This window comes from Coffea arabica, chromosome 6e (assembly GCF_036785885.1).
Source record: "Coffea arabica cultivar ET-39 chromosome 6e, Coffea Arabica ET-39 HiFi, whole genome shotgun sequence".
NCBI classification, from domain to species: Eukaryota; Viridiplantae; Streptophyta; class Magnoliopsida; order Gentianales; family Rubiaceae; genus Coffea; species Coffea arabica.
The window spans coordinates 39,179,461-39,251,549 of NC_092321.1; the positions used below are offsets into that span (position 1 = coordinate 39,179,461).

Sequence of the window (72,089 nt, forward strand, 5' to 3'; positions counted from 1 at the left end):
TACCGGACGTCCGACACCACCAACGGCTAGTTGACTCTTCACCTACCTTCTATCCGTTGGCAGCATTAATTGAAGAATTTTTTGGTCTCTTATAAAAAGAAAAAGTCAACCACTTCAAATAACTTTCGCACATTGAAACTACATCAGATCTTGAATGATTCAAGTGTGAGAATACTCTTTAAAGAAGATTTGTACTCTTAGTTGTGGAACTTTCAATAAACTTTTCAAGTGTGTTTCTTTTTCTTCAATAGTGTAGATTTGTGAGGGTTATCCGAGTGATAGTAAACTTCCTTGCTTGACCAAGTGTGGCTTGGGGTGAGAAGGAAGTGATCCTTCCTTTGTACACAAGAGATTGGTTGTAAATTGATCAACTTGAAAAAACTTGCTATATAAAGTGGTATTCAAACTCAAGTGGAGTTTGAAACTTGGTTTGCTATTCTATCCTTTTATTTACTGTCTTGTAATATAAATTGTCTATCTCTTCTACTCCCAAGCACTTGTGCTTCCTCATCAATTTCTCTATTGTGTGGTCCTTTAGAAAAAGAGGGCAAGTTCTCAAAAAATGACTCATATCTTGGCCAGTTTTTAAACTACCTAATTCACCCCCTCTTAGATTGTCTTCGATCCTTACAATTGGTATCAGAACTTAGTCTCCTAGAGATTAAGCTCAATCGGTTTTGGAGTAAAAATGACAACCAACAATGCCATATTTTTTAAGGACAATCCGTCACTAGACCCCTAATATTCAATGGATCAAATTATGTGAGTTGGAAGGAGAGGATGATTATTTTCTTACAATCTATTGATATTGAGTTGTGGTTTATTGCCAATGAAAGTCCTTATGATGCCTCTATTATTGATGAAGTTGCTCATAGGTCGAGACCAAAAACAAGGAGTGAGTTGACTGGTGATGACAGAACTCATCTTACCTTAAATGCCAAGGCTATGAATGTATTATACAGTGCTTTAGATTCAAATGAGTGTATTAGAGTCAAAGGCTGTAGATCTGCTAAAAAATTTTGGGATAAACTCAGAGAAATCCATGAAAGAAGTGAGAATGTAAGAGAACAAAAGAAGTCCATTCTGGTCACTAAATATGAATCTTTTAAGATGGAATCTTATGAAAATATTGACAAGATGTATTGCAAATTCAATGATCTTATTAAGGATTTAGAAGTACTTGAAAAGGATTACTCTCTAGGTGAGAAAAATAGAAAAATTCTGAATGCTTTATCCAAGGATTGGGAGAGTAAAGTGACTGCCATTGAGGAAGCTAAGGATCTAAATACCTTGCCCATTGAATCTCTTATTAATTCTCTAACTTCTTATGAGTTGAAACTCAAGTCCAAGGTACAGGAGGAAGAAGATACGAAGGTGAGAAAGAGTATTGCTCTAAAAGCCTCACAAGATGAAGATGATTCAGCCTCCTTAGATGAAGATGACATAGAAGGTGATGACAGTGATATTACACTCATCACGAAAAGTTTCAAAAGAACACTCAACAAGAGGAGATTCAGAAAAGGTAGATCCAGCAATTCATTCCCAAATCAGTTCAACAACTTGAGAAACAAAGGGAAGCTAGAGTTCAACAAAAAGTAAACTAATAAGTGCTTTGAATGCGGCCAACTTGGACACTATGCAAATGAATGTCCAATAAAGAAAAGGAAGGAAAGCAAGGTTGAACGAAAACCAAAATTTAACAATTTTCAGATCACCTGGAATGACTGCAATTCCGAAGGTGAAGTTGAAGAAGAAAAGGAGTCTGCCCAAATGGTTTTATGGCCATTGGTGATGAAGAGGTAACTACTTGTAACTCTCAAACTGATAGTGATAACGAATCTGATGATGATGTTAACTCTTTTATGGAAAGAATGCATAACAGTTTGAAAGAATCCTATGTTAGAAACAAGGAACTAAAACAGAAAATTAAATTTCTGATTCAAGACAATGCAAGTCTCTTTCGACAAAACAAATGTCTGAGAAATGAAAATGAGAATTTGAAAAGGATTGAAAATGATTTGCATGCTGAACTTGATAGAAAAATAAACTTCTATGACATGCTCAAAAATGAACAAAGTAGCTTGAAAAGAAGAATGGATGATCTTAGTCAGATGCTTCAACATAAGAAACAAAACTGTTTTCAAAGGAATGACGCAAAACCTCATTTTGGTACTCATCAGAAAAGGCTGAATCATAGTGCAAATGAGCTTGCTATCCATAGGAAAAGCCAAATCAGATTTATTAAACCTGTTCATTTGAATAATTCTTTGACTATGTGTAGCTTTTGTTGTCAATTTGGCCACATAAAAAGCAATTGTTATGTTAAGAAAAACATGAGATATGGTATGAAATGCATGTGGATGGTTAGACATAATGCTAACTCTCAAAGATCCAAAAAGTAAAGGGTACCAAATATTTTCTTGTGGATCTTTGTGTAGGTGAACCTGGTGAACATTGTTAAGGAATCAAAGTGGTTCATAGACAATGGATGCTCAAGACATATGACTGGTGATCCATCACAGTTCATCAAACTCAAGCCAAAAGCAAGCGAAAAGGTAACATTTGGAGATGATAACAAAGCCAAAACTGTTGGAATTGGTGATATTGGTAAGAATGGTCAAACCTTTGTTCACAATGTTCTTTTAGTTGACAATTTGAGCTATAACTTGTTAAGTGTTAGTCTGTCGCGCCCCATTTTTTTTAAAATAAATAAAAGACATTTTTAGAGAAATGGTTTTTGATTCAATTTTCGATTGAAAATGAATTTTTGATTTAAAAAAGAAAATGACAAACATGGGTCTAAATGGGGTTTGAAAGTGTGACGATTGGACCCAAAATATAGTTTAAAAAGGGTTTTTGAACAAAAATCGGAGTCGCCACTTGGTATAGAGTTAAGGTATACCAAGTCACCTAAAATGAGTTTTCAAAGGAAAAAAGTAGAAAAAACCCCTTTTAAACAATTCCTAGTTTACGTAAGCCACAGAAAAAGGTTCGGGAGTCACATTTGAAGAAAGGGAAGGCAAGGATAAAAATTCGAGGCACCCTTTCGACCTAGCCAAGGCTAGTTGCGTGATTTAGTCGAAGATTTTCTTATTTTAACCTAAAGATTTATCACATTTGGACGTACTATATGAATGCAAACCCTAGACCTAGAGGGGCATCGGGGAGCAAAATTTCTCTTCAAAACTTGAATGGTGCCAATCACATTAATTGTGACGCCCAATAATGACTCTTTGGAGATGTCACGAATAATGCAAAAATATGAGACTCCAAGAAAAGAAAAGGAATAAAATAATTATAGAAATATACATGTCTTAAAGGAGTGCATTATGTCGGGTACGGGGGACTAATGTTCGTGACTCAATTTTTCCTTTAATAGAGGGAATACGAGAGTGCTAAGGTTAGAAAGCCAAATTCGTCCATATCCCATATTCAAGGGGTTATTCCCTAATCTAATCAAGCAAATGCACTACCCTAATCCTAATTCTAAAATGAAATGCAAGTCTAATGTTATATATCATACATAGGGGTATATATATAGGAAAATTAGGGATAAGGGATATACGTATAAGGGGAATATCATACAAAATGATAAAAGGCCCTAGAAAGTGAAAAATATGCATGAGATGGAGTGATTTTATCATACAATCATGATCTAACGTGCGAAGGGGTCCTAAGGATCTAGCGTTGGACTAGTCCATATTTCTATTTTCTCACTAGCATTGGACTAGTGAGAAATCGAACAAGGAAACCACAACTAGCATTGGACTAGTGTGGCATCGAAAAATGGACCACAACTAGCGTTGGACTAGTGTGACAACGTCGCACATTAATTATAATCTCATAAAAAACATAATAAAGCGAGTAAACACATAATACCACATAAACACATAACATATAGTCATGATATCTAGATGCAAGGCCCTAAGAAAGCGGTAACACATAGCACGTAAGCATGCAAAACACTCAAGCGAAAAGAAAGCGAATAAAACCCTAGCTATTACATTTGAGGGGAGCCTACTACAATCTAACGGAGGGAAATGAAAATAAAATAAACCTAACTATTACAACTTGGCATTTGAATGCCTTTTAAATAATCAAAATGAACTAACATAAATATACGAAATTAAGACGACTAAAGCGAATAAATAAAAAAATAAAATGAAAACATTCAAAAGGCATGCAATTAAACACATAGAGTCACATAGGGCACATAGAGTCAAATAAAGTAAGAGACTAAGGGATAGGGTGTACCTCCCTTGAGTTGGGGCCCTAATGAAGTGGAATTACATATTTACCCTCCAAAATAACAAAAAGGGTCAAAGCATCACTTTAATTAACAAAATCTCAAGGAATAAAATAAATATAAAATTGAATAACTAAACAAAGCATTCAAAAATGAGTTAAACAACCCCTATTCATCCAATTAAAACAAACAAGGATCCGTTTAAAGGATTAAAGAAGATTCAAAGGATCAATTTATTATTACCATAAAAATTAAGAGCCTAACAGGGAATAAAACAAAATTAAGGACCTAGAGTGAGACCCCCCAATCAAATGATAAAAATCACATAAAACAAATGAAAATCAATTTGCTAGGATTAAACACCAAAGATCCCAAAATCTTACTAAAAAATATGAAATTAAAGTCATAAATCTCTTAAAAGCTATGAAACCTCAAAAATTCATCCCAAAAGCTCATGCATGTTTTGTTCAATAATCACATGAAAGCAAACCAAGGGAAAACAGCATGTTAAAGGGGGAAAAATCGATTAACTTTCCAAAGTTTCTGGGCCATAAGGGAACAAAGGGAACTTGAAGGGTTAGAATGTAACTTTTCTGAAATTTCCATGCATGCAACCCAACGAAGTCTTCTGCAATTGGAAGAACTGTCTACAACTTCTAATGCTTTGAGAACTCCGCAATTTCATGTGGCAAGTTTCCGACAACAATCTCAAACCAAAAACAATCCCAAGTTCTACATAAGCTTATCATCAAAACTTATTAAACATGCAAGAGAAAAACGAATACAGAGTGAGAACGGTTTGCCAAACCCAAGTTCATTTAGAAGCTTTCCACCAATTCTGGGTTTTCTCATGAAAGTTCAATTGACCAATTAACATTCGTACGTGTTTTGCAACATGAAAAGGGAAACATCCGTTAAAATCTTTCTTTATGAAACAAACTACACCAAAATCTCTCCACAACAAAACCCTGAGAAATGTCGACGCAGCTCCACGGAGAGACATGAGAGCAGCTTTTGAGCAAGTAAAAACAGGAAGAAAGAGAAAGGAACAACGACAGACAGCAAGCATGCATAACTACGAGGACCGAACATTTTCTCATGCAAGCATCGAAAGACAAGATTCGGCAACTCAACTCAAAGGCATGAACTTGGGACAAGGGAGAAAGGAAGACAAAATGCAGCAACAGAGTGCTATGGTCATTTGCTGAAATTTCGAACCAGGCTTCCAAGAAAAAAAACCAAAACAAGATAATGAACACTGATGGCCTTTACCACTAAGCTCTCAAGCATGCCCATGACATCTCAGCGAAACAGTAAACAAATTAAGTATTTTAAGCAAACCACAACCTCAGCAATCCAAAGAAAGAGAAAGGATCTGTCCACGCTGCTGCAACAAGCCGAGAGTTTCGAGATTGTTGCAGCAGATTTTATGCATCAAATCTCAGCCACACGCACTCTAAAATCCGACGACAGAATCATCAAACATTTTGTATTCTTTTCAACATGAAACCCTAGATTTGAACCCAGAAAATCCGAAGAAAAAGTATGCAAACTTTGGCTATTTTCTGAAGCTTTTCTGACACTTAGACGCTTTAACAATCTCACCGATATCTAGTGCAAACCATTCAAGACACAGCAAACCATTATGACTTGGCTTTCTAACGAAGAAGCAGATTAACAAAAAAAACAAAACATTAACCTTGCTCGACTAAAGGAAAATCAACACAAATACAACCTTAACCATCATAAAAACGCATATTTGGTTTTAACAAAAACTAGCAGACAAGAAAATCACCAGCTTTCAGTTTGGGATTGAGACGAATAAGCAGAAAAAGGTTGAAGACTACCTATTTTACCCCCTTTGGATCCGAGCCCTCAGCTTGGGTTTGATGCAGAAATCAACCGGAAAACTTCGATGAAGAGACTTGAATCTGGGGTTTCAACCTTAGATCTTCCTTCTTCTCTTTCCTTCGTTCTTTCTTGGATCTCTCGGTTTCCTCCCCTTTTTCCCTCACGTAACCCCAGCCGTCACTCCTTATCCCTCTCTTCCTCTCTGTCCAGTTCTCTCGCCTTTCCTCAGCTTTTCCGCGTAGCTCTCTGATTCCTCTCCTGCCGCCACTCTCAACTGCTCTCTTTCCTTCCCAAGCTCTTATCTTGTTCCGCCCGTAACCTCTCTTGCTCTCCCACCTCTCCTTGGTTTTTCTTTTACTCCCTCTAAGCTGCCTTTTCGCTCTCCAAACCCAGCCGACCCGATTTTCCCATCTCTGGTTTCTTTTCTAATTTCTTCACTCAACCAGCGGTCACCAAGCCTCCCTTTTCCTTCTGTCCGCTGCTTTTTTCCTCTAAGCTCAGCCACCCACAGATTCTTTCTACCTCTCTAGCCGCCGCCCACTTACTCTCAGATTGTATAGCCGTCCATGGTTTCTAGGTTTTCATCACCTTTTTCTCTCAGGCGCCCATAGCTTTCCTTTACCCCTGAAAATTTTTAGCCGTCCATCCCCCATTTTTTTTTCTCAGCCGCAACTCCAGTATTTTGTTGGTTTTCTAAACCTAGCCACCATCCAGATTCTATGCTCTCTAAAAAAACCTCGGCTCCTCCCCCATCTTTTTGTTATTTCTTTTCCTTTAAATCTTGGCCTTCAAGTGTCTAACACCTAATCCCTTAGGTGTTTAGTTGTCCAAAATATAAAAGGGACACTTGTCCTAATGCATGCCTCCCCACTTGTCATGTTTATTTTTCCCTTTTCCTTTTTTTCTGAAATTTAATATGAAGACAAAAATAAACTAGAACAAAATAAAATAATAAAATAAATAAAATAATAAAATAAAATAAAAAATGAAAACCCTAAAATGCTAAAATTAAATTAATTAAACAAATAAAGTTAAAAATCAAAAATTTGGTGTCTACATAGTCAATTGTGTGATAGGAATCTATTTGTGTTATTTAAAAAGTATGAATGCCTTGTTCTTGATTCAAAGTTCAACATTATTTTCAAAAGAAAAAGAGTAAATGGCATTTATGTAGTTATCCTTGAAAAAGTTGATTCCTCTAGCCTCAGTTGTCTCAATGTAGCAAATGAGGACCCCTGGCTATGGCATAGAAGGCTCTGTCATTTCAATATGGATTTGCTAAAAGAAATTTTCAAAAAGGATCTTGTTAGAGGGCTGCCAAAAATCAAATTTGAAAAGGTCAGAATTTGTGATGCTTGCCAATTTGGAAAACAAGTCAAAGTGTCTTTTAAACCCAAGAAATGTGTTTCTACTACAAAGCCTCTAGAACTTTTACATCTTAATTTATTTGGTTTTACACAAACTACCAGATTGGTGGCAAAAGATTTTACTTTGTTGTATTATTCTAGATACACTTGGGTGATGTTTCTTGCACACAAAGATGATGCTTTGAAAAACTTTGTTTCACTATTTACAAAAGTTCAGAATCTGATTGGATTGAAAATCATCAAAATCAGAAGTGACAATGGCTCAGAATTTCATTTTTGTGGCTTTCTAGAATTTTGTAACAACAATGGTATTACTCATGAATTTTTAATTGCAAAAGTTCCCCAACAAAATGGGGTTGTTGAAAGAAAGAATAGAACTCTTCAACAGGCTGCTAGAACCATGCTTAGTGAGTGTAATTTACCAAAATACTTTTGGACTGAAACTATAAATACAGCTTGCTATACCATGAATAAAGTTCTTTTAAGACCAATCTTGAACAAAACCTCCTATGAGCTGATGTTTGATAAAAAGCCTGTAGTTGGATACTTTAAAATTTTTGGTTGCAAATGCTTTATTTTAAATATCAAGAAATATCTCGAAAAGTTTGATAAAAAATCTGATGAGGAAATTTTCTTGGGATATTGTGAGAATAAGAGAGGTTTTAGAGTCTACAATCGAAGGACTTTGGTTATAGAGGAAGCGATACATATCACTTTTGATGAATCTAATGGTGACATTTCCATAAGTAGTGGTGAAGATGATGATGTAGGTATTCAAGAAGAACTAAAGAAACTCACAATCACTGACCAAGGCATTGCTTCACAAGAAAATGATTTAAAGGTAGATGAAACTCAAGACAGTCCAGTAAGGGAAGACAGTGACAGAGACACTAGTACACCTAACGATCTTCCAAGAGCTTGAAAATTTGCTCCAAACCACCCTAAGGTGCTCATCATTGGTGATCCATTCGAGAAGATCAGAACTCGTTCCTCCTCTAAATAACTAATGGATAATTTTGCATTAGTTTCACACTTTGAACCCAAAAATGTTGTTGATGCTTTGAAAGATGAGAACTGGATTTCAGCTATGGAAGAGGAGTTAAATCAATTTGAAAGGAACAAGGTATGGACATTAGTTGTTAGACCAAAAGATCATTCTATCATTGGCACAAAGTGGATTTTTAGAAACAAAATGAATGACAAAGGTGAGGTAGTAAGAATAAGGCCAGACTTGTAACCAAGGGATATACTCAAGAAGAAGGAATTGATTTTGATGAATCATTTGCACCCGTAGCTAGGCTGGAATCAATTAGAATATTTTTGGCCTTTGCATGTTTCAAGAACTTTAAATTATTTCAAATAGATGTTAAAAGTGCTTTCTTAAATGAATTTATTAATCAAGAAGTATATGTTGATCAACCTCCTGGTTTTGAAAATGAAATTTATGTAAATCATGTATTTAAACTCTCAAAAGTTTTGTATGGACTAAAATAAGATCCAAGAGCATGGTATGAACATTTGAGTGATTTTCTGATTGAAAATGATTTTAAAAGAGGTATTGTGGATACTACTCTTTTCACTAAACAAAGTTCACGTGATTTTTTAATTGTGCAAATATATGTGGATGATATTATATTCGGTGCTACTAATGAGAGCTTGTGCAAGGATTTTTTCAATATCATGCAAAAAGAGTTTGAAATGAGTATGATGGGAGAATTAAATTTCTTCCTTGGATTCCAAGTGGTTCAAACCCAAGATGGAACATTCATTAACCAAACAAAATACACCAAGGAGCTGCTCAAAAGATTTGGAATGGAGGATTCAAAGCAGGTCGGAACACCTATGGCACATCTACCAACCTTGACAAGGATGAAGAAGGTACAAAAGTTGATGAAAAGAAGTATAGAGGTATGATTGGTAGTTTGCTTTACTTAACTGCTAGTAGACCAGATATCATGTTTGTTGTGTGCTTATGTGATCGTTTTCAGTATTGTCCAAAGGAATCTCATTTAAATGCAGTAAAAAGAATTCTTAGATATCTAAAAGGAATCTTGAATTTTGGTCTATGGTATCCTAAGTGTCATGAACTTCCTTTGTGTATGATCTAATATTGATAATTTATCTTGTAATGTTAAAGCATTATCCCACCAATTCTTTAATTGTCCAGTAAATCCTGAAACTAATAATGTTGCAATATTTCTTTCTTGAATATTTTTAATCTTATAGGCTAATCTCGCCATTCCCATTTCTTGCAAATTATTTAATACTTCATATTCAGCTTTGCCATCTATATTCCATTCATATATTGAATCTCCATCATATTTAGTTGTTCTAAATTTTGATCTTTCTTCATATTGAATGTCAGGAGGACTTGGTCTTGGATAATAATTCTTTGAACTTACCATTTTCCAATTTTTATTATTACTATAGTTCTTTCTTTTTATCCTATTTATTTGATTATCTTTTTCTTCAAATTGAGTTTCTATTGGTAAAAGTATATTTTCTTCTATATCTGAATTTATTGATTCTTCTGTTAAATCTTCTAATTCTTCAGTAGAATTTTCTTCTATTATTTGATCTAAAGTGTTTATTTTGGGTGTTGATGGTTTTGAATCTGTAGTTAGATTTTGTAAGGCATTAGATATTTTATTTAATAAATTAGCTGTATTACTTATCTTTTGATTACTAATACTTTGTACTAAATCTTGTTCTTTTTCTCTTGTCAGACTTCTAGGTTGAAAATGAGGTGCTGATATATCATTTGGGAATTTTAGATCTGGTTTCTTTAATGTATCAATTTTTGTATTTAATACTTCCATATGTTGAGATATTGTATGAAGAATTTGATTTGTATAATTATTTTGTTGATAAACTTTTTTAAGATCTTCCAGATTTATTGAATTATTACTTGATTCAGCTTCTCTTCCCTTTTTAAAAGGTGAGGCTATTACTTCTCCTTTTCCTATATTAATTTTTACTTCTTGTAATGGAGGGTGTATTGAGGTTAATATTTGATCGTCTTTTAATTTCCATTTTTTATATAAATTAGTTTGAACATTTATTTGTGAAGTATTATAAACATCATTTATTCCTATTTTTGAAATATAAAATGATAACCAGGTAAAGAAAGGGAAATCAAACTTTTGTTTTTCTAATTCATTTTTCCATTCTAAAATTAATTTTTCTTTATATATTAATTCTAGTTGAAAAAACCAAATTCTTTTTTCTGTGTTTTCTTCATCATCAAAATCTTCTTGTAAATATTTATGATTTATGTTATATGGTCTATTTATAACATTTATTTCACCTTGCATTTGAGAATGTGTTGGGGAATTCTGATTTACAACTTCTGGAATAGGAGTTTTATATTTAAAATTTGATGTACTTTCCATAGGGAAATTAATTTCAGTTGACTCATAATTTGAACGTCTAGCTGGTAACCATGAATAAGATGATTCTGGTCTTTCTCTTAGTGATGAAAATCTTATTAAAGTACTTCCATCTTCTTTTTCTATAATATCTTCTGCAGTAGTCTGTTCTATATTTCTTGCTACTTGTGGATTTTTAATTTCAAATTCACTTGGTATTGTTATTTCATTCCATTTTAGTCTTTTTGGAATATATGTTGTAGGTCTATCTGCATCTACTTGTAATAAAGTTGTTTCATCTTTAAGAGTTGGAGTCATTATAAATTTTGGATTTAAATGTGAAGACAAAGGTCTGTAATATATTCTGTATATTATTGCAAAATTTTTTGTATGTTTTTCAAATTCATTTCCTTGTAGATGAATATCTAAAATAACTGAATTTAGTATATGTGGATCTGTTAAATCTATTGAAAAATTTGGAGCACAGTTAAAATATATTGGTCCATTACATACATTTGTTTGAATCATGGAAAGTAAAGAAGTTTTATATCTTTTGAGTCTAGTGTCTCTTAAAGCTAAGTATATTGGAGCATCTACTCCTAGATGGAATAAGGGCTTTACAGCAATTTGTATTAATCCAATATGAATATGTGTTGTTCAGTTCATTCTTACCCTTTCTGTCTCGAACGCAACTCTTCATATTCTCTCAATTTCAAAATTCAAATTCATCTCTTCTCGGAACAAGTACCAAGAAATCACTCTGACCGACACATTCACATACCTATTGCGAGTTTATTGAGCATCATAACTTCCCCCTAACCGCCAACTACACTATAAATTCCAATTTTTACCCGAAACCCTAACCACAAAAATTTCTCCCTCTGTGGACAGTTCGTGCATCCACTGTAGTTCATACTGAACTCCTCATCGTTTGATACTTATTTGCATCACATTACACAACAAAACAACACTGCATTGCAATCATGGTGAGGATTAGAGGAGGATCCGTGAGTGCCGAACGCACCTTCAAGCTTTGTGATGAGGAGGATGAAGATGTCCAAATAATCGAACCTTCCATCAAAACACCCAAAAAGAAAACTGGAAATCGTTGTGGAAAAACGAAACAATCTGCAAGGAAAAAACAGAATGCGTAACCCAGAGAGCCATCTGTTGAACGATTCGATGAGCAGATGGAGGAGCATCAATCTGAAGGGCATCCAGTAAGTGGCAATGAAGAGAAACTGGAGCAGCCTACCAATGTTGATGTAACCACCATGAAATCACCCAGGAAAGGAAAAAGAACTGCCAAAAGGAAGAGCATTGCTCAACCCAAGGGAAGGCAAACTGCTGATCCCACTGGAAAACAGCAGGATGCAGAGAAAAATGCTGAGGAACAGCAGACTGATGAACCATCTACTAGGAAGTCACCAAGGATAAGGTCTGATGTCCAGGGTACTGTACCAACTATTCAGTGCAGTGAAAAAAGAAAGCATCCAAAAAATGAACAACCAGAGATACAAACTGCTGTTGAACCAACTCCCCTGCCCAAGTTCATCGATGATGAAGCCAGGGAGAGGTTTGAATGGATCTCACAGAAAGGTTTCATCACTCAAAGGACCATCATTCCCTACAAATTCCATAAGCTTGATCTTGAATCTGTTCTCAACCTTTTTGAATTCCAAAAATGGACCCATCTTTTGACCATTCCAAACACCTATTATCCTGACATGCTTCATCAATTTTTTGCAAATCTTAGAAAGGGTAAATCACATACTGATCTCATTTCACGTATCAATTCTGTTAACATAGAACTGAATCCTGAAATTGTCAACGTTGTTTTGGAAACCAAGATTGAAGATGATTTTAAAGGCAAAATTGCAAATTTCTTCTCTTACGAAGAATTTTTCTCTGCATACCATCACTTTCATGTTACAAAATTGATGACCTATTTTCAGTCTCACTTTAATACTCCTGCTGAGGGAAGATTGGAAGATTTTAGTCCTCAAAATCTGATCATTTTTACCATAATTTCAAATCTGTTGGTGCCCACTGATGGTCACAGAACTGATGCAAACAAAATGGAACTTTATCTGTTCTACTATTTTCTTGAAAAAATTCGAATTGATTTTGGTTTTGTCATGTGTAAATTTCTGCTCAAAATCAGCACTGACAGCTGTAGGAAACTGTCCTATGAAAAATTTCTAACTCCTATTTTTGCTCATTTTGAAATTCCCTTTACTAGCAAATCTCCAAAAGAGAGTGCATCAACTGTGTTTTCAAAGGCTTATTTTGAAAGGAAAAATCTGAAATTTTTTTAGGATCATTGGTGCTACAAAGAAACTGTCTCTAAGTCTAGGAGAAAAAATCTTCATGAAACTCCTGTAACCCCTAGGACTCCTCGAGACCAGTCTATGTATGTGATACCCTTCACCATTCATCCTAGAAGGTCAGCATCTATGCATACTTCATCCAACCTTGAGGTCATCTCTCTGTTTGATGACCTCAAACAACATATCCTACTTCTTAAAGATGGCCTGATGATGACAATGACTTTTGATCAACAAGCCATCTTCGTTGTCAAAAGGAATCTGCTTGTACCTCCCATTCCTCCAGAAAATGAAAATGCATACCAAAAAGAGCCTAGAACTGAGTCAACCACTGAGACTACCCCGGAGTACTGTGCCTCCAGTTTTCAACCACAAGACAAGGGAAAAGCTCCGGCAATTGAAGAAGAGACTGAAGAGGATGATGATGATGAGGATGAGAACATTGAGTAAGAAAACCCTGCCCAGTTTCGCCTGGCTAGAAAAGGTCTGGATCCTCTAAGATCACCATATAGGCACTACTAGGCTACTGCACTTCATGATTAGGATAATAGTTCATAGTAGGTTTTTGCATTTTTGTACTTAAAAATATTTGGTGTGCTCTGTCTTAAGGATTTTACTCCTCTACTGGTCTGTAAAACTATTTAGTTATCCTTTATGTTGAATGTTACTTATTTCAGTTTATCTGCAAATATTAGTTTCTGGTTGATAATGTTTTGGTTTTGGTTCTGGATGGATAGTGTTGCTGTGCTCTGCCAATATTAGTAATATGGATAATTCAGCTTGGATGTGTGTTGCTGATAATACCTGGTGATAATATTGGTGAGGCAATGAACGACCACATTGTTGGTAATATGGATAATTTTACTGACTGATTCAATGATGACAAAAAGGAGGAGATATGGATATATAATCTATATGTGAGGGGGAGTTGTGTATAATCCTGAGTGGACATTATTCTGAAGGAAAGTTGTGAATACTCCTTGAATGCATTAAGTTAGGGGGAGCTGTACCTAAAACCTTTTTACTCCATCCATTGTTTTGTCATCATCAAAAAGGGGGAGATTGTTTATCTCAATCCGTAACTTTTGATGATTACAAAAAATGGATGTTACTAATATTCTCTGATTAGATCTTTTCAGAATTGGAGCAGAACAGGATCAAAGGCTAACATGTGCTGAAATAGCTGTCAGACGCACATAAAGACTGCATCAGCCGTCCGACAATCATTGAGTACGTTCGGACGCATGAAGAACCCACTCTCGGACGTCCGAAGATGATAAGCCAAGCTAATTGACCTCGATCGGACGTACAGCACCTGAGTACTGGACGTCCGATAAACGTTGCGACACTGGAGGCACCGGACGACCAAACGAATTAAATAAGAATTCCCAGTTTTACATCATACCTTCGGACGTATATTCTGGAGGTACCGGACGTCCTAAACATTTCAAGAAAACTTCTTGAACTCACTGCCTGTGTTCGGATGCAGAAAACTAGCCTACCGGACGTCTGACACCACCAACGGCTAGTTGACTCTTTAACTGCCTTCTATCCGTTGGCAGTATTAATTGAAGAATTTTTTGATTTCTTATAAAAAGAAAAAAATCAACCACTTCAAATAACTTTCGCACATTGAGACTACATCAGATCTTGAGTGATTCAAGTGTGAAAATATTCTTTAAAGAAGATTTGTACTCTTAGTTGTGGAACTTTCAATAAGTTTTTCAAGTGTGTTTCTATTTCTTCAATAGTGTAGATTTGTGAGGGTTATCCGAGTGATAGTAAAACTTCATTGCTTGACCAAGTGCGGCTTGGGGTGAGGAGGAAGTGATCTTTCCTTTGTACACAAGAGATTGGTTGTAAGTTGATCAACTTAAAGAAACTTGCTATATAAAGTGGTATTCAAATTCAAGTGGAGTTTGAAACTTGGTTTGCTATTCTATCCTTTTATTTACTGTCTTGCAATATAAATTGTCTATCTCTTCTACTCCCAAGCACTTGTGCTTCCTCATCAATTGCTCCATTGTGTGGTTCTTTAGAAAAAGAGGGCAAGTTCTCAAAAAGTGACTCATATCTTGGCCAGTTTTTAAACCACCTAATTCACTCCCCTCTTAGGTTGTTTTCGATCCTTACAGAAATATTCTAGTTTGCATTGCATACAAAGGCAACCGCATAGCAAACATTGTAAAATAATTTAATTACAAATAAGACCCATCAACATCAAACAAACAAAACTTATTTTGTGATGAATGTAATGATCAAAGTCAACTTGCATTAGAATATGCGATGTGACTCCTTAAGAATGTATTGAGCAAATTCACTGATGGGTTCTTTTTTTTTTTTTTTCTCATCTATTGATTAGGCATTTTAATAGTTGCAAAACATCGGTATGCTTCATCTAAAACTATGAATAAATGTAGGACAAGATTAGCTTCATTTGAAGTTAATGCATCTTTACCTACAAATAATCACTAACCCCGACCATTTATCATGCTTATATCTATTTTTGCCTACTACCAAATTTGGGAATTCAAATAAATTAGATTAGCATATGTCTTACGTGATGTCATACTAATAGTGATTATAAATCTAACAATAGTAGAATTTAGAAATGAATGCATCAAAATGTTGAAACGTTCCACTAGAGATAAATCAACCGCAATGCAATTTAATACCATATGAACTAATCATATGATACAAGTGCCATTTCTATTAAGATTATGAATCTACCGATAATAGAGATTTTTATCACTAAATTATAAAAATTGAACATACAATATTATTCGCTACCAATTAACTAAAGGAAGTGTGAATCAATTCATTATGTTGAAAGAAAGCTGCTGTCCACTTTTGTCACAAGTTCATACAAATAAACTAAGATAAGCCACATCATACAAATCAATGAATTTTGTTCCAAACTTTTCCTTTTCCATCGGCACATGCCTACAATGAATAATAATTTAAGGAAGACATTAATGCATGTAGAAAAATAATTTGAGATAGTCACTTAACAAAACTATTGCTTATAGTATTTAAGAACAAATTTCATACTAGTCATAAAGATTTACTTCTAACATGTTGTCAGAAGATAATGGACATAAAAGTCTCATGCCAGCTTTGTATGCTTTTTGTATGAACTCAAAACTCTCAAGCATGAAGTTTCAGTATTCTATATATTAAAAGGTCTATGCACTTTTTCTTTAACCTCTTTATAAGTTAAGTATGTCATATAGTATTAACAGTGTTTCTCACTGTCATCCTTTTGGTTTATGGGTAATTCTATGAAAGGCAATGGTCTATGTATAAACCAATAAACACTAATGTATTAAGGAGTGGACAAATTGCACATGCTAGCACAAGTAAGAAAATTTCATACTAAAAATCAACCATCCAATTAGTTTAACTATAGTTAGAATTGATATAAACTAGTCTCACACTTTGGTAAATTCCATATCTTCATATTCTTACAATATGGTAGATGGCGATATATTTTCTTTTTCTTAACAAGAGGCTGATCGTCTTAAAATTGTTGGTTCTTGACCAAAATAAATCATATAAGTAACAATAATTTCTGTAATAAAATTTAACAAAGAAATTAACAACAATTTCATACCTCAATATTGCATTAAAAAATACAAAGAATTTGTACCATAAAAAGTTAATTTGGTGTGGGTTGAGGCACGGAATAGGTCACTCTCTTTAAGATGATTCGCGCCTCTACGGAGTATCCTCTGATATAGTAGGTATCAGTACGTCATCTCCAGGGTACAACAACTCAACCTATCTCACTGTAGTCTATTCCAATCTACACTATTAGAGTAAGATAGAAACCTCACACAACACTGTTCTTTGTCCCATAAAATCCAATTATAGTAAGAGAATGAAAAATAGAAGATAGTCTAGAGATGACTAAGTATATATTAGGTTTTGTTGATAGATGCCTCTATTTATAATTTAAAAAATTTGGAATATTAAAATACCAACATTAAGAGGAATAAACACCTCATATTTCAGCTACAAAATGAAAAGTTTAGATTCATTGTATAATGATTAAAAATTCACTAAATGAATTCATAAACCTAATCATTACATGGGTTACACAATTCAAGACATAAATCTCATTTTAAAGACATAAGTTACACTTTTGAATGGTTTTATTTGTAACTAAAAATTTATTGAACAATTTGTAATTTATTGTGTTTGAATTCAAAATAAACATGTGATATTTTTTTTATTAAAATATCCAACACTATTACTAGTCAAATTAGCTCCTACAACTAAAAATCCCAACTTTTTATTATTCAACTTTGGAGCTTCCAATTTGCTAGGCGCTTTTTACTAGGTAAAAAAAATAAAAAAAGAGTCGATTTTTTTCCAACAATACAGAGGCTATGACAATTGTCAATTCTCTCCCACAAACCTAAACTCACAAAAACATGTGAAACCATCCTAAATACAAGGTCATGTGATTTGGTTTCTTTTTTCAAATTCTTAATTAGCGAGCAGCAGGCAAAGGCAATAATACCATGGTTAATGTCATCTGTTCTTGACTTCATTGAGGATAGCTTAAGGAGAATTGGGGGAAAGCTGGAGTGACTAAAGGTGCATTGGATAAAACTGAAATTTAAAAATTGAAGTTTGAAGTTTGAAATTTGAATTTTGAATCCATTAAGTTAGTGAATTGTTAAGTATTAAATCTTATCAGTGATAAGTGAATAACTTATCAATTAATTTTGGGACCAAGTTTTACTTAGAAAATTTAGTGTTATTTAATCAATTCAGATGTTCAATTTTTGATAATTAAATGGTCTGAATATGTTAACATTTGAATCCATTAAATTTAAGCGTTGAATTGAATTATCAAACAGGGCTTACGAGTGATTTGAAATGATAGGTTGTTTGGAATGATTTGAAATTCACCCACTCACGCAGTTCAAACACATCCTAATTGTTTTTCGATTTTAAATCCAAACTAGAATTTTGCCCGTACCTTACCACGGTCTTTTTATTTTTTTATTGTGAATTTATACAAATATGAATAATTTAATTACGAAAATTAAAAACAATCCTACATGTTCATTCATATTAATTTAAAAAATTAATGCACTCTAAATGTTCAATTATTTACTAATTTTAAAAATTTGTTTACATACTTTCACTATAATATGATAGTATACATCAAATAATGTATCACATATAAAAAACTTGGTAGATACTTTTTTTTATAAATATTCTTTTAGATAATTTAAATTTTTATAATGACCATAAACCTAGAAATATATATTGACATTTAATTAAGTAGAAAAGATCCAGCAATCCACTTTTTTCATCAATAAATATTTAGTTTCCAACAATATTGATAATTCTATTAGTGTAACAATTAATTCTCTTTCTTATACTAAGTTAATTCAAAATTAAGGAATGAGATGATGAACAATTGGAATATTAATCAACGATATGGTGATGAAAAGAGATAGTTTATGGAATATGTAAGATTTTAATAATTGTAATTGGAAAAATATTTTACTATAGTTCTATGTAAAAATTTGATAGAAAATAGGTATCATTAAGATAAGATTATTTATTTTTAAAGTTATTTTAAAATTAGGGATAATTTTTAAACATATAAATAATATTCAATATGGGTAAAATTCAAATGATACATAACCTGTTAATTTTCTTTAATTAGGCATGTCACATAACAGTGAAAAACATTCTAATCAAAATAATTACTTATATATATATATATATATATATATATATATAGATTCTTCCCAAGGTATCCAAATGATTTGCGAGATTTGGGTAAGGATTTGAAATCGAAATCCACCCAAATCCCTGAATCCAAGCTCACACTAATGCAATTGTATAATTTTCTGTATTATTTTTCCCTTGTACTTCTCCACCCACTGAAAAAAAAAAAAAAAAAAAAATCTCTGCGGCCAATGATTCTACAAAGACTTGGGAGAATATCTCAATTAATTGAAATGTAAAGGGTTATAAGCATAATTTCCCTTCAATCATTAGTTCCACAACAAGGCCACAATTTTGAATTGAAATCCATAAGGAAGAGAAAGGAGAGAGAAAGCGAAAGAGAGGGTATGGATAGCTGTTTTCATTTTTCTTGGGATATTCTACCCACGTAAATCTAAAACCCTAAATTATTCGCTCTCTCTTCCTCTCGGATCAAATATGTTCCTGTAAACAGTTACTTCTTTGAAGCTGGAACCATCTACTTGAGGGAGAAAATGAGCAGCAGAAAGGAAGAAGAGCGAAATGAGAAGATAATAAGAGGCCTCATGAAGCTCCCACCCAATCGCCGATGTATTAACTGCAACAGCTTGGTATTTTTTTTGTTTATTTGATTTAGTTTTTTACTTTATTGCTAAATTGATCCTTCCATTTTCGTTTTATCACTGCAGGATTTGCTGCTTGAAAAAGAATTTCATTTCTACACTATGAAAACGATAAATTCTGTAATTTTTTTGGCTTTATCTAAACAGAGAATTGTTTTTTTTTTTTTGTTTTTTTTCCAATCGTTGGTTAAAATTTTAAATGTATTGATGTTAGCAAAAGGTTTTGCTCATGGTAGTAGTTTCCGTTGAGAAATTAAATCAGGAATGGCAAAGAAAAATGGTTATTCCTTTGAAAGCCAGTACTACGAATATTTCCTTTGAAAAATGGGTGCGTTTGATAGTTTAGAGTTATGGCTTTGATATTTGGTATTTGTTTTCTAATGTGTGTGCACATGCTCATTTTGCAGGGTCCTCAATATGTCTGTACAAATTTCTGGACATTTGTCTGCATGACTTGCAGTGGAATACAGTGAGTTTTTTATCTTCATTTTTATTGGAGATTTTGTTGGTTGCATAACGGATTTTTTTTTATGAATGTTATTTTTCGTAGGTAAACTTATTTATTGTTACTTTCGTTGTGGAAATGGTGCTCTGAGTTCAGTTTTAGTTATTTAATTCAGAATTTAACTACTTACATAATGGCAATATGGAAGAAATGACTGTGTTTCTTCAGATCCTTATGGATAGATAAACACAAGAAAGTGGTGATCTCATTTTTTCGTTTTGGTTTGTTTACTTTAGAATTAGTTGATGTGACAGATTTAGGAAGTATTTGAATGTCTCGATGGGTTTTGGGCTCTTTATGGGTCCACAAGGTGCCCTTAACCACTGCTGTTTTATCCTCAACGCATGAGTAGGCTACTGTCACCCTTAGTTTGAGGATAGAAAAAATTCTGCTTCATTTCTCTTCTTCAATTTCTCAAAAGGTGCTGTTAACCACTATGCTTTATGTTCAAAGCGTGGGGTAGGCTGCTGTCATCCTTAGTTTGAGAGCAGAAAAAAATTCTCTGTCTTTTCTGTTCTTCAAATTCTCAAATGGGCTGAGAACGTGTTTGTAAACATACATTTACATTTCAGTGGTCTGCTTGAAGGAAAGGGGGGGGGGGAGGCTGAAATCAAACCAGTGCCTACATGTATGTGTATGTGTAAATGAATTACTGAAGGTATAAATGTCTATTTATTATGTACGTGAAGGAATGCATCAGATGTCCTTGCTCACTAGTGGTGTTTGTAATTTGGCTGAACTTTGGAGTTGATTTCTGATTTGGACTGGGAGTTAGAAATGGTGAAGCCTTGATTTAAATTCTAACAAAAAATCAATTTGCAAACTGTGATGTATTTGATTCTGTAGCTGGAATGTTGGACCATTAATCACTGTCTATTAGGTTTGGGAGGAAGCTACTGCTTGAGCATCTCATGAATTGAATAGACTGACCAACTTTGACCTTGATTTAATCATGCTGACAACTATGAGAAGTAAGGACCTAGGTTTGGACAAATTTTTGTATCTTCACTTTTGAGAGTTCTCATGTTGTGGCTCTGATATGTAATCTTAATTAAAGTAGGTTTCTACGCATCTGAAATGAAATATCAAATTTTGTGCAAGTATTTGCTGCAAATACATATGTGTGGTCTTTGCATTATGCTTTGGATTTAATTTACTTGGTTATTCAAAATTTTTTTTTTCTCTTAATTCTGTATGGTTGTTTCTCTCTCTCTCTCTCTCTCTCTTGCCTCCAAACTTTTTGAAGCTGTGATATTTTGACATTTCAAGAGAAATTGTGTTAAACTCAGTTTGGGGAGTGATTTTTGTGGCTTTACCAATCGATTTCGATAGTAACTTCTTTTTTGTACTTGATTCTTTTTATCATTCAGATTTTAGATTACACATTGCGGCTTATAGTTCTTTACAGATGACTAAATCTCATAATCTTTTTATTCTTTCATTTTAGTCTAACATTTCCAAGCCTTCTCTAGATGTACAGGGGATGTTGCTACCACATTTCCTAATTAACTTTTTTTATGAATAGCTCCAAAGGATAAATTCTAAGTAGGATAATATTTGGTGCAGCCGTGAGTTTACTCACCGTGTGAAGTCTGTATCGATGGCTAAGTTCACTTTCCAAGAAGTGGAAGCTCTTCAAAATGGTGGTAATCAGGTAAATATTGTTTGTTATTCGTTTATTAACTGCTTGTTCTCATACTTTGTAGTGAGATAATACTCTTTCAGCGTGCTAGAGAGGTTTATTTGAAACATTGGGATTCACAAAGGCAGAGACTTCCTGACAATAGGTTTGAGATCTGGACCGCTTACATCATTCTTTTCCTTCTTCTTTCAAATTAACATATGCCTATTACTTATAAATAGAGTAAAAAGAACTGAAGGTTAGCAGAAATTTAATGAAAACTCTGTTTTGATCTTGCAGTAATGCGGAAAAAGTTCGCGAGTTCATAAGGAACGTATATGTGATGAAAAAGTATGTTGGGGGAGGGTCATTTGACAGGCCTCCTAGAGACTCACAGGTAATCATCCAGCTTATATATGCTTCACAGACTTCAAGGTAAAAGAGAGGTGAAGCAACCAGAAGCATTATCTTCTAATGAGCCTGAGTGCAGTCTAACATGATGGTCATCCTTCCATATGCCACTTGTCAGATTGCTCGAAGCCATGAAGATGAAACAAGGCGAGCAAGTTCTTATCATTCGTATTCCCAGAGTCCACCATATGATTTTCAGTACGAAGAAAGACAATATGGGAGGCATGCACCAGTTCTTACTAGAAAGCCTGGTTCAGATCGAGGTCTTTATGAAGGAAAAGTCTCAAGTTTCCTGAGTCCTAGTCGACTGAGTGATCGTAGTCCTAGCCGTTTAAGTGATCATATATACGAGGATAGGTTTGGATTTGGACGGTCTAACTCCAGAGTTTCAGACTATTCATCTAGTGCACAATCGCCTAATTTCCAGAAGGACATCGGAAGCCCGTCTAGTGAAACATCAAGAGAATTTTGTGGCGAAGATATTGCGCATAATGCAGCCAACCGATATCCAGATTCATATGCCAATAGAGGTTCTGGACAAATGTTATATCCACAGGTTATTCTTCTTGATTATCTATGCTGCCGGCCAAAATATAAGTTGCCTGGTTTGTCTAGGTTCTAAGTGCTACAACGTTGTTGTGTCAGGTTTTCTGCGAGCAGTACCATTAGATTCAATGCTTTATGCTACATGTCAAAAGAACTGAAGTTTAGCGTTCAGTGATCTTGCATGCTGATAATACACATTTGGAAGTAAGAGGCCTATTGCTCTCCCAAATTTATAAAAATGATGGTCTGTCATCATATAAAGAATTTGATGCCTGCAACTGGCCTAATGTTTTTATGGTCATAAAACTAGTATTTATGCTCATAAATAGTTTTGTCAAATTATCTCAATTGCATTTTCTTTACTTTTCTTTCACTTTTTCCCTATTTCCCTGGAATTACTTTTAGTTAGTGTACTTGTTTGGGCTTGTTGTTAACAGAGCGGCATCCGAGCTTAGGTTTGCTGTGGGTTCTTTTTTTTTCTTATCAGTTCAAATAGATGATTGAATCCACTTTGCAAGCCATTTTATGTTTGCTTAAACATTTCTTTTTTAGTTATAAAATGAATTGGGGGTGGGGGTGGGGGAGGAGGAAACATGGGACTCAAATTTTTGTTTACTAGTTATATAGTCCCACACATCACTTGTCCTTAGTCTAAGCATTTATTGTTTTACTGTGGAGGTGGCTTTTCAGTATTGAGTAAATTAAATTTAGTGTTTTTCTGTTGTTGATTTCTTTAGACAGAGTATGGAACAATCAAAGTGAGAAACTATAATCCAAGAACAGCCATGGCCTTAATTCTTAGATAGAGATTTGATACTTGGTGAATTACCTTCTGAGTTTTATTGCAAATAGCCAAATAGGGACAAAGATGATAGTGTCCAGGGTTGAAAAGGTCTAAAGATGGTGGGATGCATTGCTCAAGGGAGAATAGAAAGTACTAGCATTTGTAAGAGATTTTTCATGACAAACTGTTTGCAAGTGCCTATCTGGGTGTTCTTTCTATGCCTTGTATTCTTTAAATATTAGACCTCAGTGCCTAATGCTAAACCGCTAACCGTGAAATATGCATTTTAGCAACTCTGAAGAGGTTTTGTTGCTAGCATTTTGTAACAAATTTTCAAATATTTACATTGAACATCCATTTTTTTGTGTTAAAGATGTCGAGGAGAGCATGACACCCTGCCATTCTGAATTAGTATGGGCCTCATGTAGGTTCTAAAATAACAATTCTGCCAACAAGAAATTGTTAGAGTTTGCCTTTGAGACCAACACATCTGACACATACTCACAAGTGGATGCAAACACATGCTTTGTTGCTTCCAGTACTATGAGTTTGATCCTAATGTCTTTAAGCTGATCGACTATATAATGCTGTTACATTCAGAGAACTGCTTCTTCTGAAAGTATTGGGTCACTGGATAGCAATTCCTTGTCTTTTAAGACTTCTGTTGGAGTAGCTGATGTTGGCTCTGAAGCTGAACAATCTGTTGAGGCTCGTAGCAAGAAAATACCAACTTTAACCTCTTTACCCCAAACATCAGCTCAGGGGAACCATGATAGCTTGGACCTTTTCACTGCACCATTTGCACTACAAAATGTTACTTCTATAGCTTTAGCTGTTAGTACATCTAATTTGCCAGGATTGTCGTCCACCCAAAGTATTGATCCATTTGGGACTTCTTGTTTGTCAACTGCTTCAAATATTGATATGCAGCAATTACCGAAACCTAATCAATCCTCATCTATGGACTTGTTCTCCGAGATACCTCAGCAGCCGCCAGCTGCCAGTCTTGATGATAAATCTCTAAAAGTTATCCCTCAAAATGAAGGATGGGCAACATTTGACACACCTCAGCATTCAGCACCAGTGGGCAATGTGAATTCTGCGGTTTTAGAAGTGCCTTCTGATAAAAATCCTGGGCAGAGCTTTAACCCGCTTCTATCCTTAAACCAGTGGCCTTCTTTTGAAAATAATTCTTCCAATGGGCCTTCTTCATCAATGCCTCCATGGGGTGCAGCTTGGCAAATTGTTGAAGCCAAGCCAAGAATTGAGGTAAGCAACTGCCGATTAGTACAATGTAGGGCCATTAGGTATTTATTGGGCAATTTTTTTCTCTATTGATTTAATTACTTGAGACTGTATGTTGAAGAAGTCTGTGTTTGGTTACTATTTTGTTCTGCAGCCATGGAATGCTTTTGAAGAATCTTATGGGCAATTAGTAAAGAGAAGTAGTGAACAAGTAGTAAATCAATCTTCATTTGCAGAACAGTATTTGTATAGAGAATCGGAGGTTGGTCCATCTTGTGCCTTTGTATGATTGTTTCCATCTTATGCCTTTGCATCATGGTTTCTGATGCTTTTCTTCCATTCATTCAATTGTCTAACTCGGCAGGGCTTCAACAATGGTGAAATTCCGACTGTTGGAAGGGATACTTTACCTCCAATAGCTACTGTATCATCAGAAATGAGTCTGTCACAACATCAACATGATGCACCAATCCCTCCTGTAATGGTTTGTCCTTTTGCTATTTTATTCTGGTTTTGCAATGTTGGCACTGCATTTGCTTCTGAACTGAACAGTTTCTTTTCTCATAGTAAGTTTTCCTATATTACACAGGGAGGACATTCACATGCACTTGGCCCAAAGTCTACCAATCCATTTGATCTTCCTTATGATGCTAAAATAGAAAGCGAAAACATGGTATGATGCCTCTCTAAGTTTACACCATGGATAATTGCAGTTTTTGCTATTTTGCATTTCTGGGTCAATGACTTTCCTTTGCCCTTACAATCTAATGGGACAATAGATGAGGTATCTGAAAGATTGGTGGAATGGCTGCCTTTTGTTAGCATCTAAGACCAATTGCTGTCTTCTTCGTGTGCAAAAGATGATTTGACAGTTTCATTATGTTTGCTACTAGGATCTCAGTTGTATCACTCCAGAATCTCAAATATGTTGAAGTGATTGAACTGTGGTAGTTACTACTGATGTCACCTTGTTTTACCGCTATGCATTGCATCATGTGCCGAAAGCATCATGCCTTCATCAAATTAAGCCATTTTATCAATATGCTATCTCTTTCTGCTTATTTAAGAAATGACAGAAGGCAAAAGTGTGTTGAAGCCATATGTTGGTGTATGAAGCAGTTGCATGTGTGAATTCTGTTCAGGTGACCTTCAAGAAATAAGTAGACTTGAAGAAGAGAACTTTCCGACTTCCGTCTAAAAGAATTGCTACGTTACTTTTGAAGATACTACTTACAGGATATGGGTTTAGCTTTTTCCATTGGCTGTAGTTAAATGTGTTTTTTGTTGTAGGGGTTAAATCGGACATAAAATGATAAGTTTTCATACTCATCTTAGTTTTGCAGATTGCTGTGTTTGTTGTTTGTTTGTTTGCTTGTTTTCTTGTATGCTTGTCTATTATCTACTTGTTATTTGGCAAGTCTTGGAATGTTCCTGGATGCACTGATTAAACAGAACTATTGAGATACTCAGATATGGAGTGAATTGCTGGTGTCCAGAAGAGATTTTGTTCTTTTGTGGAAGTAAATGATTAAGTTTTCTTGCCTTTAAGAATTGATAAGTAGATAAACTCATTGAAGGGAAACTATGCAGTGCTTCCTGAATCATATTCATCTTTTGACTTACGCATTCAATAATCTTATACTCATGTTGCACTCTGAATCCTTTAATATGTTCGGGCATATTGATTTGTGGTTAACTTCTATGTTCTACAACGCTTGGCATTGCACAAGAATTCTAACTAGGGCTATTATGTTATATTTGTTTTGTCTGTGGGGATCAAATATTAAAAGCTGGCTGTTCTGAAAATATTTGGATAGGTTAGATGGGCCAATGGCCCATTAAGTACAAACTAGGCACTGGCATTGCAGTACCAGCTGCATCTCGACATAAAGAGGCCTTTTAATGTCAATGGTGGTTTGCTATAGACTATCCCTCCTGGGCCTCATTTTAGTGCCAATTTATCCAGATTTACCAGATTATCTGCACAGGAATTGCTTCTCCAAGCGTGTTGTAGGATACAACCCTACTGTTACCCCGCTTTGCTTTTTACTTTCTGAATAAAATTGGAGAGCTGTTTTCATTGGCTTCGCTTGCTAGGGGATCACCACTTAAATGAAGTCTAATTCCCAGATGATATTTCCCTCTCCCATATATCAAGCTAATTTTAGGCCATAAAGCATCGGCTGCCCACTGTTCTGCAGCTAAACTGCTGAATTTTCTGTGTTCGCACTAAACCAGTCTGCCAGCATACTGATCATTCTATTAAGAGGTCTGCTGCGCTAGCTGGTCCTGGATTCCCAGCCTAGGCTCCATCCACATTAATTTTTGTCTGCTCGTTTTGAACTGATGCATTTCATTTCTTTGGTCCTCTGTCCACTTTTGTTAACCATCAGATTCTATCCTGCACTATTTGTGCAATAAGGTTGTCCAACCCTCCTTGCATCTTCCCTTCATGCCCTGAGTTGACAAAACTGGCCTGTCATTTCAACACTTGTCCACACGAGAATCATTTGCACTACAACAGCTTGCTCTGTTAGATTTAGAAATGCAGCAACTATTAGAATATTGTCGATTGTTAGAAATGCAGCCTTGTTCTGGCGGATTATTTCAGTCGAATTTATATTCTGATTTTGAAAGATCTGTTTACTTATTGTTCATGTTTGGATTTGTCCCTAGATTTTTTTATTTTTCAATAGGCAAAGAAGCTAAAATCTGGAATCTACCCAAGAGTAGCTTTTACTGGTTCTTATTAATTAGCTTTTTGCAAAATCTACAGCAATCGAGAACATCCCCAAAGTCTGCTTCTCATAATTAGCTTTTTTTTCAGCTAATCATGAGCTAAAATCAGAAGCCAAAATCAAATGCGAACACCTTAAAGTAGCTTGTGGCTTATAAAAACCTATAATCATCTGATTTTAGGGAAAGGAGAAAGAGCTGTTAGTAGGTGTAGAATAAAAGCTGAAATTTAATTAAACATGCATAGGCAAATCGAGGCAGTGGAAGGGCACACTGAAACGTGAAAGAAATGGACACGTGCTATGGAATATAAAGTAGGCTTATGCTTGTCTGTGGCATAAGCATCTTCAATCACAGTCGTGTCAAGGTTGATTCCTCAAAAGCATATACACTCTAATCCGCCCTGTTTCTTGTAGCTTTTATCCGTCTGCTTTCTCCCAATTTGAAGTAACTAACATAGAAGGCTGCTCCTCTTCAAAGATAGGGAAGAAAATTCCTTACAAGCCCTTTAAAATTTTTGGACTTGAAATCCTTAAGCCACAGATGTCTTTGCACTTCTTTCAATTCACTACACCGGGTAGGAGAGTGTTTGAAGTACCCATGATATTCAGAATTAAGTCTTATTCATTTACAGGTTTTAGTAACTTTTGTAATCCTTAAGTGATGCATGGTCTTCATGAATCATTATTGGTCACTCACCTAACTCTGTGGTTCACTGCTGGAGGTCAGTTGCCTTAGCAGGGGAGAATGAGACAGCTTATTTTCAATGGAATCTACTCATGGTACCCTTGGGATTTATTTAACAACTTAAAATGCTTTATATTTTATAGGAGCAGGGAACTGTTCCCAGCAAATTTTGAGTTGGTACTCAATTATGAGTTTGAGAATAATGCACAAAATGGTTCGACAATTAATCAAACTTTTCTTTAGAGTGCTGCTGTGTTGTTTCCTTTATTCTCTATCACTTACTTTTTCCTTTTTGCTTTCCATGGCCCTTTATATTTCACAACTTGTAAAATCAAATTATATACTGGATGTTGTCCTACTAATGCTGATAATGTCGACAGATTTAGTGGGAATTTATTGTTTTGTTTTGGTTGGGGAGCTATGATTGCTAAAGGACATTTTCAATTTCATGTATAGTTGCATATTACAACTCTGTGATAGTGTTGTCTGGGCTTTCTAACTTGAAGATCCTATGTGCTCAGTCCAACTTCTGGGATGTTAGCTCTTTGCAAGCTGCACTGCCAAATGGCCAGATGTCAACTCCCTTCACTGCTGGTGCAAATGAGCACTGGTTTGCTCAAGAACCAATGGTTTCCTATGTTCCTGCTGGTTCAGATGGTGAGTAAAATTTCATCTTTCTCATAATTATAATTGGAAAGTGGACTTTGCTCCATCTGACTCTCCTGGGATTTCCAGGTGCCTTAGGGTTCTTGGTAGGGCAAGCACCAAGCACACAAATGTCGTAAGTATTTTTCTTTTTTATTGTCTTCCGGACATCAACATTCATGATTCACAAATGCATTTTGGGAATGTTCATATTTGAAATCCTGAAAAAAACTGCCTAGTGCGTGATGTTGCAGTTCTATTTACACTATGAAAGCATCAGAAAATTTGTCAAGGGTCCATTTCCGTTACTTTATATCTTGATGTTTTGAGAAGTGAAATTTTGTTTTGCCATGGGAATGAAGAGATAGCTTTCATGGTTTTGGTACCTATTCTTATCTGATTTTCCTCGAGAAAGGTTTTCTTTCTCTTTCTTGAGGGAAGAAAGGTTAATGTTGTTAATGAACTTTATTAGCATTAATTGGAAATTTACAATTTGCTTTCTCATCACATTGCGTACTAAAATAAATAATTAAATAAATAAAAATGCGGGAAAATCGTCCAAAACGTCCCTCACATGTTGTAAAATGACTTTTTTCGTCCCTCACTTTTAAAAGTGTAATTTTATGTCCCTTACATATTCACATAAGTCAAATTTAGTCCCTAACTAGGTTTCCGATCATTTTTTGGCCGGAATCCATCACGTGCAAGGCACGTGATCATTTTTGAAGGGTAAATTTATCAAATTATATTTTACATAATCTAATCTATAGTCCTCCACATTTTATAAAACAAATTTTTTCGTCCCTCACATTTTATAAAATGATTTTTTCATCCCTCACATTTCACAAAATGAATTTCTCCATCCCTCACATTTCAAAAAATGAATATTTCCATTTCTCACTAATTATGTGTGTGAGGGAAACCCTAAAAAAAAAAATATATGTGTGTGAATACATTTTGTTTAAATACATGTATATGTCTATTTGATTTTGCTTAATAATACGAATAGCATAAATATATGTATGTGTCTATTTGATTTCACTTAACAATACGAATACCATATATTATACGTGATCATTTGATTTCATCTGATATTAGCTAGTAAAAAATCTTGCATTTATTGTCAAGTTGGCCAATAAAGCTATTTTCGGTCAAAATACAATAAGTATGCAAATTAAGGTTCTATTGGTAAATATTAGTCATAATCATACAAAAAGAGAAGATAGCCCACAAGTTGGGCCCAATTACATACATGTGTTTATGCTATTATTATTAAGCAAAATCAAATAGACATATACATGTGTTTAAAAAAAATGTATTCACACACATAATTAGTGAGAAATGAAAAATTCATTTTTTGAAATGTGAGAGATGGAGAAATTCATTTTGTGAAATGTGAGGGATGAAAAAAATCATTTTATAAAATGTGAGGGACGAAAAAATTTATTTTATAAAATGTGGAGGACTATAGATCAGATTATGTAAAATATAATTTAACAAATTTACCCTTCAAAAATGATCACGTGCCTTGCACATGATGGATTCCGGCCAAAAAATGATCGGAAACCTAGTTAGGGACTAAATTTGATCGATGTGAATATGTAAGGGACATAAAATTACACTTTTAAAAGTGAGGGACGAAAAAAGTTATTTTACAAAATGTGAGGGACGTTTTGGACGATTTTCCCTAAAAATGCTTCAAGGTCTGCATTTACTTGTCCTTTGTGAATCAATAGCTTGAGTATGCTGATTATTAATAGGGAAAGTTTAGCTTGTAGTTCTTAGATTACTTATATTAAGCAAAACAGGAAGTGTTTTGGGGGAGGAGAAGAAGGATTTGGATTCAAGGTGTGTGGTACCCTAATGCATGTGCTGCTATAACCATTTGGTGTAATTTGTTTTTGGTCCTGACAATGTTGTCTTGAAAAGTTTGGCTTCAGAATATTCAAAATCCTGATAATTAAATAAATAAAAATGCTTCAAGGTCTGCATTTACTTGTCCTTTGTGAATCAATAGCTTGAGTATGCTGATTATGAATAGGGAAAGTTTAGCTTGTAGTTCTTAGATTACTTATATTAAGCAAAACAGGAAGTGTTTTGGGGGAGGAGAAGGATTTTGATTCAAGGTGTGTGGTATCCTAATGCATGTGCTGCTATAACCATTTGGTGTAATTTGTTTTTGGTCCTGACAATGCTGTCTTGAAAAGGTTGGCTTCAGAATATTCAAAATCCTGATGCTCCTGTCATTTATTCCAAAATTGAGATGTATTGCCTTCACTCTCGCAACGGAGGCCAGCTAAAATCAGCCTTTTCTTTGGCAGGAATGTCCCATCTCATGGTCCTGTTGCGTCTGTTGGAGGCAATCCTTTTGCCTAGTAGACTCTGGCATAGCCATTCAATTTGATCAAGGTTTAGTGGTTGCTCGTGTTTTCTATTCTTGGCAGGAGTTATGGGTTAAAGGCTGTATTCTTAGGCTATATACTGTACGGATTTTCATGTTTGTAGTCACTGCCAAATAAGAAGTGCAGTAGACAATTTATAGCAGACCGGGTAAAGACTTCCTGTGCATCATAGCCCAAAGTATATATTCAGAAAATTGGAGGTTGTGGGCTGCTTGGCTGTATTCAGCTGTGTCAGTATGACGTTGCAGGTTCTACAGTGTAAAGCTCGTGCTTTTTTACCTTCTCTGTTTTTCTAACGTTTAAGTAGCTGCTTGTTATTCGTTCTGTGCTTGTTCCTGAAATAGAATGGCATGACAACCGGTGTTGCCTCTCTCCTGCACCAACTATGAAACTCACAACATTGGTATTAGAGAATTTATATCAGCATGTGATTGCTATCTGTCCTCAATTTATCATTGCATGAGTTCATTAGGGAAGTTTGAACTTGTTCTCAAGAATTTTGTTGGAGAGAATACGATTCTTGTTCTGTTTCATCACGCATGACTTGTTTTGTCGTTTAACTCGGACTTGTATACTTTCCCACAGAATCGGGTTTAGTATTGTATCGATCAGTCTTGTGCGAGTTGGAATCAATGTTTTTAAGGTTGATGTAGTTTTTTTGGTTGATCTAATTAGTTTCGAGTTTGGTCCATAAACAGTGGTGGAGCCAAGATTTTGATGTAGGGGGCGAAACTAATTATGAGTGTGAACTTTAATTTAAACGTGGAATGGATCAAGATTTAATGTTTTTTCTTAGTTGATTTTCGGGAGCAGATTACATTTGGGTAATGTTGTCTATTTGAAGTAGCTTTAGATTTCTGGACATTCTTGGATGTGGAAACTTCAAAGTTTTCCGACTCGGACTTGTTTTAATTTCTCTTCTTGAAGAATGAATGGGAGAATTGTAATTTTGGTTTCTAATCTATCACCCCATACGTGATGCGTGGATCTAGTCTCTAATTTATTTTGCAAAGTAAATGTAGTTCATAATATATTCAATTTTGAACAAAAAGGGGCAATTGACAGATTCCTTCTAATCTCTAATGGAATGATGGCATGTGCAGCACGTGCCAACATTTAAAAGCATTTTTTTTAACTCAGAAAATTCAGCACTTGAAACAGACTAATATCAGCTAAAAAGTAAAAATATGGGACTTGTGCTGCAATGTCTGAAATGTAGTCTTCATCTCCAATATTTGATGGGAGAGCAACTAAAACAAAAGATTTGTACCTTATAGCTTGTCGCCGCAGCTTAGGAAACTTAGCTTCTGAAATTCCATACAGAGAAATCGCCGCACGTAGTGTATGTTTGTTTGGACTGAAAATATTTTCCCGAAAAGGTTTTCCAGAATTTCTGGTGTTTGGAAGCAAAAGAGGTTGGAAAATTATTTCAGCTGGAAAATGTTTTCACGCCACCGGGTGGAAAATGACTTCCACAACAATTTTCCTGAAGTTAATTTCCGACGGCTTCAGGACTCATGAAAAAGGAGCTGGTGAGAGTTGTAGATGTTTTTTAACTTCTCTGTCTTTGAATGCTTTGTCAAGTGTCCTCCGTAAGACTATCAAATCTCGCTTCCACTTCCAGATTCGTACTTTGCCACAGCCAAGTTATCTCTTCTATTTGAATAAATCAACTTACAAGATTCCGCTGAACAATACAGCACCAGTGGACTTTTTTCATTTTCTCCATTTTAAACAAGAAGGCCAGCCATGAAGATGATGAAGGCCGTGAAGAAGCTCAAGTTCTGGTCAAGAAAGCAGAAGAAGAAGAAGAAGAAGGCATTGTTCATTGATAACCCACCACCACCACCATGCCATTGTCAGTACCAATATTACTGTCCGCCGTATGAGCCCTCTGCCCCACCATTACCAACATCATCATCTTCATCATCATGGGTTGAGTACGATCACGAGGCTCAAGACACCGTCTATGCAAACTCTAAGTTTATCTCATTTACCTCATCAAACCCAGCTCAAGTTCAAGATCCCACATTTGGTCCACAAGACTTCGGTTCGGTTCCACAACCCAGACCGCAAGATCCTACAATGCCAGCTGCTGCCAGCATTACTTCCTATCAGCAGTACATGGTGCCAAATCCTGCTTACGGTGTTCCACTTCTACCTCAAGTTCGAAGAGAAAGGAGGGGTGGAGCTTTTGAATGCATGTTTGCCTTCGGGGCTCATTTGTTTCGTTGCTTCTTTCCATGCTTCCACATTCGGGAAGCCAAAAGGTGATCAGTTTGCTCCTCTGCATCAATGCCATTATCAGCAAGAAGCATCATGTAACGACAAAGGATTTTCCTTTGGCACAAGTCTACTGATATTTCTGGAGTATGAATCGTATAATGCCTTGCATGAATGGTGAACCGCCAGGAATTTAAGTAATAATGGTTGGCAACCTTCCCCTCTTTTTTATCTTTTGCTATCTTATTTCTTTTCTCTACACTCTCACACAAAAACATCTATGAAGATACAGAAAAATCTAGATATACAGTGAGTCTTGCCTTTTAGAAGTTTTTTTGGAGAAAAATTGATTCTTTTGCTATTTTTGGGACCGTTTTCCATTTGGAGATGGATTTTCGTTTTTGTTGAGTAATATTTTATATTTTGGCATATATTTGCTTCTGTATGCATTGAATTGTTCTAGCTTATTACCAATTCGAGTTGGAAAATTTAAGAATTCATGGTGTAATATGAATAAATATTTTATAAAAATGATAATATGATTATAATGGATAGAAACTAAAATTAACTTGTAATGAAATGAATGTTTTGAGAGTAGAAAAATATTTGCAATATATCAACAAACATATCAGAAAATATTTTCATTGACAAACCAAACACCGGAAAATATTTTCACTTAATAACCAAACACTGGAAAATTATGGGGAAGGAAGTGATTTTCCAGGAAAATGACTTCGATGGAAAATATTTTCCCTAGAAAAATATTTTCAGTCCAACCAAACGGACCCGTAAAGTCATTTAGCAAAGCTCCAATAACTCCACTGCCTATGAACTCAAAAGTTGACACGCCATCCCCTTTGCTGGGTTCCCCCAAAATCTCCAGTACGACTCCAACTAAACCATCTCTCTGCTGGCTGAAACACCAGCAAGATAAGAACCAGAAGATTTTGATTTTCCCTTGGCTTTCACATTTTGTTCGTCAATGCCAGCATTTAGTTTAACACAAAGATTCTTCAAATGCAAAAGGTCATCTATAATCCCACCTTCAATGGCCTCTGGATTTGATGGGAAATATTTGTACTTGAAAGCTTTTGTACGAGCACCAATTGTCACACAAAGCCTATAATTTAAAAAATATATATACTAGTAAGAGTGGGCTGTGCCATGCACAGCCAGTGCCCATTGGAATGGATTCATTGGTAGTAATTGATGAAACAATAGCTTTTGTAGTAGTTCTAGTTATATTTTTCATAGGAAATAATAAGTTGCTTTGTTGAATTTATTAATAATTGCATTGTATTGAAGTAAATTCACATTTGTTTCTTTTTGTCTAACTTGTAAATACAAATGTGTATTGTTGGAAAAATATATTAATTTCTATAAACTTTAGAATGTTTTTGGTTTTAATTATGTTGTATTGGTGATAAGTTGTTGAAGGAGAAGCTGCACACCTTTTAATCTCTGTTTTACGAAAATTACTAGGAAGGAAGCTATGAGAACAAATAAAATGAATAAAAGCTTATGAATTTTAATCTACTTTGTCAAATGTAGCCTCCTGATTTATTGTTGTCAAAATTTTCATCTAAAAATGTAGTCAATGATTAGTAAACCACTCCATTGATTCATGATCTAATCTAATGGTGAATGTATGATGAAAGTGCAAAGAACAATTAATCAATTGGTTGAAATTTATACAAAAAAACAACCCAACTCTTAGGTAAATGGTAAATATCTAATCATAACAAGTCATTGAAGGAAGTAAAACAGTGGCCTATGATTTATAAATATTGTTTGTACAAGAAGAAAATGGAAACCAGGAATGAGATGTATAAAAGAACGGCCAACAGTTTTGAATTTTACCAAAATAGATGAGTAAGTTGTCTGACCATTGAATGATCTAATGATTACAAAAGAAAATCAACCAACTACTGTAAATCTAATGGTCCAAAGTTAAGCAAGATATCAAAATTCTTTCAAAAAGGAGAAAAACCTCAAATAAATAAAAACCTTAAATTTTGCTTTGTGATTAAATATGGCTTGGCTAAAATAATTCTTAGACTAATTGTTTTATTTTAATTATGGAAAATAGACTGTATACATCTTCCCTAGCGCAATGCTTTATAGTCTTATTGCAAAAAAAATCGTTTTTTCCACATTCCTTTTTAAATATTTATTAGATATATGATTTATACATCTTAATATTTTTACCACACCGTAAAAATATATGTTTTATCATATTTTTTCCAATAAATTCCAGACAAATAAAAACCTAAAAAATTGCTTTCTAAACGAATAAAGCTCATAACTGGCATATTTGTTTTTATTTTTATGCCATCCGTTAAATTATCTCTTACCCAATTTCTTTGTAATATGAAAAATTTATCAATTTTTGTATCTTTTCTTGCCACTAATCCCAAAGAATAAGGAGAGTGTTTATAAAATTAAATAACATTATAAATTGAAGCAGGTGATGCACTTAAATATTGATACGAATCCGCCCGAAGGTAAGAACTCGTACTCAACCAATCCCTGGATCTAGACGAAGAACGCAAGTTGAAATGCGGAACCTTGACCGTTCTAAAACCACAAGTCACGAACCAAGACAAAGCTCGACCCACAACTTTAGTATTTTTAGCGAACCAAAGATATTGGTAGACGAACGCCACAACCAAGGTGTTTACTTGATTGATAAGTTCGGATTGAATAACTTAAGAAAACTCTCAAGTATTCAAAGGAAGCTCTCTTGGACAAGAGAAAGTGAATAAACTCACAAATTTTATTGTAAAAACTTATTAACTAAAATTATTGGAAAAGACTAGGCTATTTATAGCCTTACAATGACTCAAACCTAAAGTTATTTGGACTTAACGAAACCCTAAAACTAATGACTAGAGTTCGGCTAAAATAAGGACAATGTTGGCCGAATTATTAAGCTTAAAATTAACAACTAAAACAGCGAGATAAATGACAAATAAACCCTTGCTTAACAAGACTACCTAGATGACTAACTAGCTAATCAACTTGCATCCGAATTAATCTTCACCCGACCCTTCAACTTGGAGCAAAGTGTAAAGTGTTGAATCTTCATTGTCCAAGCCTTCTATGATCCTCAAATCATCCCCAACTCGATCTTGAATGGTCCACACAAGAGCTTGAAGTGATTCTCTCAGTTTTCTTGCACGAGCTCTTGTAATTGGACCGCTTGGAACTTATATAATTTGATCACTCGTAACTTGATCATTCTAGATTACTTGTGTCCCTTCATCATTCCCCTCCTCTTGGAGGCAATTTGTCCCCAAATCAAGTTCATCACCTGCATGAAAAGGACTCAAGTCAGTAACATTAAATGTAGCATGTATTCTATACTCACCTGGGAGATCAAGTTTGTAAGCATTGTCATTAATTCGCTCCACCACTTGAAAGGGACCATCGCCCCTTGGAAGGAGTTTATTGCGCTTTGGACTGGAAAACGCTCGTGTATCCAAACCCGGTCACCTGGTTCGAATACCAACTTGCGACGTCCTTTGTTTACACTTTGAACATATTGGAGAGTTCGCTTTTCAATGTTAGCTCAAACTTTAGCATGCAAATCTCGCACAAAATCAGCCTTTTTCTTACTATCCAAGTTAAGTCTCTCATGAACAGGTAAAGGAGATAAGTCCAATGGTGTGAGAGGGTTAAAGCCATAAACAATTTCAAAAGGTGAATATTGTGTAGCAGTGTGCATAGTGCAATTATAAGCAAACTCAACATGAGGCAAGCAATCTTCCCAAGTTTTGATGTTCTTTTTAATTATTGCTCGCAACAAAGTAGACAAAGTTCTATTAACTACTTCTATTTGTCCATCAGTTTGTGGGTGACTAGAGGTAGAGAAGAGCTATTTAGTGCCTAGTTTACACCACAAAGTTTTTCAAAAGTAGCTAAGGAACTTTACATCTCTATCAGAAACAATAGTGCGAGGTACTCCATGCAAACGAATTATTTCTTTAAAGAACAAGTCGGCCACATGTTTAGCATCTTCAGTTTTATGACAGGGGATAAAATGTGCCATCTTAGAGAAACAATCAACTACAACATAAATTGAATCATGACCCTTTCTAGTCCTAGGCAAACCAAGCACAAAATCCATAGACAAGTCAACCCAAGGTTCATGTGGAATGGGTAAGGAAGTGTAAAGACAATAAGGGTTTACCTTGGATTTTGCATGATGACAAGTGATGCACCTTTCTATATGTTGTTCTACATCCCTTTTCATTTGTGGCCAAAAGAAATGCTCTTGGAGAACTGATAATGTCTTAGCAATGCCAAAATGACTCATATGTCCTCCTCCATGTGCCTCATGAACCAATAGTGTACGCATTGAGCTCGTTGGAATGCACAGCTTATCCTTGTAATACAAGAACCCCTGTGCTATGAAATAAGCTCACGAGTGTGTTGTGGCAAAGAAATGAAAATCTCACCAAAAATGGGGTCAGTTGTATAAAGATCCTTAATGAATTCAAAGCCTAGCAACTTAACATTTAATGTAGTGATAAGTGTGTATCTCCTAGAAAGAGTATCAGCTATTACATTAGTCTTACCTGTTTTGTACTTGATCACGAATGCAAAGCTATCAATGAAGGCTACCCACCTCGCATGTCGCTTACTCAACTTAGTTTGGGATTTGATGTGTTCGAGCGACTCATGATCAGTATGCAAAATGAACTCTTGAGGTCGCAGGTAGTGTTGCCATGTTTGCAGAGCTCGAATTAAAGCCATCAACTCTTTGTCATAGATTGAATAGTTCAATGAAGCTCCATTCAGCTTTTCACTAAAATAAGCAACTGGACGACCTTCTTGGAGTAGAACAGCCCCAATGCCTATACCAAAAGCATCACACTGAACTTCAAAAGCTTTATCAAAGTTAGATGAACTTAGCACAGGTGCATGTGTGAGTTTGTGTTTAAGTAATTAGAAAGACTTAGCTTGTTCATCTCTCTAGTGAAATGGCACATTTTTCTTGACTATTGATGTAGGTGGTGCAGCAATTGTGACGGCCCCACCTTCCCCTGGGCGTACCTTAGGATTTAGCGGACCGCCTGCCCAACTCTCGCCAGGACTCTGTGAGAACCCGTAATTTTTCCCATTTTCTAGGTTTTATTATCTTTCATGGCTTGTTTTCTGCATTTTCGTGATTAGGAAAAATTCTAGATCTTTTTAAGGAGTAGATATAGTTTTTAGATGATTTTTCTAGTATCGAATAGGTTTTGAGAAATTAAGAGTGTATACCGGACGTGGGACCCACTAGTACGAAAAGTTCGAAAAAATTCGGCCAACTAGGTTAAGTTTTGGATACTGGAATTAATTTACCGGGTGTTAAGAGATAAGTAGAGGTTGCAATTTGGATTGGTGTGAGAGGAAACAAAGTGATAGACTTGCATTAATGGAGGTGACAAGTGTCACCATTGGATTGGTCCTTAAGTAAGACTACTATTCCTTTTCTTACCATTGACCAAATAAATCAAAAAAATAACCAAAAATTCACCATTTTCTCTTCATCTTGGCCGAGCTCCTTGAGCAACAAAAGAAAGAAAACTCTTCAAGATTTTGGCTTCAATCTTGCTTCAATCAACTTACTCAACCATCCAACCTTGATTTTGCTCCATAAAACCACTTAAGGGAGTGATAGTGAAGTGTTGTGTGGAGTTATTTGGAAAGCTAAGAGGACTTGTTGCTCTCTCTCTCTCTTGTTTCTAAGGTGAGTTGTGAAGAACCACTCTCCTCCCTTTATTGATGCTTAAGTCATGCTTAGTGGTAGTATGAGATGCAATATTATGGATTATTTCTTGATTTGTGGTTGAATTGATGAAGTTTTATAATTTTTGGGGATTTTTCTGTTTTAATATGAACATGATTGTGTGGCTATATATGATGATTGGAAATGATGTTTAAGGACTCTATGAGGTGGAAAAAGTGGTTAATTGCAAACTATTTCTGTTTTGGAAGAAATCTTGGAAAATTAGGGTTTATGATGATAACATTCTGCCCGGTTTTTTAGCTCCTAGTTAGAGGCCGAATTGGCCTTGACTTAAAACATAAAAGTTGTAGGGAATGATATTTTAGAGGTACCTACAAAATTTCAGGTCAATCGGAGTAGTGTAGCTTGAGAAAAGTCGAAATTACCCTTGCTGTTCTGGTTTTACCCGAATTGGAGAATTGCTTCTGTAATTGGTTATTTTGGTTAGGAATGCTTCCGAATTGGTTGTTGAGGCCTTCTGATGAAATGTAGCCCTGTTTCTTAGATTTCAGTTGGTTTTGGAATTTCTGGATTTGGACTTGGATAGCCTGATTTATGATGTTTCCGCTAGAATGCGTTCTGTGAATCTGTTTTTGTGATTCTGGTATAGTAGATTGCATTTTTGACCTGGTTACACTCGAAACTGGGTTGAGTGACCTTCTGTAATATTGTAGCCCTATCTCTTAGCTTCGAAACAGTGGGTCTTGGACCTTCATCCGATAATTGTAGTGTCTTTGGTGCCATTACCGCAAAATGAGGTCAAAAACTATTTTTTTCAGGGTTAAAGCTAGTTTCATTTCCGGATTTTCTGGTTTCCCCTAATGCTTGTATATGCTTATGGAACCCTATTGGGGTCGTATTTGGCATTGGTTTATGACTCGTTATCGAGTCTCATTGTACTTGTTTGCATGTTTTAGGGCGTGACGGTGGTTCACGACGTTCTTTTGACGGTAGTGCATGAAACACCATTTGCAAGCTTGGTGAGTGTACTACTCACTTATGTGTTACTATATAGCTTTGATACTTGAACTTGATGAGTTGAATGTTAATTGATTGAAGTGAGAGCGTACTTTATCACTCTCACTTATTGTTTCTCTTGTTATTGGAATGTTACATGAAATGAAAGTACTTGATTTGGTGTCGATTGGACGAGTATCCAACGACTACAATTGTTATCTTTGAGCTCAACCCCATTGGTAGTTGATTGAATCGAGCCGGTGAGGGCTTGGTCGTGCCAATTAATGATCCTTGGGGAAAGTGTTATATGGAATCTTGTAGTATGAGAGACTCTCGATTCCGGTATACTCGAGTAATACCACAGTGCAAGTGTTTGGAGTTCGGGCCCGGTAGGGGGATGTTAGGTGGATGGAATGGAAGTAAAGTGGAGTCTACGGTTGGTTACTTTTGAATATTGACGGAGAGTCAATGAGATCCGATCAAGAATGCAAACGAGGAAAAGGGCTCTTGAGAGCCACCCGTATCCTTTTATCCTCAATCTTGACGTGTTCCTTGGCTTACTTTTGATGAATTGAAATGAAAAGCTTTATGCCTATGTGAACTTTGTTGCTTGGGTAGTATTCTCACTGGGCAATTAGCTCACTCTATTCCTTTTGTTTTCCTTACAGGAAAATAACTACTTTTGGACTGCAATTGATAATTGGTTGCCGAAATGAGCTAGTTGGACATATCTTTTGTATAGCTCATTTATTGAAACCCTAAATGTACTTTTGGGTCTGTTTCTCTTTTGATTGGGCAAACCATACATGAATCCACTTTTGTATGCAACTTTGGATTGTAAATACTAAAGTTCAAGATGTGAACGTTTGTTTGGTTTTTGGTTGGGTTCTGACGGGTCGGTTACTATTCATGGCCGACTCCGGATTTCATTTTTTTTATTTTTATTTTGGGTTATTTTGCCATTTTGACTTGTTTACGCGCGTTTGTAAGTTCCGGAATGCAATAGATCGCTCTAACTGCACCGTTAGTCCTGGCGAGAGTTGGGCAGGCAGTCCGCTAACCCCTTTGGTTCGCCTTAGGGGAATGTGGGGCTGTCACAGACTCACTCACTCACATCAAATAAACTAAGATGCAATCTCAATAATACACGAAATAATATTTCCCAAGTTTGGAACATACGAATACATTCATTTCTATCTCAGCCATCCATAAAGTCCCAAATACACCAAAAGATTTACATTCAACCTTAATCGAGCGACTAGTGTGAGTACAATTACAAAAGTCAAAACAACTAGACTACGCTAGTTTGTTCACGTCTCACGCCTCGCTTGTACCCCCTGTAAGGAAAACAAATGACGTGGAATGAGCTAAAAGCCCAGTGAGGTTTCAGATAGCAAGTTGACCATTATTTAAATGTGCAAGTATCACGTAGTAGAGTGATGAGCATGAAAAGTTCATAAAAGTGAGCAATAACACTTCAAGTAGAAAATCTCAAAATGAGCGAGTGTAAAGTTTTTCTTTTAAAACGAAACAATAACACGATAAGTACTAATCATTCCAAAGTATAAGGATACGGATGGCTCTCAGGAGCCAAAATTTCCATTTGCATCACCAGAGCTTGATCAAGTAATAGTTGACACTCCGTCAACTTTCAAGTAAGTAACCAATCCAGTAGAGCACCACTTAAACTACTCTCCGTCCACCATCCAAACCCCCTACTGAACCCAAAATCCTCAATAAACACTGGTGGTAATACTCGAGTATACCAATTAGTCGAGGAGATATCACTCCACTCGACAAAACAAAAGACCCAGGGTTCGTTACCCAATCGACCAAGCCCTTGCCGGCTCGACTCGAGTAACTCGCCACAGGGTTTCTGGAATTCCAGGAAGTGCGCACCATATACACAAATATATCAAATCCATTGCAACAATAAACACGTATATCTCATATTAGGGCAAGTACGATAAAGTACACTCTTGCCCGATCAAACAAATGACATATCATTAAATCACATTGGTCAAGTATTGAAAACAAGTGTCCAGTTCAATCAGGTATTTGGAAGCACTCACCAAAGGTCTAGTGCATCTCAAAAGTCACGTTCAGGTCCAACTCCTTGGTTGGAGTCCAAATCTGCGATAAAATATCATTTGCTAATGTAAAACGCTCTAGAATTCGAAACATAGGAGTTTCGCTTGAAGAAAATCAAGGAAATACAATTTTCTTAAGTAATATTCACGATACTTATCAAATTCCGAAAAATTCATGCTCACTCTTAAACCTTTGAAACTTTGAAACAGTTACACTTGAAATACCATTTGAGTCGAAGAAATGGAGAAAACGTATTTCTATGAGTCGTATGCATCTCAAAAGTCACGTTCAGGTCCAACTCCTTGGTTGGAGTCCAAATCTGCGATAAAATATCATTTGCGAATGTAAAACGCTCTAGAATTCGAAACATAGGAGTTTCGCTTCAAGAAAATCAAGGAAATACAATTCGCTTAAGTAATATTCATGATGCTTATCAAATTCCAAAAAATTCATGCTCGCTCTTAAACCTTTGAAACTTTGAAACAATTACACTTGAAATACCATTTGAGTCAAAGAAATGGAGAAAACGTATTTCTATGAGTCGTAAATTTCATTTTCCCAAGGGTACAAGGTCGGCCAAGTTCTAACTTATATATCTCGATAAAAGAAGACGCAAATATTCTAGATAGTTCAAGTGGTATTCGCTCTTAAGCCTTACTCGTGTCGCAAGTATATCTACCTAGCCCTCAAGCGTAAATTTGGGCAGCACGCCCTTTGTATTTACCTATTTTTCAGCCATTTATGGCTTCATTCTTTTCCTCAATCAACCCCACAGTTACATACAAAATAATCTCATTTCAATAGCCGTTCAATAGGCTCAAAGTCATACAAGTACAAAATCAAGCTAAGGACATGTGCGGAAATGAAGTTTAGCACAAGACAGATTTGACGTTGTTTTGCGTAACGGACACAACCGCAGCTACGCTTATTGGATTGAGGTGAAATTTATACCGTTTCGAAGCTAAGGCAGAGAGCTACAACTTTGATGAAGACCACCTAGTCCAGTTCGTAGTGTATCTAGGTCAAAATTTGAAATTACTGAACCAGAATCGCACAAACAGGTCAGTTAACAACACTATGTTTAAATAACAATAACTCAGACTACCGAAGTCCAATTGAGGTGATTCCAGGGGCGCTGGAAATCTAAGACATAGCACTACAACTTTCATGTTTTGGCTAAATGCTAATTCGGTACGCATCAGGGTGAACAGGCACGGTCAAATTGGTGAAATGTCAAAACTGTCCCTAAAGTTCTCCCTATGGCAGTCAGGGGTATTTTTATCTTTTCACATACTACAGTACTACGATTGAGCTGAAATTTTGTAGGAAACTATAAAATATCATTCTATACAACTTTCATGTTTTATGCTAAGCCTAATTCGGCCTCTATCATAGGCAAACAGAAACAGGCAGAACTGAAAACAAGATTTCTTGAAATCTGGACTTTGGGGTTTAAAAGGGAAATCTCTTCATTTCTTGCTTAAATCACTACCACAACCTCTTATACAAGCTTACATACATCATAAAACATCCATACAACAAGTATGAGAAGGAAATCATTCAAACCCTAACTCAAGTGCATCACCCCAATCATCCAAATTCTCTTGATTTAAGCATCACAATCACAAATACAAGTTACTAAACAACTCCAACATGATTAAGGGAAAAAAGAAAAGAGTGGTCAGACCATTTTACCTCAAAACTAGAGCTTGCTAGTGTTCTCCTTCACTTCCCCTTGAAATTTTTAATTCCCTAAGCTTCCCAAGCTTCCAATTTACAAGTTAATCGGTTTAGAATCTTGTTTTTTTTTTTCACTCAAATGGTGCAAATCAAGATGAAATGAAGTTGTTTTTCTCTTGCTCACTCTCTCTCTCTTGTTCACGGCTAGGAGGAGGAAAATGAGGGCAATTTGTGTGTTTTTTGATGATAAATATGGAGGAAAATTGGTTGGTCAATACTTAAGGGATGGTTGCCACTTGTCGCAACCAAAATCCATCTCAAAATTTTTTCTTTTCCTTGCATTTTTTGGTCAAATATTTCGGCTAAGAGGGTTGAGGATGAGGGAGATATTTTGCACCAATATCAATGATATTTTATGGTGAGGAAGGTGTTGGTCAAGTGATGTGTCCAATCGGTAGTGAACGATACCCGTCGGTTCGAGCCGATTTTTCTTAAATCGCGTATACTAGGGTTTTAACTTATAATTCACTAACTTATTATTATTACTTCTAATCACACATTATTTTCTCATCTAAAAGTCACTCTTACTCACCAAATTTAGTACACACTCTGCACCGATTACTCACATTATGGAAAGACGTAAAAACCCTAATTTATTGTAACGATGAAGGTAAAAAGGGAACCCTTGTTTTTATGATTATTTGTAACTATTGGGGTAGTGAATATATATTAAAGTCATTGTAAAGTAATAAATTTGAATAAATTCCAAATTAAAAGGAATTTTAAGAAAAATATAAAGAATTTTACGGGTCCTCACAGCAATTGTGCTAAAATGCTTGACGAAGCATTGGTAGAAGCTTGCCAAGCCATGAAAACTTCTTACCTCACTTACATTAGTAGGTGTTGGCCATTCACTTATAGCCTTCACTTTTGCTTGATCAACTTGTATACCCTGTTCACTCACAACATAGCCTAAAAATACAAGTTGATTAGTGCAAAAAGTGCACTTCTTAAGGTTAGCGTAGAGGCTTTCCTTTCGAAGTACATCCAAAACTGTTTGCAAGTGTATCACTTGCTCATCTAAACTCTTGCTATATATTAAGATATCATCAAGGTAAACTACCACAAATTTACCAATGAAGGGATGCAAAACATGGTTAATTAGTCTCATAAAAGTACTAGGTGTATTAGTTACGCCGAAAGGCATGACCAACCACTCATATAGCCCTTGTTTAGTTTTAAAAGCAATTTTCCATTCATCCCCTTCTTTCATGCAAATTTGGTGGTAACCACTTTTCAAATCAATCTAGTGAAAATGATAGCACCATGTAATTCATCAAGCATGTCATCCAATCGAGGTATGGGATGGCGATACTTTACCGTTATGGCGTTAATTGCTCTACAATCAGTGCACATCCTCCATCCTCCATCTTTCTTAGGCATTAGTTGGACAGGTACTGCACAAGGACTTAGACTCTCATGAATCCATCCTTTGCCAAGTAGCTCCTCTACTTGCTTTTGTTGCTCCTTGGTTTCCTCAGGATTAGTCCTATATGACGCCTTATTTGGCAATGAAGCTCTAGGAATGAAATCAATTTGATGTTCAATTCTCTTAAAGGGGCCAAACCATTAGGTATATCTTCAGGAAACACATTTTGATATTCCTGCAAAAGGTTAGTGACAATACTAGGCAAGGAAGCATCAAGTTCATTAGTGAGCAAAGCTTCTTTACAAATTAAGATAAGCAAAATCTGGTTAGAATGTAAAGCTTGTCTCACATCTTTAACCCTAGCAAGCATGCTGGTTTTCCTTTCTTTCTTTAACTCAATGGACAAACTAGTGTCCCTATTTTCCCTTGGGTTTGTCTCGGCCACTGCCCCATCTTTCCTCTTTGAGTTTTTCCTTTTATTAGCAGCATGCATGTCATACTCTTTTTGTAAGCTAACTTGATCCTCATGCACTTGTTGAGGTGTAAGAGGTGCAAGTGTGATCTTTTTACCACTATGTAAGAAAGAGTGTTTATTTAAAAGCCCATCAAAAGTGATTCTTTTATCAAATTGCCAAGGACGACCCAAAATAATATGTGCAGCTTGCATTGGTACCACATCACACATAATATCATCCTCATATCGACCAATGCGAAAAGTAACTAAAATTGCTTATGAACACATATCTCACCGCTGTTATTCAACCATTGAAGTTTGTAGGGTCGAGGGTGCTCACTAGTTGGTAAGTTTAGTCTCTCCACCATTAATGCACTAGCAATATTAGTGAAACTCCCAGGATCAATCACCAAGCTACAAACTTTGTTGTTCACATGGCACCTTGAGTAAAAGATGTTCTCACGTTGAAGTTAGCTTGAGTAGCTAGTGCTCGCCTTGTAAAGACTCACAAAAAAAAAAAAAATTAACTTAAACTCCAAATTCTAGCTCATGTAATTATTTATTTGGCCAAATGCTCCGATTATTATTTTCTAACCTTTTTAGACCTAATTAAACGTATCCATAGCTTAGTTATATTTTTAAAAGTGACTCGTTTCGAAATTTAATTCCTGAAGGCTCGTTAAGTGAAAATAGTAAATACGCGTTTTTACGCACGCGAGTAATTGAGGAACCTTAGGCCATTATTTTGGGGCTATTAAGAGTGAATAATAATAATATGAATGCAAGTGCATTAGAGGTTTAGTGCACTAGTGCAATAAACTCGCGAGGAATCGAGCCCGAAATGCACGCGGACGTGCACTACTTTAGTGGACAGCTTTGAGTACAATTGAGCCACACGTATAAGCTTACCATTAGAAGCTCATATCATCAGCATTTGCTTCCTCTCCTACGCACAAACAGCCGAGCAGCCAAGGGAGAGCTAGACCAGAAAATTCCTCCACCCTTTCTCCTCAATTCCTTGCTCAATTCCCTCCAAATTTTACATGCAACCCTCAAATCACTTGGTGATCAAGATAAGCTAGGAAAGGAGCTGCCTCTCACGGTTTTTCTCCAGCTCAAAGTGACCGAAAATTTCTGTCTTGGCTCTCTAAGGAAGTAAGTAATGATCAACCACTTAATTCTTGTTTTATGGAAGATAGATTTCACTCATGAGCTCTTGGGTTCTCATGGGCAGCTTTAAATTGTTGGAAAATTGGTGAGTGGGCTCTATGAAATCCCACAATGACTTGGATTATCTGATTAGCTAGGATTGGATGCTGATTGTGTTGATTAAGTGCTAATTTAGTAGAGTTAAGTGGCAAAAATGAAAAGGAAGTCAAATGAGGAGTTGCATGTGAAGATGCCGTTTCTGCCCTACTATTTTCGTGCATTTTAGTGTATTTTCTTGAAGTCCAATTGACTTGTTTCTGATGAAAATGTGACATATAGGTTGTGTTTAAAGTTTCCTCAAAATTTTACGTGATTTGGGTGAGTGCATGTTGAATTTTAGAATCTGCCAAAACTGGGAAATGATTCCCGTCACTATTGGACAGCCATCTTGTTCCGGCTATAATTCATTGCTCCGATGTCGGAATCGAGTACCATTTGTGGCACTGGAAACTAGACATTCCCAGCTTTCATTTGGTATAAAATGTAACTCCTAATTCCACCCGAGTACCCTGTACCAACCGTTTAAAGATGACTGTCCTGTTTCTCTGTTTTCCTGGAACGAAGTTCAGAAGCTACAACGTGAGGCTCGAATTTGAGCTAGTTGTGTGCTGAATTTCAGAATGATTTCTTCTGTGAAATTATAGCCTTATGAATTTATTTTCCAACGCCACCAACCATGCTCAATTCCGAGTTGAATTGAGTGATTTTTTATTAAAATACGAAACCTGCCCTGTCCTTGAAAACCCTAAATTTTGAGCAGAATTCATGTTAGACTTGGTATGGACTTGCTAATTGAGTTTCTTGGGGTTAAAACACTTTCCAAATGTACCATAAATATTTTTTAGGCCTTTATTACACAAATGAACCATGTTTGAAGGATTTTCCTTGGCCAAATGTTTGGAATGGAAAACAAAAAGCTCAAGACAGCTTTGCCTTAGGATTTCTCGAAATTTTGGTTGTTTGGTTGACTACCTTTCCGGAGCTATTTCTCCATGAAATTTGGTAGAGGGACCACCCTTATATGGTAGTATTATACTGCTAATTATGGTGTTATTCCGAGATCGTTTCATGGATCAAATAAATTACCAAAGTTCATGACTTGAGTTTGAAAAAAAAATCCATGTTTCACAAGGAAATTTTGGTAACTTTGAGTTGCCATATCTTAATACTCAAAACTCCATTTCTCGTTCCGCTTGTTTTGTTGTAAACTTGGATTGCAACTCTAAAAGATTTCCAAATTTCAAAAGCTAGTTCCAATCAAGTGAATTTTGCCGAATTTTCAAAGTTGGCCAAAAACCAACCAAAATCTGCCTTAGGAACCAAAACAGAGACTTTGAGCTTATTTTTGAATGTTTTTCATTTGGAATCTTAGAAAAGTATATTCTAGGAACTTTTAGTACCTTGGAAGAGGTTTCCAACGGTACCAAGTTTTCCAATTTTTGACTTGTAAAACGTGAGATATGATTTTTCAAATGTATCGTATCAAAACAGAAATTTTCCGAATTCCAAGGAAATGGAGTTTTCAAGTACTCCTTAACCCTTCAATATTACTTGAACGATTTATACTTGATTTCCAAGATGAAAACTAAATTTCTCTTGTACTTTGAAACCCCACTTGAGAGCCTCGATTTAGGATAATTTAGGCTCGTTTCACTAGAATTTCTAAGATTATACTTTGGTACGATCTTCTTTAATAGTAGGGGTTTGTGAATGATAGTCTATTAATTATTTGCTCAGGCGCACACGAGGACCTTCAAGAGGATCCCACAGTGAACGCCTAAAGCTCCGAGGGACATTTCTTCCTCATTACTTATATTGGTGAGTGTCAAGTGCATGTTTACTTGCACTTCGCTTGAGATTTGTTGCCTACATGAACTCTACTTGAACCTGTTGTTATTTGAACTGTACTTGTTGGGGAAAGTGTGTATTTTACCGCACTTTATCTTCTTTACTTGGACCAATACATGACTTGCTACATGAATTACATGAAACTGCTGGATTTTACATGTACATGACTTAAAGTCGAATGCAGAGAAAATCTCATCGACTAAAACTTGATTTGTTTCTGAAAACCTGACTTGTGGGGACGCCCAAAACCCAATGGTTATACCTCGTAATCTCGCAGCCAATCGTGAGGTTTTGGTCGGGAGAACTTGGTAAATCTTGGGACCTGAAGCTTGATCTTTTGAGATCTTGCTTGGCATACTGGTATAGTATCGCCTTTATATGCCTGTTGGCTACGGATCCGAGGGGGTGAAATGATGGATGGAGGGAAGTAAGTGGAGAACTACGGATTGGAAATACCAACCCGGTTGACGGAGAGTCATCGCGGGAAGGTATACGAATGACCCTGGCAATGCAAGTGGAACTTAGCTCTTGAGAGCTACCATATCCTTGAATTATTTTTGTTTGGGCTTGTTATTTGACCGATTAATTGGGCTTGTTATTTGACCGATTAATTGGGCTTGTTATTTGGACTATGTGATTGCATGTGTGTCCTTGGCCTCACGAGCGTTTTGCTCACCCTGTAGAATTGTTTTCCTTAACAGGATTTGGCATGGAATGGTACTTGGAGGAACTCTTGTGATACACTTCTGGCTTAGGGTTTTAATATATTTTGGGCTAGACCTCTTACTGGTTGTACTTCGGAAACATAATACGTGGTTTGGATATTTGATGTACCCGGATGTAGTATATTTTGGGTATTGATGTACCTTTTGAAAATTTAATATAATGATTGGATAAGCGTTATGTATATTGTTAAGTTTGGAAGTTTTCCGCACTTTCTTACTTATCTAGTGTTGTTGAATGATTTTTCTTTAAGCTTGAATGGAAACTACTTAAGTCCTGGCGAGAGCTGGGCAGACGTCCCGTGAATACCCTCTGGTTCGCCTTAGGGAGAAGTGGGGGCGTCACACGCCTTGCTACTAAACCTACTTTATCACTGGTTGGGATCTCCTCAATCTCATTATCATCCTCAACCAATGAAGGCATGTCATTGTACTCTTCCTCCTCATCGTCAATGATGATGTCTCCATTTGGCAATACGAGCATAGCTCTTTGATTTGGACATTGATTTGTAATGTGTCCAACTCTTTGACATCGCCAACACTTAGTGTCACGATTTCTAGGTTTTGAAACTTCCATTGCTGATTTCGAAGCTCCCCTAGATTCGGTCTTAGGAGCACTTGGCCGAGAGGTTGAGAAAACCTCTTGTTTTGGCTTCAAATTGGCCGTGGAGCTTGCGATCTTATCTTCCCTCCTTGGCTGGAAATTTCATTGATTTGGACTGAAATAGGAGATGTAATTTCTGGTTGTACCCCTCCTCTTGAGCCTTCGCTCAATCTTGATTGCTTTCTCCACCATGTCTTCCAACTCAACATAATATTGCAATTCAAGTTGGTTAGCAATTGCCAGCCTCAAACCATTGAGAAAGCGGGTAGCTTCCCTATCCTCTCAAATGTCAGCTCTGAACATAGAGATTTCCATGTCTTTGTAATAGTCCTTGACTGAGCGATTGCCTTGTGATAAGGTTTGAAGCTTTTGGTACAAGTCTCTATGGTAGTGACTTGGTACATATCACTTCTTCATGAGGCGTTTGAGCTCAGTCCCAGTGGTTATAGATGATTCACCACATCTCCTTCTACTTGTAACCACTTGATCCCACCAAACTATAGCATAGTCGGAGAATTCTACCACAGCTAGCCTCAACTTTTGCTCATCCGTGTAGTTGTTGCAATTAAAAACAAGTTCCACCCATCTCTCCCATTCAAGATACGCGTCCGGATCTGATTTCCCTTGAAATAGTGGAATTTACATTTAATTCCATTGATTGCATCACCAATAGGCTTGGTGTTCCTCCTTGGCTTCCTTGGTTAAAGTCCCTCAAGCTCCGTGTCCGTATTTGAATCACTAGATTCATTTATGGATTGTTTATTCCTTGATTTCTTAGCGGAATCCAAGTGATCAATCCTCTCATGGATGGACTCAAACCTTTGGTTGAACCTCCTTTGTATGTTGGTCCACCTAGCATCCATTTTAAGGGCTAATTGAGTAATGGTAAGATCATTTTCATTAGTCATGGTTTAAACCTGCAAAACTCAACAAACGTTAGTAAAAAATGCCTCACTCACTCCCTTCGTGTTTCTCTCACCCTCGTGTATCACTCAAGTGTTTAAAACACTCTAATTTTTTCACCAATCACTTCTCAAGTCACTTTTTTTTATCAATATATTTTTTTCTTTTATTAAAAAGGAAGAGCAAACACTTCTCAAGTCACTTGATTGCTTCTCTTGAAGAAATCAGAATTTTCTCAAAGAAATTCAATCAAACTCTCACCAAGTTTACACAAGATGGTGGCGATTGAGGCTGAGATGTTTTGAAGTTAAATGGACTGATAAGGACTCAAAAATACGTGAATTATAAGCTGGAAAATTGCAGGTCGCTGCCCTTAAGGATTACTCCAAGATTAGGAAGGTATTGACTTGACTCTTGACCCAAATTTGGAAACTAATGACTAAGTGTAAACCAAGACTGATTTGGACTTGTTTGTGGAACCTTTAGACTTGAAATAAAGCTGGAAAACTAAAAAAAAAAACACAAATTGCAGCGAGGCAGATTGCACAACTTCGACTCAAACAAGGGTAAAAATGGCAGAAATTTCGAAACCCTAGAGGGAGCTCTATCCGAATTGCACTTGGCTGGATTTTTAGAAGTTTTAAACGAAGTTTCTTGGGTTGTTTTTGGGTAGTTTAGCTGCTGATTTTCTGGTTTCTCATGTGTGCAAAGGCTAGCAATCTGAATTTGGGCAATTTGAGTGCAACTAGGATTTGTTTTGCAAACCCAAGTCAACTTGGTTTCTCAATTCAAGTTTGTTTCCTTTTTCTTGTGATTCCGATTATGGTTTTCTTTCTTTTCTTGCGTTCTCTTTTCTCCCTTTTTTTTTAATGCAACCAGATTTCTTTTCTTTCTTTCAATTTGGATCACACTCAAGAAACAAGGCTTTGGTTTAGGGTTTTACTCAAGATCAGCCCCAACCTTCAAGAAACAAGAACTAGGGTTTGGTCAAATTCAAGATATGGTCAACTTGACTTCAAGAATTCAAGAACCCTAGTTTACCAACCCAATACTTCAAGATTCACGCAAGAATTTCTAGAAATTCAAGATATTATCAAGAACTTCCAAGAAACAAAGGTAAACAGCCTCGATTTTAGTGCAAGACACACCCCTAATCCTTTTGTCAAGAAAGACCCTAGTCTAACCTGCGGATCTTCAAGACACAATACGACCAGATTTTGTTTTTTGTTTTTTGTCTATAGATAATTTCAAGGATCAAGAAAGAAGAACGAGGAGACACAAACAAGATCAAACACGATGCAACAAGAGTGAGAATTCGACAGCCACTAACACATGCGAACAACAAGTAAGGATGCGGATGGAATTAGCTAACCCTAGCGACCTTATGATCAATAACAACGACTAGATTTGAATAACTACTTAGGACAAGATGCGACAAGGTTAAAACACAAGAAACAAGACACGATTTGGGTAATTAAGACTCAAACAAGAAGCGGACAGTAACCACAGATTAAGGAACAAGAACGACAAAGACAATCTAGTGAAAAAACTATCAAAAACGAACAACCAGATTTGAAAACACAAGAAAAACTTACAAGACATGACAAGATATACTTGAATTCGTCAACTAGCTCTGATTACCAACTGATACGAATCGCCCGAAGGTAAGAACTCGTATTCAACCAATCCCCGGATCTAGATGAAGAACACAAGTTGGAATGCGGAACCTTGACCCTTCTAAAACCACAAGTCACGAACCAAGACAAAGCTCGAGCCACAACTTTAGTATTTTTAGCAAACCAAAGGTATTGGTAGAAGAACGCCATAACCAAGGTGTTTATGTGACAACCCCACCTCCCCCTAAGGCGAACCAGAGGGTTCGGCGAGCCGCCTGCCCAACTCTCGCCGGGACTCAGTCGTTCACTACAATCCTCAAATGAATTACAAGATAAAACTCAAATATTACATCAAATTCTCCAATAATTACATGTCAAAAGCAAAGCGGAAATAATTCCCAACTATACATAAAATGATTCCAAATCCAAACTGTACAAGATATAGGCCATCCAGACATCTGAATAAGCACAACAAGACCTTCCTTCGCTTTGAGCCCTGTGGAGGGGAATAAAATATTTTTGGGGTGAGCTAGAAGCTCAGCGAGTAACCAGTAAAATCCTTAAACAAATATATTTCACAATGTTGCATTTCGATCATTTCGATGATGTCATGATTCAGAGATCAAATGTTCGTTTAGTGCTCTCGTGAGCCAGGGAAATCATAGCACTTGAACACCCAACGCTCAAATAGATCATTTAACATTAACATTAACATTAAGAGGGAGCCCCTTCTTGAGCTCCAGATAAACATGAACATGAACCATAAACAGAGTGGAGACGTTGGTGTCCAGCACAAGACTTTCCCAGAACTCATTGAAGCCAAATCATGTCATGAACTCACATGCAAGCACGCATGATATGCAATCGAGTACATAATGCAAGAAACATTTCACAAGTACTTTGGAAATAGTTTAGGGTCACTCACCTCCATGGCTCAGGAACCATCCATCATATATCATTGCCTTGCTCAAATCCAAGTCTTAGATCACAAACTCAATGCAATCAAGTCCCTTCAAAGTTCGGACAGCACTTCCCCTGAATTTGCTAACTTTTCCAGCCATCATGGCTTCATTATTTTTCTCATTCAAACCCAAAGGTACACCCACAACAAAAAGTTCATCCAATAGCCATTCAGCAAGCTCCAAGTAGTACTAGTACAGGTCAAGCTAGGGAAAAGTCCGGAAATGAAAGTTAAGCTCAAAACCAGAAAAATAGTTTTGACGTCATTTTGCGGTAATGGTACCAAAGGCGCTACGATTGTCGGATGAAGGTGAAAGACCCACCGTTTCGAAGATAAGAGACAGGGCTACAATATTTCAGAAGGTCACTCAACCCAGTTTCGAGTGTAACCGGGTCAAAAATGCAAGATACTATACCAGAATCACAAAAACAGATTCACAGAACGCATTCTAGCGGAAACATAATAACTCAGGCTCTCCAAGTCCAAATCCAGAAATTCCAAAACCAGCTGAAATCTAAGAAACAGGGATAAATTTCATCAGAAGACCTCAACAACCAATTCGGAAGAAATTCCAGCCAAAACAACCAATTACAGGCGCAATTCTTACATTTGGGTAAAACCAGAACAGCAATAGTAATTTCTACTTTTCTCACTCTACGCTACTCTGATTGACCTGAAATTTTTAGGAACCTCTAAAATGTCATTCCCTACGATTTTCATGTTTTAATCCAAGGCCAATTCGGCCTCTAACTAGGAGCTAAAAATTCGGGCAGAATGTTCCTTCACAAAACCTAATTTTCTGAAATTTCTTCCAAAACAGAAATTGATTGCAATTGTCCACTTTTTCCACCTTCTAGAATCATTATATACCATTTCCAATCATCATATATAGCCACACAATCATGCTTATATTAAAACAGAAAAATCCCCAAAAATAATAAAACTTCATCACTTCAACCACAAATCAAGAAATAATCCATAAAACCATCTCTTTAGCCATCACAAGTCACTAATTTAGCATAATCAAGAACAAAGAAAGGATTGCTAGACATGAACCTTGAAATATCAAGAAAGTTGATGGCTTAGTCCTTTGCCTTCTCTAATCACTCCACCACTACCTTCAATCTTCCTAAACAAGTGACTTTTGTGGAGGAATTTGAAAGTTTAACGGTTGATTCACAAGATTGAGCAAGAAATGGAGTTGGAGTTGAAGGCTTTCTTCTTGTATTTTTGCTCCAAGAGGTTCGGCCAAGACAAGCTTAAAATGGAGAGAAATTGGTCAATTTTTGAGGTTTAGTAAAGGTGATGCAAATTAGTCAAAGTCCAACTTTGAATAAGAAGGTGACACATGTCACCTTTTGGTTTAAAACTTATCTTTTTGTCTCTCCAATACAAATATCTTAACACTTTGTAAAATAATATCACTTAATACAAAATTCCAACAAGTTGTCAAAAATATAATGCTTTTACCGCACTAGCGGGTCCCACGTCCAAAATACGCTTTTAATTTCTCAAAAACTAACCGATACTAGAAAAATCATTTTAAAACTATCTTTGCTCATAAAATTTATCTGGGGAATTTTTCTAATAAAGAAAATGTAGAAAAGGCGGACGATTAAATAAAATAAACCCTAGAAAATTAGAAAATTTCCGGGTTCTCACACTCATTCTTTTCAGGCCGTCCCAAGAACACGTTGTATGGGGATTGTTGTTTGACCACCACGAAGTTGACGGGGATGGTCCGGCATTTGGGCGCCTGCCCTACCGTGACCATTAGGGTGATCGTCCCCTCCGGATTAATGGGCGGTCCGGTGAATCCCACCAGGGGTGTCCGAACCGGGGTTAGCTGTCCGTCCTCCAAGCCGAACTCCTTGAACACCCGGTAAAACAGGATGTCCACTACACTCCCCTGGTCGACGTACACTTTCTTTACCCGATAGTTATTGGTCACGACGTCTATAACGATGGCCTCGTGGTTTCCAGACGCCAGGGGAACCGTATCCTTTAGTCCGAAGGTGATCTCCTCATTCATGCGCAAGCGCTTCAGGGAATCATCCCCCTCGGGGGGAGGCCGCCTGTTCTTCCGAGCTGCATGGCTGTCCCCCCCCGTGGGGCCTCCAGCGACGGTGTTTATCACCCATGCTAAGTTCTGGGTGTCCTGGTCGGGGGAGTTGCCCCGAGAAACGTCACGCGGCTCAGGGCGGTCGCGACGCTGGCCCTCGCCCCTGTCTCCGCGGTAGGTGCGTCCTGACTCCTGGCCTGGTCGACCTTGCCGTACGAATCACCCCAGGAAGCCGCGCTGGATCAGATCTTCGATCTCCTTTCGCAGGGCCCAGCACCCCTCCGTATCATGCCCAACATCATGGTGGAAGGCACAGTATCGGTCCTGGTTTCTCTTGTTCCGGGGTGTCCCCATCTTAGGCGGCCTTTCCCTCAGGCCCTCCGCCTCCATGACGGCTAGGATTTGGACTTTGGGCCGAGTCAGGGGGGTGTACCCTTTTTCCGGAAGCGGTGGCTGAGCAGGAGTTTTCTCCTTTGAGAGTCGGTAAAAAACGTTCTTCTTGGCCGGGCCATCCTTGTTTTCGGGGGCTCCACGTCCTCTCCGATCGCCGAACTCTCGATCCGACTCCCTCTTCAGGCGTGCCGCCTGCTCTGCATTAGCGGCCGCATGCGCCCTGGTCAAGAGCTCTTCCAGGTCTCCAGGAGGCTTCTCGGTGAGCTTGTAGAAGAGCTCCTCCGCCCTGAGCCCGTTCATGAAGGCGGCTATAACCACCTGTTAATCCTTGTCCCTGATCAGCAAGCTCTCCGTGTTGAAGCGGGTCATGAAATTCCTCAGAGACTCGTCCGGCTTCTGCCTGATTGCCATCAGGTGAGCCGCATTTTTCGAGTAAGTCTTCGAGGAGACGAACTGGGCGACGAACTGTCTGGCCAGCTCGGAGAAACTCCGGATGGACCCCGGTGCCAGACCCTGGAACCAGAGCCGGGCCTTCCCCTTCAGAAACATGGGGAAGGTTTTGCAGCGGACTTCATCCGCAGCGGTTTGCAGGCGCATGTTCGTCAGGAAGACCGAGAGGTGGTCTTCCGGGTCGGTTGAAGCGTCGTACAGTTCGATGTTCGGGATCTTGAATATCCGAGGTAACGGGTAGTCCTCTATCTCTCGAGTAAAGGGCGAGGCGGTGTAGTTGTCCTCGTACAATTGCGGCCGCAAGATCTGCTCGAGCTCGTCCCGGACAGGCTTCCACTGGGGAGGGTCCCACGGCCGGCTCTTGATAGATCGGGCGGGGGAACGTTCAGCCTCGTTTCACGCAAGCTTCCATGAGGAGGGATTCCTTGGTCGGCCCCCAGCGGACTGGTCGCGAGAGTACCTCCCGCTATCCCCGACCACCGAGGCCCGCGGCCGAGGGATAGTCCGTGGCCGTTTCCTCTGGGGGAGCCGGTCCCGTGACTCATCCTTTGAGGGAACGGGAGGTGATTCCCTCTTCTTCCCCTTCGCCTTGGAGGTCTGTGCGCCTCCGGCTTCACCCCCCTCCTTCGCTTGTCGAATTATGTCCTCCAGCATGGGGAGGTTCTCCGTCACGAACTGAAAGATCTGCTGTCTCCGTTCCCTTGAAAGGGTTGAGCCCCCAGCGTCCCGAGCCGCCTCGGTCTCCCTTCACCGGGACCCCTCGCAGGCTCCGGGATCGGTGTTCTCCATGGTGCGTTTGAAACGCGTTCTCGCCATCAACACAACTACACGTACCTTTCGTTCCCACAGACGGCGCCAACTGAAAAAGCGCTGAGCTTCCCCGAACCGAGCTGACCTGATGAGCTCGGCGTGCTGATGAGAAAAGCGTGTCCAAGCCCTGCAAAATAAACGAGAAGAGATCTGTAGGATGACTAGCAGTGGAGCCCCGAGGTTGTCCCCGGGGGCACTCCGACGGTCAAGTTAGTCTTCCGGTGAGTGGAATTCACAAGGAGTAAAACAGTCGGGGGTAATTTGCCAGTAGTGAGCGTACCTTGTGCAGTGGATGTGCGTTACCATTTATACCTGCTTGTGAGTCCGACCTCCGTACGTTTCGGGACCTTTCCCGGGATAGTCTCAATCCCGTGCTGAGGGGGATTCTCTCCGCCCTCCGCGGGATTGTTCTTCCGAACTCCCAGGGAGCCCTAGCAGCGGCGTGTCCCAAGACGGTCCCCATGGGCCTGGGGTCCGAGCCCATCTCTGGCCTCCCTGGGCTACCATGTGTCTGGGCCCAGGACGGGGCCTCTGCTACCTGCAACGAGCCTCCAAATTCGGTCAAAAGATGCCAAGCGATTTTTCAAAAAAAGCCCAAACCCAGTTTGCCATCTCACTCTCTCCAAACAGGTGGTGAATCGATTCTTCATCCGTCGATAAACAACAGACACACTCAGAAGGGCCCACAACCCTAAATCTTCGAAGACACGTATCTACTGGGAGCTTGTGTCGCAGCATACACCACATAAAAATGAAATTTTCAGCGGCAACCCAGGTCTCCAAATAGCCGCGTAAATCCAATATTTTTGGGGGAAAACAATCAATCACTGGGATTACCGAACGAATCTCAAAATCACCTGATGCCGACAAGCTCCACATCGGGGAGTTCGGCTACTCCCCCGCAACTAAATAAGTGTCTCTTGCGGACTCACAGATTTCATGCTGACCCAACTGCCTGATACGGAGTAAATCCCATCGTGTGACAGCCCCACCTCCCCCTAAGGCGAACCAGAGGGTTCGGCGGGCCGCCTGCCCGGCTCTCGACGGAACTCAGTCGTTCACTAAAGTCCTCAAACAGATTACAAGATAAAACTCAAATATTACATCAAATTCTCCAATAATTACATGTCACAAATGCAGCGGAAACAATTCCCAACTATACATAAAATGATTTCAAATCCAAATTGTGCAAAATATAACAATTCCTACTAAGCCATCCAATCACGCGCACAAGTACTACAAGCCTTCCTTCGCTTTGAGCCCTGTGGAGGGGAATAAAATATTTTTGGGGTGAGCTAGAAGCTCAGCGAGTAACCAGAAAATCAGTAATCAAATCGGTTTAACAATATTTCTTTTCAATGATGTCATAAATCAAATGATAAGTCTAGAAACAATTACAACATTTACAAAACATTAAATATGGAGTATCAATAATTCAAGAAACATGTACAATGGAAAGCGATAGTAACATTCATGAAAAGATACGTTCGTTCTCCTGTCATTTCCTTTTTTTTTTCATTTGAAATTGCATCATTTTCCACCAACCTCCACCAACCTACAAAGGTAATACTCGAGTATACCAAACGTTCACCTAGGTCTCTAATCGCCCGACCGAGTCCGTTTCTAGCTCGAGACGACCGGTAACAAGGGGCAATGGCCAGTTCAGCCCAAAAGGCTTACATTCATGCGCAAGTAGCATTTAATCATTTATCATGAAAATTTCACATTGATTTAGGTCGAGTGCGATAAAATACACACTCGCCTAGAAAGCTCGTTTTGGAAATCATTCAAAGCACGTATCACGTTATCAATCAATAATACAAGTCATGAAGTCAAGGAAATATATCAAACAAGGAACACTTTCATATAAGCACGCATGATATGCAAGAAAACAGTTCAAAAATAGCTTTGGAAACAGTTCAAAAGTAAATAATGTAAGAAACATTTCACAAGTACTTTGGAAATAGTTTAGGGTCACTCACCTCCATGGCTCAGAAACCATCCATCATATATCATTGCCTTGCTCAAATCCGAGTCTTAGATCACAAACTCAATGCAAACAAATCCCTTCAAAGTTCGGACAGCACTTCCCCTAAATTTCTTTACTTTTCCAGCCATCAAGGCTTCATTATTTCCTCAGCCAGTCCCAAAGGTACACACACAACAACAAGTTCATCTAATAGTCATTCAGCAAGTTCCAAGTAGTACTAGTACAAGTCAAACTAGGGAAAAGTCCGGAAATGAAAGTTAAGCTCAAAACCAGAAAAACAGTTTTGACGTCCTTTTGCAGTAATGGCACCAAAGGTACTACGAGTATCGGATGGAGGTCCAAGACCCACCGTTTCGAAGATAAGAACCAGGGCTACAACAATGTAGAAGGTCACTCAGTCCAAATCCCAGCACAACTAAGTCAAATATGCCAAATAACAAACCAGAATCGTAATTGCAGGTTTACAAATTACACTATGCTGTAATCAGTACAACTCAGTCTAAACAGGTCCAAATGCAGAAATTCCAAAGGCATATGGTAGATAGGACATCAAGCTACATTTCATCAGAAGACCTCAACACCCAAATCCAAAACAATTCCAGTCAAAACAACCCATTACAGGCGCAGTTCTTACATCCTGATGAACCCAGAACAGCAACAGTAAATTCGGCTTATCTCATTCTACACTACTCCAATTGCCCTGAAATTTTACAGGCACCTCTAAAACATAAATACCTAAAACTTTCATGTTTTAATTCAAGTCCAATTCGGCCTCTAACCATAAGATACAAAACCGGACAGAATTGGGGATATAAAACCCTAACTTTCTCAAATTCCTTCCAAACCCAAAATTGATTACAATTATCTATCATATACACCTACTAGAGTCATTAAACATCAATTCCCATCATCAAGGATAGCCACAACATCACATTCATATTAAACCAGAAAATTCATCAATAAATTGAAAACTTCACCAATTCATCTCAAACCAAGAAATAAACTACAAATTTCAGCACTTTAGCCACCACTAAGCACAACTTAAGCTTCATTAAGTGTAGGAGGAAGTTCAATCACCACTCACCTAGTAAACAAGAGAGGGAGAGTTGTTGGACACCTTAGCTTCCCAAAACACTTCACCAAACCACTTACTAGCACCAAATGGAAAGGTTTTATGGAGTAGAAACAAGATCAAATGGTTGGATGGTTACACTCAAGAAAAATGGAAGCAAGAATCTTGGAGAGTTTTCTTTCTTCTTGGCTAGAGAGGGCCGGCCACAAAGGTGAAAGAAAGAGTGAATTTTTTGTAAATTTTGAGATATTTAATCAATTGGTAAGAAAGGTCAAAAAGTCAAATAAGTTACAACCACTCTTAAGGTGACACATGTCACTTCATTAATGCATTCCTATCCTTCTTTTTTCCTCTCACATCAATCACATCACAACCTCTACTTATCTCTTAATACCCGATAAATTTCAACCAGTATCCGAAACTTAACCTTATTGGCCGAATTTTTCTGAACTTTTCGCCCTAGTGGGTCCCACATCCGGTATACACTCTTAATTTCTCAAAACCTATTTGATACTAGAAAAATCATCCAAAAACTATATCTGCTCCTTAAAAATATCTAGAAAATTTCCCTACTAAAGAAAACGCAGAAAACAAGCCATTAAATAAATAAAACCCTAGAAAATGGGAAAAGTACGGGTTCTCACACTTATACTTTTCGGGGCGTCACACATCGACCCATTACCCAGAAATCCCGAACCATCGCCAAAGTAGCTACCTCGGGGAACTTCTATGCCGAAGGACCTGCACCCGACCAGTTATCCCACTAGTATGCGTAACTACCATTGGAGATATCCCACACTAGATACTCCTCAATTCTGCCGCGAACCGCTAACATTCGTTTCCACGAATATGAGGCAGATGGAGCCAATTACACTTGATTCGGTTGCAAGACACTGCAGTATCGTGCATGGAGCAAACTTGCCCAAAGCGTCTCCTTCCTCCGAAACCTGCACCAGAATTTACATGCAAAAGCATCCGCTAAAGATGAGAGTGATCGAAACCCCAGGCCTCCCGCCTCTGTGGGAAGACACAACTTTGCCCATGCAACCCAATGATACCTACGACCCTCACAGGTCTCCCCCCACAAGAAATCAGCAAAATTTTTTTCAAGTTGTCGAATGACCCCCCTGGGAGGTGCTAACATAGATAGCAGATACACCGGCAACGCAGACAGCACCGATTTAATCAAAACCACTCGACCACCGATAGATAGCCACGACCTGTTCCACTGCTGAATCCGGGACCCCACCGCCTCTATCAAGTGAGTGAAGAGCGAATTCTTCTTGCGGCCTACGAAGATCGGACACCCTAAATACCTAATAGGGAACTCCTTAAAGGAAAAACTCGTCACCTTATGCACGCGATTCTTATGAGCCGCTGGGGCCTTAGGGGACATCAAAAAGCAACTCTTGAAGTTATTCAATAATTGCCCCGAGGAAGCTTGATAATCCTCCAGTACTTGCATGACACAACGCAACGACCGTTGATCCCCCTTTGTGAAAATTATCACGTCATCGGCATATGCTAGATGTGTGATTTGCGGGCAGCGCCGAGCCACAAACTATGGAGAAAAGGACGTATTTTGCTGTAGTGCATTTAGCCCCTATGACAAGACTTCCGCTGAGATGATGAATAGTGCCGGAGACAATGGACCCCCCTGCCTAAGCCCCCTTGGATGATGGGAAGAAGCCGCATGACTTGCCATTGACCAAAATGGAAAATCGACACGTTGATATAATTCACCAAATCATGTCTATCCAGACTTCGGAGAAACCAAAAGCTCGAAGTACCCGTAATAGAAATATTCATTGTGACGCCCCGAAAGAATGAGTGTGAGAACTCGAAAATTTTTATATATTTTCGAGACATTATTTTGTTTCCTTGTCTATAATTTTATGCCTTTCTTCAATATATTAATTTCCTATACATTTTTATAAGTAAATATAGTTTTCAAATCATTTCCTTGTTACAAGTTAGTCAACGTTAATTTTGCAGTGTATTCTGGACGTGGGACCCGCTAGTGCGGTAAATGCAATATATTTTTGACAACTTGTTGGAGTTTTGTATTAAGTATTATTATTTTACAAGGTGCTAAGAGGTAATTAGATGTTGCCTATATGGATTAGTATTGGAGAGACAAAAAGATAAGTTTTAAACCAAAAGGTGACAAGTGTCACCATCCAATTTACCCTTGGACTTTTGACCAAGATATTTATACCTTCTTAAAGCTAATTTTGATCAAAGTATCTCTTCATTTTAGCTCCTCTTGGCCGACTCTCTCTCTACAAGAAAAGAAAAGAAAGCTCTCAACTTGTTTCTTCAATTTCTTGCTTCGATCTAGCAAATCAAACCGATAAAACTTCAAATCACTCCACAAAATCCCTTTGCTAAGTGGTCTTGAGGTAGTTGGTGAAGTGGTTTGAGAAACAAAGATGCTTAGTTGGCTCTTTTCTTGAGGTTCCAAGGTGAGTAGCTAATGGATTCCTTCTTTGGTCTTGCTAATGTCAAATTAATGGTTTGTGTTGGATTAAAGATGTGATTTTATGGATTAAAGTGAAGTTAGCTCAATTTTTGATTTTATTGGAGATTTTTCTGATTTTATATGATGATCATGGTTTAATCATGGTATGATGGCTGGTAATGGTGTAAAATGAATCTTGTATATGTTAGTTACGATTGTTTGCGGAAAATTTCGGTTTTATTCGGAAATTCCAGGTTAGGGTTTTGAATCTTCCCTGTTCTGTCTGGTTTTATTCGAGCATGTTAAAGGCCGAATAAGGCTTAGGTTAAAACATGAAAGTTGTAGAAAATGGTGTTAACTAGTTTCTTACAAAATTTCATCTCAATCCGAGCACTGTAGCCTATGAAATGATCGAAATACCCTTGACTGTCCATGAACCTTGTTTCGCGCCCAGATTTCTGTTTTCGTGGAGTTTTCCATTTTTGACCATGAAATTTCATGATTTAGCTTTGGAGGTCTTCATAAGAAATGTAGGTTTATGTTTTGTTTTCGAAACGCCATAACATTCGTTTCAATCCGATAAGTGTAGCTTCAGTTATGGATATTGTACCGAAAGGTGTATTTGATAGTCTATGATGTGTATGTGATTGATTTGAGATGAAATGGTGTTACTTGTAGGATGGAAAAGTAAGGAAATGTAGGGGAAATGCTGTCCGATCTTTGAAAGCATTTGATGGCTTTGAGTTTGAGTTGAAGGCCTTGGACTTGATCGAGGAAATTGTCTATGATGGATGAGGTTCATGAGCCGTGGTTGGTGAGTGATCTCCAAAACTATTGCAAAGTTACTTTTGAATGTTTTCTTGCATTGTTACTCAATTGCATATCATGTGTGCGCGCATGTGAGTCCATAACATGATTTGACTCAAATGAGTTCTTGGGAATTCGTGTGCTTAGATCCAACGTCTCCACTATCTGTTTACTAGTTATTTGGAGCACGATGGCTCCTCATTCCTGTTTATCTGTTACCTGATCTATTTGAGCGTTGGATGTTTAAGTACAATGATTTCACTGGCTCACCAGAGCAAAAATACGTACATTTGATCTTGGAATCATGACATCATCGAAATGCATTATTGTGAAATATATTTGATTACTGATTTTATTGGTTACTCACTGAGCTTTTAGCTCACCCCAAAAAAAATATTTTATTCCCCTCCACAGGGCTCGTGGCGAAGGAAGGCTTGTAGTACTTATTCACGTGACTGGATGGCTTATATCTTGTACCGTTTGGATTTGTAATCATTTTATGTATAGTTTGGGGAATTGTTTCTGCTTCGCTTATGACATGTAATTATTGGGGAATTTGATGTAATATTAGAGATTTATATTGTAATTTATTTGAGGACTGTAGTGACTGACTGAGTCCCGGCGAGAGCTGGGCAGGCGGTCCGTCGAACCCTTTGGTTCGCCTTAGGGGGAGGTGGGGCTGTCACATTGATGACACCCTATCATAGGCTTTAGTCATATCTAATTTTAGGGCCATATTACTGCCACGTACTTTTTTGGAGATTGCAGAAAACATCTCCGAAGCCATCAAAACATTATTTGAGATCAACCGACCCTTGACGAATGCACTCTGCTGTGGGGAAATAATTTTCCCCAGAACACGTGGTAGTCTCGTAGCCAACAACTTGGAAATAATTTTTGCACTGAAATTACATTGACTGATTGGATGAAAATCAGTAAACGTGGTAGGATTCAACACCTTAGGGATTAGCGCAATCAAAGTTGACGAGAACCCTACCAGCAGGTAAGCCCTTACAAAGAATCCTTGCACCGCGACCACGAAATGGTGCCCAATTACCTCCCATGCTGTCGTGAAAAAGGTACCAGAGAACCCATCCAGTCCCGAAGCACCCTCACCATCCATGGAAAACACCGTGGCCTTCACCTCCTCTACCAAAGGGACCTGAACTAAGGATTTATTCCCTTCTTGAGTGATTTACCTGTGGGATCAGCTGCAACAAAGTGTCAGCACTCCTTTGCTCCGAGTCCGCAGAGAGAGCCCTGGTGAAGAATCGAACCGCCTCCTTTTGGATGTCCGACTCCTCCTTCAACCACCCCCCGATCTCAGGTTTAATCCGATGTATGAACATCCACAGTCTTCGCTTTCGTACAATTGCATGAAAAAACTTGGAGTTCTCATCCCCCTCATTCAACCACCTTAGCCGAGACTTATGTCGCCAGACGGCCTCCTCCCTGTGCAACGTGCTCCTAAGAGATTCCTGTCTGTTATATAACTCAATCAAATTTGCTTCTGTCGGCTCGTTTTCAACACAACATTCCTGGCGTCGGACGGACTCCTCGGCCTCTCTCACCATATCAAAAACATTCCCAAAAACCTCCTTATTCCATTGCCTCAGCCTAATCTTTACCCGATTCAGTTTTATCAGCAAGACCCTCCTGGGCCGTCCTAAATCGTCCCCCTCCCATGCCTCTCGAACCACTCTCAAGAAATCCAAGTGTGCCGCCCAGCAATTGAGAAATGTGAACCTTTGAGGCCCCTCCTCCAGTCGAGACTTAAACCTCAGCAACAATGGACGGTGATCCGAACCCAGGCCGTTCAAGTGCACCACCGAGGGGGACAGATGGAGCTCCGCCCACCGATGCCAAAACTGCAATCTATCAAGACGTTTCCAAATACGTGCCCCCACCAAATCTCTTATTACACCACGTGAATTTTGGCCTCGAGAAACCAGTATCAAGAAGACCCATCTCCTCCATAAACCCCTAGAAATCCCTAGCCTCATGCATCGTAAACGGACGCCCACCCTTCTTTTCCTCTGATGACAAAATGGTATTGAAATCACCACACACCAACATAGGAAGCCCATGTTGTAGTCGACAAAGGTCTGCCATAGCTCCTGGCGTAATACTTGTTCACATGAGGTGTGACAGCCCCACCTCACCCTAAGGCGAACCAAAGGGTTCAGCGGACCACCTGCCCAGCTCTCGCCAGGACTACGGAGTCGAATCACACAAATTCGATATTACACGAGAGAACCCAAAAGAAATGAGCGATTGAAGACCGCCAAGCTTAAACATGGAGAAAACGCTTTCATATATACATGTCACTAGGTTTACAATTCAAATGGAACCAGTGAAACGAAATACATTTAGGGTTTGCTCATTCTCGAGGAGCTATACAAAAGAACAAAAGATTTTCTAACTAGCTCAACTCGCTTCTCAAAATCATGATTTCCAAAAGAGGTTCCTGTAAGGAAAACAAAGATAACGAGGAGGGGGTGAGCTTACGCCCAATGAGGTACCAAACATGTAGCAGAAAAATCAGGTAGTTCACGTTTTACAAACCAGATACACATGCTCGCTATAAAGTAAGACAGGTAAACACAAGAACTCAAATAGGAAGGATACAGGTGGCTCTCAGGAGCCAGCTTTCCAGCGCAGTACTTAATCCAAGCCGGTTGACTCTCCGTCAACGTATATAGAACCAACACGTCCGTAGACCCCACTTTACACCAAATTCCGTCCACCAAACACCCCTTTACCAGGCCCGCTCACCTTAACAGAAACAGAAATGGTAATACTCGAGTATACCGGAATCAAGGGTCTCAATACCCAAAGATCCCAAAACAGACTACCGTGGTTCGTTATCTAATCGTCCAGGCCTTTGCCGGCCCGACTCGAATAACTTAGCCACAGGATTTGAGCTCATAGGTCACAGATACAGATACAGATATAGATATCAGATACAGATACAGATTCAGATTGACACCAAAATTGGCATATGAACAGACAAGAGAACGAGTGCGATAAAGTACACCCTCGTCTCAAATAAATTAAATAGATTGCAGAGCAGAAATCAAGTTAAACAGCAATGGAGGGGAGTGGTACACTCACCGGTTCAAGTACAGATACCTCAAAAGTTTTCACTTCGGATTGGCTTTGATCGCCAAGAAACCCTAAAATAATCAAAGTAAACCAATTGAAGGTTTCACATCCAGATTCGAGTAAACAAAATACACATGTGAGGCTCGACTACTAGTCGTATGCCTCGCCAAATAATTACTAATACAAGGGTACAAAACATGATTTTTGGGAATAAAAAGGTGACATGAAGACCTAGGTTCAACAACCCAAAAGCCCTTCATTTCTATCACAAGCCAATTCAAACTTAAAGGAACCAATTGGCCTAGAAAAATTGGACAGCACTTCCCCTAAATTTCTTACTTTTCCAGCCATCACGGCTTCATTATTTTCCTCAATCAACTCCCAAAGTCATACTCAATATACATTCATCACCACAGCCGTTCAATAGGCTCAAGGTTATCCAAGTACAAAAGTTAGCTAGGAAAATGACCGGAAATAAAAGTCAAGCCCTAGAATATTCCAATAAGCACAAGAAGACTCGATTACAAGTCATAAACCGATGCCAACACGATCACAATAGGGTTCCATAAGCATATATAAGCATTAGAGGAAACCAGAAATTTCGGAAATGTAACTAGCTTTGGCCCTGAAAAAACAGTTTTTGTCCTCATTTTGCGGTAATGGCACCAATTTCACTACGCTTATCGGATGAGGGTGAAAGACCCACCATCTCGAAGCTAAAATACAGGGCTACAACATCACAGAAGGTCACTCAACCCAGTTTTGAGTGCAAACAGATCAAAAATGCAAGATACTACATCAACAACGTAAAACAGATTCACCAAAACGCATTCTAGCGGAAACATCATAACTCAGGCTCTACAAGTCCAAATCCAGAAATTCCAAAACCATCTGAAAGCTAAGAAACAGGAATAAATTTCATCAGAAGGCCTCAACAACCAATTCGGAAGCAATTCCAGGCAAAACAACCAATTACCGGCGCAGTTCTCAATTTCGGGTAAAACCAGAACAGCAATAGTAATTTCGACTTTTCTCATTCTACACTACTACGATTGACCTGAAATTTTGTAGTCATCTCTAAAATGTCATTCCCTACAACTTTCATGTTTTGAGCTAAGGCCAATTCGGCCTCTATCTAGGACCTAAAAATTCGGACAGAATGCTTCCTTAAGAACCCTAGGTTTTTCAATTTTCTTCCAAAACAGAAATTGGTTGCAATTAATCACTTTTCCCACCTCTTTAAGTCATTATAGACCATTTACAATCATCATAGATAGCCACACAATCATGCTTATATTAAAACAGAAAAATCCCCAAAAAATATAAAAGTTCATCAATTCAACCACAACTCAAAATATAATCCATAAAATAGCATCTCATACTACCACTAAGCATGATTTAAGCATCAATCAAGGAAGGAAAGTGGTTCTTCACAACTTACCTTAGAAACAAGAGAGAGAGAGTTATTGGTCCTCTTAGCTTTCCAAATAACTCCACAAAACAACTCACTATCACTCCCTTAAGTGTTTCTATGGAACAAAAACAAGTTTAGATGGTTGAATTCTTGGATTTGAGCAAGAGAGAATCAAGAAGTTGAAGAGGTTTTCTTTCTTTCTTTCCTAGAGAGAAATTCGGCCAAGCTTGAAGAAAAATGGAAGATATTTGGTCAATTTTTGGTTTTATTTAGTAATTGGTAAAAGGTTGAATAGTAAGTCAAAACAAGATTTAATCATATGGTGACACATGTCCCTCTCATTAATTCATGCCTAACTTGTTTTTGTCTTTCTCACACCTATGCACTTGGTACCTCTAAATATCTCATAACACCCGATAAATTAAACCCAGTATCCAAAACTTAACCTAACTGGCCGAATTTTTCCGAACTTTTCGCATTAGCGGGTCCCACGTCCGTTATACGTTCTAAATTTTTCAGAAACTATCCGATACTAGAAAAATCACCTAAAAACTCTATTTACTCATAAAAATTATTTTCACAATTTTTCAAATCAATAAAATGTGGAAAAACGTGCAATTAAAAGAAAAATAAAACTTAGTACTTTAAAAACAAAAATTACGGGCTCTCACATGAGGCATGCACAAAAATAGCTACAAAAGGGGTATCCAGCTGAGGGGCTACAATTTTGACCGCCAGAAATTGACTCGACTGAGCCATGGGTACCACCTCAAATGTATCATCAAAGAATACCCAAATTCGGCCCTCTGTATTCACAAATACCTTATGAAACCTGAGTTTACACCTACACGATTCCAGGTTTGACACATCAATTAAAGATTCACCTAATGCTAAATAGAAAAAATCATGCATTCACCGTAGTTTGCGCCACCGTGTCAGTGCGGTTGATTTTCTCAACCCACATACATTCCAAAAGAGGACCTTAATCATTTATCTGACTGAGGAAGATCAGCTTGAGAAGGCGAGCTTACCTTTTTTCGGGACCGTCTACCCTGAACCAGTTGCCATTCTTCAGGCTTCTTTAACCCATCCAGCCTTCTTCGAAGCTCCTCCATAGGTTCCTGGTAATTCTTCTGAGGAGACAAGATCATATTATGAGCCACCTGTCGCTCCCTCTGCTGATCAAGGCTCTCCACTTCCCTCACTTCCTCCGCCATTACCCGATTAGCCATGTCATGCATAATGCAGTCAGCGACTTTTTCAATTGCTTCCTCCACCATTGCCACCATTTCTAAAATATTGACATCTGCCAACTCCTGGGCACGTAACGGATTGTCAACAATTGCCTTTGGATGAGTCCCATAGCACTCCAAAACCAGCAGCTCCTCGTTGCCCACAGCGATCCCATCGTCGTTGGTGCTCTGCAACCTCGACTCACCTTCATGTTGTGCTACCCCCTTGGACTGCTGCGGTGGCTGTGTGTTCTCCTCTGTCACGACGTCCCCATGACCCATCTGCTCCATAGCTGTACCCAAGCCCTCCAAAGGCACCACAACCTTGTTGTTTATCTCCATGACAGCTCGCGACACCTCTGGTTGTGCCTTCGGGCGGAACTCCAGGACTGACTTAGGTATCAGCCCCCGCGCGTTAGCTTTTGCATCCCTTTCCACTGTCGCCACTTCACGGCGCTCCAGGTGTTTAACCCGGCACTCCAATTCATCATGTCCTTGCCGAAAACAATACAAGTAGTACTGTGGCAGCTTTTTCGGTTCCAGAGACTTTCAAAACCCATCTTCCTCCCCAGACCCAAATCCCACCCATACCCTCCTAGGCAGCGGCTTCACCAAATCAACCTCCACGCAGACCCTCGCTACTCTCGGTCGAGATAGCGAACTCGTTGCCGCATCCATAAAAAGTAGCTGCCCCAAGGGCGAGACAATGTGGAAGAGACACTCCTTGTGGATGAGATGTAGCGGGAGTTTTAGTAGGGAAAACTAAACAGGAATGATCGATGGCTCTTTATCTACATGGAACGACGTTGTCTACTTGAACACCTACCTTGGATAGCCCAGCACGTATCGAATATGACGACCCCAGATTCTGTGAAAATCATGTTCATTATTCAGGCGAATGATCACATGACGATGATCCAAGAGACCCACCGAGAACGCGGCCTTCAAGTCCAAAGTATTGAAGAACTTCCGGATCTCTTCTATAGCCGGCTGCCCTTTGGAGAACTTTCCTACTAAAGCCAAGTGGAATGGCGCTGCAGCCCTGGCCAAATCTGTCGGTGAAAAAACAATTGCAGGCTCCCCCCTTCTCGTCGTCTTGTCAACTTGCACGTTAAAAGTGGGCGGCTCCTTAGATGAAAAGAGAGAAGAGAATGATTTTGACTGGAAAGAAGGAATCGAGGCTGATAGGTGCCCTTCAGCTGGTGGCTGAAGGGCAGCCATGGCCCCCATAGCGGCCCAAGTATGGCGTGAACGAAGAAGAAACCCTAGCTAAGAGGAAACCCCTCGTCGCTCGTTGTTTTCTCTTGTTTGTTGGGTTGAGATTTTTTTTAAATTTTTTTTTAAAGCAAAGTCACATTTAATTGTGGCAAATTGGTGGGAGGCAAGGTTTGAACCCTTGTCTCCCATCCTATCAAGCCTTAATACATTCATGGTAGCCACCAGCCCAAAGGCCATGGCTCCAGATTATAGCAGCACGACTCAATATCATATCCAGCCTACTTTGTGTAAAATTAGTGAGTAGTTTGATTGTGCCTTCTTCTATTTATGTGTATTTTATTGCAGCTTGTACTCTAAATGTTTTACCCCTTTTCCTTTGTTCTTTGCGGAAGAGGTTGCCTCAGACTTTGTCACTTTTTGCTTTCCTATTATTACAAGTTTTTTTGCTTTCTTTTTTATCATAATTTCAATTGTTATTCCTTAAATTATTCATTTGTGGTGACTAAAGTTAGAGTTTCAGTGAGGAGAGTACCATTTGTTTTCCTAAATTTATGGAATTCGAAAAAGTTAAAAATTACGTACTGTATTTAGAGTATATAGTCATAGAGACAAATCGTATTTGCTCATTAGTGATATTGGTATCTTCTTGATTTTGAATATGAGTGAATATAGTGTAGTTTGATGATTTCTTAACAATGAATACTGAATTTTTCTTCTCCTATTCAGTTGCCCGAGCTCCTATTTTGTTCCTTTTACGTTTCAGTTAGTTCTGAAATGATTAACCCCTTTAGTTCTTGATCTGGCTTTCACTTGTTAAGCTATTGTGTGATCCATTTTTCTTTCAACCTTTTTGATCATTCTTCCCTAATGATGGCTACTAAAGCACTTACGAGTGAGGAAATTTTTCACACAGGAAAGAAAACGGATATGACTTTAAGTTGTGCATGTTAACAATTCTACCCCGCATTGTCATGTAGATGTTTGATCAAACGTATATAAAGGGATCCGCATGTTATTAACCTTCATAACTGATATGTAAAAGTTAGTACTAGGAATTTGGAATTTATACTCCTTTATTTCCTTACTAAACAATTAATCATAGTAAGTTTTCTAGCATGTATCATATAACTTATGATTGGTGGGTTTTCTTGCTGAGTTTTATTGCACTGACTATTTAATTCTAAATATGTTATTATGTTAGACAAAAAGTGTAGAATGGAACTTAATTGGCCAATGGAATAAGATGAATCTTAACATGGGAAAGAACATGCATATCAGACATGTTGATGATTGCAAATTGATAGAGCAACTTACCTTCAACCAAATGTCACCAAAGGTACCTTTAATTTGGTAATATAACACTGTATTTCCTAGCATTTGTCTGGTTTGTAAGACTTATTTTGGCTTTGTTGGTTCTCATTGTAGGATCCAAGTAATTAACTCTACTACAATTCTTTGGAAGTTGATGCTAAGGTATAATTTGTTTATTATCTTTCATTTACCGA

General features: G+C 37.8%; 2 protein-coding genes across 9 annotated transcripts; both read left to right on the forward strand.

The window, feature by feature from the left end:
- Positions 1–19,140: 19,140 nt before the first annotated feature.
- LOC113695862 (probable ADP-ribosylation factor GTPase-activating protein AGD14) lies at positions 19,141–31,545 on the forward strand. Of its 8 annotated transcripts, none has more exons than XM_072055748.1 (13): positions 19,141–19,503; positions 19,923–19,984; positions 21,587–21,674; positions 21,746–21,807; positions 21,942–22,038; positions 22,171–22,608; positions 23,983–24,651; positions 24,782–24,889; positions 24,992–25,111; positions 25,217–25,300; positions 28,572–28,707; positions 28,786–28,831; positions 30,903–30,953. In XM_072055748.1, the coding sequence occupies exons 1-13, from the start codon at positions 19,408–19,410 to the stop codon at positions 30,928–30,930; spliced, it is 2,034 nt and encodes a 677-aa protein (XP_071911849.1). In that variant the 5' UTR covers positions 19,141–19,407; the 3' UTR covers positions 30,931–30,953. The 8 variants fall into 8 exon arrangements, with proteins under 8 accessions (XP_071911849.1, XP_071911851.1, XP_071911850.1 ...); XM_072055750.1 differs by lacking the exon at positions 30,903–30,953 and adding an exon at positions 31,017–31,545 and having other exon boundaries at positions 19,145–19,483; XM_072055749.1 differs by having other exon boundaries at positions 19,147–19,503; positions 24,992–25,105; positions 30,903–31,545.
- A 1,301-nt stretch (positions 31,546–32,846) lies between these two features.
- On the forward strand, positions 32,847–33,371 carry LOC113696746 (uncharacterized). Its single transcript, XM_027216130.2, has one exon. The coding sequence runs from the start codon at positions 32,847–32,849 to the stop codon at positions 33,369–33,371; it is 525 nt and encodes a 174-aa protein (XP_027071931.2).
- Positions 33,372–72,089: the final 38,718 nt, after the last annotated feature.

Coding starts and splice junctions, on each gene's coding strand:
- LOC113696746 (XM_027216130.2), top strand. CDS start 32,847: ATGAAGATGATGAAGGCCGTGAAGAAGCTCAAGTTCTGGTCAAGAAAG.
- LOC113695862 (XM_027215036.2), top strand. CDS start 19,408: ATGAGCAGCAGAAAGGAAGAAGAGCGAAATGAGAAGATAATAAGAGGC. Junction 19,504..19,922: donor GTATTAACTGCAACAGCTTG/GTATTTTTTTTG, acceptor CTCATTTTGCAG/GGTCCTCAATATGTCTGTAC. Junction 22,039..22,170: donor GGCCTCCTAGAGACTCACAG/GTAATCATCCAG, acceptor GCCACTTGTCAG/ATTGCTCGAAGCCATGAAGA.